This window comes from Citrus clementina, unplaced genomic scaffold (genome assembly GCF_000493195.1).
Source record: "Citrus clementina cultivar Clemenules unplaced genomic scaffold, Citrus_clementina_v1.0 scaffold_4, whole genome shotgun sequence".
Taxonomy (NCBI): domain Eukaryota; kingdom Viridiplantae; phylum Streptophyta; class Magnoliopsida; order Sapindales; family Rutaceae; genus Citrus; species Citrus x clementina.
This window is the reverse complement of record NW_006262274.1, coordinates 14,974,041-15,036,742: the sequence shown is the minus strand read 5'-3', so window position 1 is coordinate 15,036,742 and position 62,702 is coordinate 14,974,041. Positions and strand designations below refer to the sequence as shown.

General features: G+C 33.4%; 4 protein-coding genes across 5 annotated transcripts; 1 reads left to right on the top strand and 3 right to left on the bottom strand.

Moving 5' to 3' along the window:
* Positions 1 to 22,468: 22,468 nt before the first annotated feature.
* Positions 22,469 to 30,374, bottom strand: LOC18043438 (N-acetyl-D-glucosamine kinase). Its single transcript, XM_006437004.2, has 7 exons — positions 29,789 to 30,374; positions 28,897 to 29,044; positions 27,159 to 27,350; positions 26,213 to 26,341; positions 25,162 to 25,331; positions 24,459 to 24,589; positions 22,469 to 23,071 (listed from the first exon to the last, which is right to left on the bottom strand). The coding sequence occupies exons 1-7, from the start codon at positions 29,994 to 29,996 to the stop codon at positions 23,012 to 23,014; spliced, it is 1,038 nt and encodes a 345-aa protein (XP_006437067.1). The 5' UTR covers positions 29,997 to 30,374; the 3' UTR covers positions 22,469 to 23,011.
* Positions 30,375 to 34,259: 3,885 nt separating this feature from the next.
* LOC18043437 (probable polyamine oxidase 2) lies at positions 34,260 to 40,704 on the bottom strand. Of its 2 annotated transcripts, XM_006437001.2 has the most exons (10): positions 40,196 to 40,703; positions 39,892 to 40,010; positions 39,021 to 39,109; positions 38,817 to 38,930; positions 37,243 to 37,330; positions 36,623 to 36,708; positions 36,433 to 36,535; positions 35,488 to 35,585; positions 34,971 to 35,400; positions 34,260 to 34,856 (listed from the first exon to the last, which is right to left on the bottom strand). In XM_006437001.2, the coding sequence occupies exons 1-10, from the start codon at positions 40,233 to 40,235 to the stop codon at positions 34,548 to 34,550; spliced, it is 1,476 nt and encodes a 491-aa protein (XP_006437064.1). In that variant the 5' UTR covers positions 40,236 to 40,703; the 3' UTR covers positions 34,260 to 34,547. The 2 variants fall into 2 exon arrangements, with proteins under 2 accessions (XP_006437064.1, XP_006437065.1); XM_006437002.2 differs by having other exon boundaries at positions 36,433 to 36,708; positions 40,196 to 40,704.
* A 5,365-nt stretch (positions 40,705 to 46,069) lies between these two features.
* Positions 46,070 to 47,598, bottom strand: LOC18043436 (U6 snRNA phosphodiesterase). The gene is made up of 6 exons (XM_024186026.1): positions 47,414 to 47,598; positions 47,234 to 47,329; positions 46,882 to 47,131; positions 46,698 to 46,794; positions 46,464 to 46,529; positions 46,070 to 46,358 (listed from the first exon to the last, which is right to left on the bottom strand). The coding sequence occupies exons 1-6, from the start codon at positions 47,577 to 47,579 to the stop codon at positions 46,161 to 46,163; spliced, it is 873 nt and encodes a 290-aa protein (XP_024041794.1). The 5' UTR covers positions 47,580 to 47,598; the 3' UTR covers positions 46,070 to 46,160.
* Positions 47,599 to 48,292: 694 nt separating this feature from the next.
* LOC18043435 (ATP-dependent DNA helicase SRS2-like protein At4g25120) lies at positions 48,293 to 62,115 on the top strand. The gene is made up of 29 exons (XM_006436999.2): positions 48,293 to 48,513; positions 48,835 to 49,495; positions 49,589 to 49,630; positions 49,858 to 50,021; positions 51,124 to 51,322; positions 52,067 to 52,123; positions 52,211 to 52,316; positions 52,403 to 52,536; positions 52,685 to 52,759; positions 52,912 to 53,037; positions 53,125 to 53,256; positions 53,337 to 53,420; positions 53,811 to 53,924; positions 54,055 to 54,155; positions 55,048 to 55,114; positions 55,428 to 55,478; positions 55,805 to 55,882; positions 56,487 to 56,696; positions 56,814 to 56,852; positions 57,839 to 57,910; positions 58,013 to 58,099; positions 58,175 to 58,231; positions 58,991 to 59,187; positions 59,292 to 59,385; positions 60,163 to 60,213; positions 60,955 to 61,017; positions 61,103 to 61,162; positions 61,683 to 61,745; positions 61,860 to 62,115. Exons 1-29 carry the CDS (start codon positions 48,353 to 48,355, stop codon positions 61,947 to 61,949), a joined length of 3,435 nt encoding a protein of 1,144 aa, XP_006437062.1. The 5' UTR covers positions 48,293 to 48,352; the 3' UTR covers positions 61,950 to 62,115.
* Positions 62,116 to 62,702: the final 587 nt, after the last annotated feature.

Sequence of the window (62,702 nt, the reverse complement as noted above, 5' to 3'; positions counted from 1 at the left end):
AGATAAAATGGTAATTTTACTAAAATATGTAAAAAGAACATACAAGATTGAGAGAGAATTGCATAAAATGGGACTAAAAATTAGATTCAAGGGTCTCAAATTAGAGGGGAGCCCTTTATTTATAGATACAATAGATAAATCATGATCATCAGATGAAAACAATTCAGACACCCAGGATTGCGCCATGTGGTAAGTTTTGATTGGTTGGAACACATCATTAGTCAACACCACATCAGCATTTCGGTCCAATAAGATTTTGCCATATCATCGGTCAACGCCACATCATTGGCTCAATAGGATACTGCCACTTCATCGGTCAATGCCACGTCATCGTACCGATATGTGAACAATGTCATACTTGTGAATAATATCATATATGTGAACAATACCATAAACATGAACAATACCAAATATCTTTTTATGCTCTTCTTAAGGTTTCAACCGTCCTGAGTTCAAAATCGCCATTTGTTTCATTGTCTGACTTCTCGTTAGTTGTGAAATAACTAAAATATCCTTAAAATACTTAAATTATAATAAAACACACATAATAGAATTTAAATACATAAAAGTGAAAATGTTAGTGAGACTTGGAGTATAAAATGACAAACTTATCATATGTAAATATGTATTTTCCAATACTTAACAGTATTTCGGAGGCATATATAGCAGGTAGGGATGGTTGCCTTAGCTTATCCTACTCAAATTTGGATTTTAGCTCTGAAGAGTCTGGTAAAGATGATGGTAAGTTTTTATATGATCCCGATAATGTTGTACCCCTTCTTATTCTAATGTTGTGATTGAAAATTTTGATTGCCAACGAATTGTTAGTTCTTCTTAGGAGTTTTCTTTTATCATTGGTTAGAAGTACTTTAACACAAAAAAGCATATGCTACCTTCTAGATTTTCCCCTCCTAATGATTAAATCTATTATTTGGAATATTCAAGGGATTAATAAGGCCTCCGAAGTTCATAGATTAAAATTGTTTCCAATACACCGATTATTGTTGGTTTGTATTTTGGAGCTATTTTTGAATGTAGCTGAACAAGATTTTGCTAAAGTTCATTTAGGGATGAAGAGGGCCTTGTTTTCTTAGTTTAGGAAGATTTAGGTGCTCTAGTCTTCCCGTTTTATGTAGAGATGATTCTGGACGCCGATCATATGATTCATTACTGAGTTACTCATATTTTTTTTACTTGATCTTGTTTTAATTTCCTATGTATATGTTATTTTTTCTATTTCTATGTACGAGGATTTATGGGATGCCCTTATAGTATTTGCTGACACTCATAATAGCCCTTGAATGATTTAGGGGATTTTATCATTGTCTGAGATTTCTAGTGGGCATGCTCAGCCTTAGACTCCGTTGGATGCTTTTAACTTTGTTTTATTGGATTGTGGTTTGAAGGATACTAGCTTTATTAAGAGTTCTTTTACTTGGATAAATGGGCACACATGGAGATGCCTTGATATGATGGTCTCTAACTTGCTATGGTCTGGTCTATTTTTAGTTTTTAGAGTTTCTCACATGAACTACACTACTTCTGATTGACACTAATAAGTGTACATTTACTAAGAATAAAATTATTAGTTTTTCACTTATTGTGTTGATTAATGCGTTCATTATTTCTAAATTATTTTAATACTCCCCAAATATATTTTATGTTAAATTAATTTGTAATTTGTTAATTTTTATCTTATAAATAATTTTCAGGAATAAAGATGAAAGCGGGAACAAAGAAGAACTACTGGAATACAATTGAAAAGATGTAATAATAAATAATAAATAATAAATAAAATAAAATAAAAACAAAAAAAGGACAAAAAAGCAAAAGGCAACCATGTTTTGGTTGCTGTGATGGTCAGGAGGCCATCACGCCTCCTCACCATCACACAATTCAATATGTATATATAATATCAAAATAAAATAAAATAAAATAAGACGATTCCCTTGCCTATAAAAGGCAAGGGGATGCAAGCCAGAGGGGACGCGAGAGCCGAGGGCCAGAAGCTAGAGAGCTATTTTGAGAGTTGAAGCCGAGACTGAAGAATTTCTATCTTTCTTTCTTTTCTTTTCTTGTTTCCGTTTGTATCAATTTTCTTTTTAATATATTTCAAAAAGTTTATCAAATAAAAAGAGTGTTGTGTTTTCTTTCAATATGAGTAGCTAATTTTATTAAGCTGAGGTGAAGGGTGAAGCTCAATATTTCAAACTATTAATTATTATCATTTTCTCAAATGAGTTTTTAAGTTTATTTAATTATTTTCTAATTATTTTTATATCATGTTAATTTATAAATTTCACTAGATTTTATGGTATTTTGATATAATGTAGACACATTAATATAATGTGTAACATTAGGTACTTTATTTCATATTTATCCACACATATAGAATTAAATGATATAATAATTAATTGGTAAAAGTGAGACAAAATATAAATGAGAGAGTATTAAAATTATAGTTTGAACACAGAGAGTGGATCCTAAACCTTAGCTTATTTTTAAATTAATTTCAAATAATTTCTTTGCCTCGTAATTAATTTTCTTAGTTTTACTAGATTTAAAACTCCTTGTGGTTCGACCCCGGTCTCACTGGGTTATATTATAACCAGACACTCTTATATTTGAGAATAATACATTTTTAAGTAGTGTTAAGTTTTTGGCGCCGTTACCAGGGAGTTTTCTAAATTTGGTATTAATTTGTCTTTACTTTATTTTTATTTTATTTTATTTTTTGTTTTGTCGTTACCATCTTTCCGTGATTCTATTTTATTCTCTTTTTGTAAAACTTCAGTTAGCACCCCTCTTCTTTTCAAACCTTAACATTATCCATACAATTTGTGAGAAACTTCATCTTAGCCCAGAAACCTTTGCAAAGCAATCCCCAAATCAAATTTATTTCTTTAAATTTTTGCAATTTACTTTCCGCATTTATTTTAAATGGTCGGTTATACTGCCTGACTGTTATTTAAATTTTGTTAATTTATGTATTTTTATTTATATGGTCGGTTCTACCACCTAACATTTTAATTTCGGTTTATTTATTTTTGTACATTAATTTATTTAATTTTATGTTTTATTATATGGCTGGTTTATTATACCGCCTAAACTGTTTCTTTTAATTCCTTTATTTATGCCTGGTTTCACCGCCTAATTTATTTATTTTATTTATCTTTAGTTTGTTTATTTTTATTTTGCATTTTTTTTACTTATTTAAATTCCAATTTATTTTCATTTCTGCAATTTTTCATTTAGTGTTTTATGCATCATTGGTTTAGCACACATCATTAGCATTGCATGCGTCGTTGGTCTCGTACAAATAGTGGCAGATTAATTAGAAGATTACCTTCACCACCCTTAAATATGGCTGACATAGGAGCTGAAAATTTTTCAGAGCACGAAAATGACCAAGCTTTACAAAATCTTCATGAATAGCCTAGGACCCTTAGAGACTTCATGCATCCTATTAGAATATGGTCACCATCATGCATAGTTTTTCCCCCTGATGCATCACGTTTTAATTTCAAACCTGGTATCATTCAACTTCTTCATACTTTTCATGGTTTTGAGTCTGAAAATCCATATTTGCATTTAAGGGAATTTAAGGAAGTCTATAACACATGTACTGATAAAAATTGTAGCATAAATATAATCAGGCTTAAGTTTTTTTCCTTTCTCACTAAAGGATAAAGCTAAAACTTAGCTACAAAATCTTAGGTCAGAATCCATCCGAACTTAGGATGAAATGCAAGCACAATTTTTGAAAAAATTCTTTCCACCCCACAGAACAAATTCTTTCAAAAGACAAATCAGAACTTTCACTCAAAAACCAGGAGAAACCATCTACCAATGTTGGGATATGTTTAAAGAAGTACTTAAAATTTGCCCACACCACGATGTTGAAATGATGTGTAATAGTGAGTTTAGGGATAAAAGTCCTGAAGATGCATTAGACTATCTTGATTATATAGAAGAAAAAGCACAACACTGGGATACAGTTGGGTATTATGAATCATCAAGTAAACCCCAGTCATCTCCATCTGATGCAGACATGCATAACCTAAGGGAAGACCATGATTTTCAAGCCAAATTTGCATCATTAGCTAGAAAAGTTGAAGCATTAGAGTTGAAAAAGAATGATCATGTAAAGTCTGTTCAAAATATTTCATGTTATATTTGCGATTCTACTGACCATTCTACGCAGGACTGTCCAACGTTACCAGCTTTGAGAGAAAGTTTGCATGAACAAGTAAATGTTGTTGACAATTTCAAAAGGCCAAATCCAAATCCATAACCAGTTGGAGAAATGACAATCATACACAACCTTCATAACCAGTTCCTCCACGTTAAAATTTCTAAAACTCCCAGAGTTACCCATCATATGTCCCACCACCAAGAAAAACTCTAGAAGACACATTGCATTCGTTTATTGAAAAACAAGAGTCGATCAATAACCAAACGATGCAAACCTTAACTAATTTGACAGAAACTATCTCCAAACTTACATATGCTTTGACCATACATGAAAAAGGAAAGTTTCCTGCTCAACCTGAACCAAACCCCAAGAGTCAACAACATCCTCAAATGGGAAATTCAGGAAACCAAAATATGAGTCAAGTCAAATCGGTTATAACCCTTCATGGTGGTAAAGTGGTTGAAAAACACATTGCGGACCCTTGTGAAACTAGTAAAGATTCAATTTCAGAAAATAGGGAAGAGTTTGTCGAACCTTTAACCCATGAAGAAATAACTAACTCGCCTCTTGTACCCCCATTTCCTCAAGCACTAATCAAGCCAAAGAAATCAAACCACAGTCCAGAAATTTATGAAGTGTAAATATTTAGAGTCTGAAAATGCTATTTTCCTTATTCCATTCATTCTACAAGTTACACTTAAATAGAATGTAGAAAACAAACTCCTAATAGATATCCCCTAACCGTAGGATACTTATCTAAACTTGAATTTTTAAAAAAAGATTATCTAAAACTTTATTCCGATAAGACTTTAAAACTAATTGAAAAATCCTAACTTCTTGACACTCCCCCTCAAGTTGGTGCGTAGATGTCAATCATTCCCAACTTGCTGACAAGATGTCCAAAGTTAGTTTTGAGGAGTCCCTTGGTTAGGATATCTGCTGTTTGTTGTTTTGTTGGAACAAACAATAGGCAGATAATCTTATTCTCAAGTTTCTCCTTGATGAAGTGACGGTCAATTTCAACATGCTTGGTCCTATCATGTTGCACTGGGTTATGTGCAATGCTGATTGCTGCTTTGTTGTCGCAGTATAACCTCATAGGTAGAACTATAGGTCTTCTCAAATCCTCTAGAACTTGTTTTAGCCACAATACTTCACAAAGCCCATGTGCCATAGCTCTAAATTCAGCTTCAGCAGTACTTCGTGCAACCACGTTTTGTTTTTTACTCCTCCAAGTCACTAAATTACCCCATACAAAAGTGCAATAGCCAGTAGTAGACTTCCTGTCTGTAACTGAACCTGCCCAATCAGCATCAGTGTATACCTCAATCCCTCTATTCTCTGTTTTTCTAAACAAAAGTCCCTTTCCTGGAGTACTTTTTAGATATCTCAGAATTCTGTAAACAGCTTCAAGATGTTCTTCCCGAGGATGATGCATGAAGCGACTTACTATACTGACTGCAAAAGCGATGTCTGATCTAGTATGAGACAAGTAAATAAGTTTTCCCACCAAATTCTGATATCGTCGTGCATCCACTAAAGCTTTTTCTCCTTCACCTAGTTTTAGATTGTACTCCACAGGTGTATCAATTGGTTTGCAGCCACTCATTCCAGTTTCCTTCAATAAATCAAAGATGTATTTCCTTTGTGAGACAACTATACCTTTCTTGGAACGAGCAACTTCCATTCCAAGAAAGTATTTCAAGGCACCTAAGTCCTTGATTTCAAAATCAGTGGCTAGGCATTGCTTCAATCTGTCCATTTCAACTAAATCATCTCTAGTAAGAATAATGTCATCCACACACACTATAAGCACAGTGATTTTACCTTTAGCTGAAACTCTAGTGAACATTGTGTGATCAGCCTGACTTTGTCTGTAACCTTGTTTGTTCACAGCTGTAGTAAATTTCTCAAACCAAGCCCTAGGCGATTGTTTGAGACCATATAAGGACTTTTGCTTGTTGGAGAAATGCATTCTTCACATCCAGTTGTTATAATGGCCAATTTAGGTTTGTAGCAATAGACAAGAGAACTCGTACAGTGTTTAACTTTGCTACTGGTGCAAATGTCTCTGAATAGTCAATCCCATAGGTTTGAGTAAACCCCTTTGCCACTAGGCGAGCCTTGTATCTCTCAAGTGAACCATCTGAATTGTATTTGACAGTAAATACCCACTTGCAGCCAACTGTTGACTTCCCTTTAGACAAATTGACCACATTCCAAGTCTGATTCTTCTCAAGAGCATTCATCTCTTCAAGGACAGCTGCCTTTTATTCAGGTACACTTAGAGCATCCTGTACATTTTTTGGAATTTTTACACTAGAAAGTTGTGAGGTAAATGCATAGAAAGGAGGTGATAGGTTGTGATACAAAACAAAGTTAGACCATGGGTATTTGGCACAACTTCTAGTACCTTTCCTTAGAGCAATAGGTATGTTCAGATCACTAAGAACTTGAGAAGTTGAATTTAACTCACAAGAAGGATTAGAATTAGAATTACATGAGGAAGGAGTCTGATTTGACCTTGGATTGGAATCATGGCCTTGCTGCAAAGTAGGGTTCTCTCTTCTTTGATTAGTACCCTTTCTTGAGTAAACAATAAACTCAGGTTGTAAATATTTAGAGTCTGAAAATGCTATTTTCCTTATTCCATTCATTCTACAAGTTACACTTAAATAGAATGTAGAAAAAAAACTCCTAATAGATATCCCCTAACTGTAGGATACTTATCTAAACTTGAATTTAAAAAAAAGATTATTTAAAACTTTATTCCGATAAGACTTTAAAACTAAACTAATTATCTAAAACTTTATTCTGATAAGACTTTCAAACTAATTGAAAAATCCTAACTTCTTGACATGAAGTTTTTAAACAAGTAAAGGTCAATATTCCCCTGCTGGATGTCATTAAACAGGTACCTTCTTATGCTAAATTTCTGAAAGATTTGTGCACGGTGACAAAGAAACATAAGGTGCAAAAGAGAGCTTTTCTAGCAGAACATGTAAGTTCTATTCTCTCAACCAATAGTGCTTTGAAATACAAGGATCCTGGTCGTCCAACTATTTCTTGCACTATTGGGGATCATAAAATTGGACATGCTTTACTTGATCTTGGTGCCAGTTTTAATTTGCTTCCTTACTCGGTATACCAACAACTCAATCTTGGTGAGTTAAAACCAACTTCTACCACTCTTTTACTTGCTGATAGATCGATTAAAGTTCCAAGAGGAATAATTGAAGATGTGTTAGTTCAAGTCGATAAATTCATATATTCTGTGGATTTTATTATTTTGGAAACGGAACTAATTGTTAATGAATGCAAACAAATTCATGTTATATTGGGTCGACCATTTTTAGCTACTATTAATGCTTTGATAAATTGTAGGAATGGATTAATAAATTTATCTTTTGGCAACATGACACTGGAACTCAATGTGTTCAACATGTGTAAACAATCTCACCACCAAGAAGATGATGATAATGAGAATGAGGAGATTGATCTCATCGAGCCAATCATTGAGAAACACATTCAGGATGAGAATTTTACAAACTCTGCGAAAATTTATTTTACTGGTTGTTTTGAATCAAGTAAGGAATTAGATTGTGAACTGCTAACATATGCCCTACACTAGATTATATGCAGGTACCTACAGGTGATGATGACCAATCGAACTTTGAAAATACGGTACAACCTGAAGAACCAAATGAAGAGGAAGCACCAGAGCTCGAATTAAAGCCCTTACCAGAAGAATTGAAGTATGTCTATCTTGGAGAACAAAAGACATAACTGGTGGTAATTTCTTCCCAGCTCACGCATGATCAAGAAGGTAAGTTGCTATCTGTACTAAAAAGGCATAAAACTGCATTTGGTTGGACCTTAAAAGACATAAAAGACATTAATCCTTTAATTTGCACACACCGAATACACTTAGAGGAAAATGCCAAAACAATCTGTCAACCACAAAGAAAATTAAACCCTCATATGAAAGAAGTGGTAAAGAATGAGGTCCTTAAATTACCAGATGTATGAATTATCTATCATATCTCTAATAGTAAATAGGTAAGTCCAACACAAGTAGTACCAAAGAAATCTGGAATAACTGTTGTAAAAAATGAAAAAGGTGAACCAATCCCAACACGAATTCTATCTAGTTGGCTCATGTGCATTGATTTATCTATCATATCTCTAATAGTAAATAAGTAAGTCCAACACAAATAGTACCAAAGAAATCTGGAATAACTGTTGTAAAAAATGAAAAAGGTAAACCAATCCCAACACGAATTCTATCTAGTTGGCGCATGTGCATTGATTACAGAAAATTAAATGATGCCACTAGAAAAGATCATTTTCCCCTTCCATTTCTAGACCAAATTCTCGAAAGAGTAGCTGGACATCCCTACCACTGCTTTCTTGATGGCTACTCTGACTATTATCAAATCCCTATAGCCTTAGAAGACTAGGAAAAGATCACATTCACATACCCATTTGGAACATTTGCATTTAGGAGAATGCACTTTGGACTTTGTAATGCTCCTGCAACATTTCAAAGGTGCATGCTAAGCATTTTTAGTGACATGGTTGAAAATTGTCTAAAGGTTTTTATGGATGATTTAACTGTATTTGGTAATTCTTTTGATATATATCTTGATAATCTAGAAAAAGTTTTGGAAATGTGCAAAGAAAATGGACTAGTTTTAAATTGGGAAAATGCCATTTCATGACCACTTCTGGAATTTTCTTGGGCCATGTCGTGTCGTCAAAAGGAATCGAAGTTGAAAAAGCCAAAGTTGAAGTCATTTCAAAATTACCCTCACAAAAAACAATTAGAGAAGTCTGTTCTTTTTTAGGACATGCAGGATTTTATAGGAGGTTTATAAAAGACTTTAATGCCTTATCTAGACCAATTTGTAACCTCCTAATAAAAGACACATAATTTGAATGGACTAAAGATTGTCAACAAGGTTTTGAAAAGATAACTAGCCTTTTGACATCAACCCCAATAATGCAACCCCCTGATTGGTTTTTACCTTTTGAACTAATGTGTGATGCTAGTGATTATGTCGTTGGCGCTGTTCTGGGTCAAAGAGAGGAATGTAAGCCCTTTGTCATTTATTATGCAAGTAGAACTTTAAATAGTGCTCAAATTAATTACACTACAACTGAGAAAGAACTACTTGCTGTAATATTTACATTGGATAAATTTCGTTCGTATTTAATTGGTTCATCCACTATTATTTATTCTGATCATGCTACTGTGAGATATTTAATGTCAAAACAGGATGTCAAACCAAGGTTGATACGATGAATTTTGCTACTTCAAGAATTTAACTTAACAATCAAAGACAAAAAGGGCGCTGACAATGTTATTGCAGATAATCTTTCAAGACTAACGAATGAGTCTTCAATTGAAACAACACCCATCAATGATTCTTTCCTTGATGAATTTTTATTTTCTATAAACAAAATGACTTGGTATGCTAATATTGTTAATTATCTTGCAACAGGTGAAATGCCATGTGACTGGAGTTCCCAAGACAAGAAGAAATTCTTAACAGAAGTGAAAAGCTTTTACTGGGATGAATCATACTTGTTCAAGTACTGCTCCGATCAAATTTTTCGAAGATGCATACAAGACGACGAGATAAGTAGGGTCATTCAATTTTGTCATTCTGAAGCATGTGGTGGCCATTTTTCTTTAAAAAAGACAGCTGCAAAAATATTGCAATGTGAATTTTATTGGCCTACATTATTTAAACATTCACATGCATTCTGTAAAATATGTAAGAATTGTCAAATAGTAGGATCTATTTCAAAGCGAAACATGATACATTTAAACATCATCCTTGTCATTGAAATATTTGATTGTTGGGGAATTGATTTTATGGGCTCTTTTCCATCATCATTTGGATTTGTATACATTTTGGTTGCTGTTGATTATGTTTCAAAATGGATCGAGGCGATTCATTGTCGGCACAATGATCACAAGATTGTGATCCGCTTTTTAAAAGAAAATATTTTGAGCAGATTTGGAATACCTCGAGCCATTATCAGTGATGGAGGTAAACATTTTTGTAATAAATCATTTGAGTCCTTAATGAAGAAATATGGAATTACATATAAAGTTGCTACCCTTTATCACCCTCAAACAAGTTTTAGAAAAGACAGTTAATACAAACTGTAAAGATTGGTATCTTCGACTAACTGATGCACTTTGGGCATATCATACTGCTTTTAAAACATCTTTAGAAATGTCACCCTATCGGCTTGTTTATGGAAAATCTTACCACTTACCAGTTGAACTTGAACATAAATCATTTTGGGCCATTAAAGCTTTTAATTCAAATCTTGATTGTGTTGGTAATGTGCGTAAATTGCAAATAAATGAACTTGAGGAATTAAGGAATGATGCCTATGAGAATTCCAGAATTATTAATGCAAGAACCAAATTTTTTCATGACAATAGAATTTTTCGGAAAACATTTGAAATTGGTCAAAAAGTGTTGCTTTATAATTATCGTCTTCATTTATTTCTAGAGAAGTTAAAGTCAAAGTGGAATGATCCATTTATTGTAAAAAATGTGTATCCATATGGAGTCGCAGAAATTGAGAATCCAAAGGATGGTGTCACATTTAAAGTTAATGGGCAAAGATTGAAACCATATCTGGAATACCAACCACGTGAAGCAGATACCGAAATCAATTTGAGTGACCTACAAAATTTTGATTTAGCCTTTTCATTTTAATGTTTTGTGAATTTGATTTACTGTTACTTTATCGTTTGAATTGTTTGATTTTTTTTCTTGTTCATTTTCCCTATATCTTGAATAGAGTGCATTGCATTATTTTAATTGTGTGTTGTTTGACAATAGTGATTTAGCGCACCAAATTTTTATACTTGTCATGAGTACCTCTATGAGAAATTTCTTTTTCAATCATCTTAAAACGTATTTTATGTAAAATTTTACCTAAGGAAATTGCTCCGATTTTGTAAATTACATCCCATTTGAGATCTACAACCACCAGAGTTAGTATCACACGTGAAAGATCTAGAAAGACAACTCAAGGAAATAGAGGATGGTATTTATAATCTGCAATTGGAACTGGAGGTAAATTCAATAAAAGGACGAAGGTGAGTTATATTTCTTGTGTGTTTTTGTTTTTTTTTGTTCTTCTTCTTCACTCTTGATTTGATTTTGCAGATTTGATTCGTTTTGTTTTGATTCACTCTCCCGTATAAATGGTGGATAACGATACTCCGTGAGTTTTTAAGTCGCTATTCTCAGTTTCCCACAATAACTAAAACTTCAATGTCAAGCATGGAAGAAATACAATGAAAATTGCATTAACATTTTCCTTCAATCCCTCAAAATGCTCTTAAGAAGATTTACAAAGCTCGTTGTGAACGATTGCGTTTGTTAATGATCAATGGGATTCCTGCTGACATTCGCTGGTTAATTGAAGTAAAGGTCCGATTGGCAGGTTAGTTTTCTGATCCATTCATTTCCTACATCCTGGTTTTGGTAAAAGTACATTTACTAAGAAAAGAAGAGTTAAGCAACTTGGCTCTGAATGTTCTCATTGTGTAAGACTTGCTTGCAAAAAGCCACGTTATAAAGCTTTAGGAATGGTTTCTGTAAATCGTGAAGATAAAATCAAATTTGTTAAGGATGGCATGAGTGTAAAGAATCGTTGGATGATATCTTACGATATCTTGAGACGCATCCGAGCGGATATGTTCAACGTGAAATTTAAAATTTGTGGAAGTTGTTCCAAAAGGAAAGTGCACAGTTTAGTCTTTGGAATCTGACTCTAAAAGACATTATTTGTCAATTTATAAGAAAACTGGATGTGAAGCATATCCTCGACCCATAGAGGGCATTCAAGCCGTTACTGGACGTAAAACCAGAGGAAGATGTGAGCCACAATCACAACTACCAGTAAATATCCTTTTATTTTACTGTTCTTTTATCTTTTGCATTGTTATTATTATTGTGTGTTATTTTTTATCTAATCACTGTTTCTTTTTTCTTTTTACTGTTCGCCTTTGAATTATTAAGCTAAAAGTTTCACGCTTCATTTGACAAACACACCACCTCATTTACAGATGTATATCATTATGTCTGTCACCAAGATCCTTAAATAGGAACTTCTTTTCAAACACTCACAAATTGTTTCTTTTTAGAATTGTTCTAATGGCGGCAACTTCAAGCAGTCAATTTTAAAACATTTATGTGCTTTCTGGATTTTGCTATGGAAAGTATAATGAGTTCGTTCAGGCAGCCATAGATCTTGGTCGTGTTATAGCAGAGAGGAAACTACATCTTGTATATGAAGGAGGTAACCGAGGGTTATCAAATCTTGTCTCTGAAGCTGTTTTCGTTCGAGAAAACCAAGTGTTAGGCATCATTCCAAAAGCCTTAAAACTTTTAAGTGTTAGTCTATATGGTTATAAATATTGATTTTGATGATAACAAACCACATGTATTTATTGAGTCAAGATTTATGAATTGTGCTTTTATAATAAGAAAATGATGTTATGGAATTAAAGCATTTTGGACTAAAATGAAAGTAATTTTAAAATCTTTGATAGTATTTTAAATTTCGGATTTGGACCTATTTGAAACTATTTAAATGTTTTTGGACCATTCTATAATTTCATATAGTTTGGGCAAAGTCATAATTTCATAAAGTTGTGGGATTGACAAAGCATTATTCTAAAGTTCTGAAATTGGACCTTTTTTGCAAACTTTCATAACGTTTTGGGCCACACTATAGTTTTATAAAGTTTTAGGGTCAAACTATAAATTTAGAAAAATATTCACTGTAGCAGTTACTGTAGCAAGCGGAAATCCGGATTATGACAAACGGAAGTCCGGATTTTAGGCAGAATCTATCCGAATTAAAAGTGGAATTTCATATCCTGACAAACGGAAATCCGGTTGTTGGGCAGTAAGCTACTGAGCGTGAGCGGAAATCCGGATGTGACAAAGCGGAAATCCGGATGTTCAGAAATTCAAATTTGTGGCTGTAACGGTAACATTAAGCGGAATTCCGGATGTCCATAACCGGTAATCCGGTTACGACCAAAATGTGCATAACGGCTAGTTTTTGAGCTCAAACTATAAGAACTCAAATCCAACTCATTTTCAAACTCTCCAACAAGCAAAAACAAAAAGCACACGTGATATCTTGAGCTTACAACTTGCAAAACACAAATCATTGAATCATTCATTGTTCTTCATCTTTGAATATCTACTCATTGAGTGAGTTTCATTGTATCTTTCATTTCTTCAATTTATTTGTAAGAGTTTGAGTGTGTGAGACACTTGAGTGAAGAGATTGGGAGATAATCTCTTTGTTGTAAAGGTTTATTGACACCTCAAAGTCAATTGTAATTGTTGAAGCCTTGGAAAGGCTTGGATAGTGAAATCCTCGAGCTTGGATCGCTTGGAGGCGTGGACGTAGGCGGGGATTGCCGAACCACGTAAAAATTCATGTGTTTGTTTCTCTTCTCCCTTACTCTTTAATTATCGTGCTATTATTGAACTTATTGTTTTCAATTATTGTTAAGACATTAGATTGCTTGTTGTGTGGATTTGTTAGGATAAATTTTAAAATTCCAATTCACCCCCCCTCTTGGGTTGCACACTTGTATTTCATTAAAATGTCTACCAGACCCACCAACTAGAGAAGAGTTAGTTGTCTCAGGTATGCAAGAAAGAATATTCGAAATGTTAAATCATACTGACGCTTTCATTTTCTTGCCAGGAGATCTTGCAACTTTAGAGGCGCTAATTACATTTGCTTCTTAGGCCCATTTGAATATTCATAAAAAACTCATCGGTTTGTTAAATGTTAATAACTTTTATGATGGCTTAATAACATTTCTTAATCATGCAATAAAAAATTATTTCATTCCATCCTCAGCAAAAAAACTCTTTATTTGTGCTCCTACTGTTAATGAGTTACTTGATCTTTTGCAAGCTTACAAATCAGAGCCAGATCCCATGACTTTGGCATTGGATTGGGCAACTGATGACGATGGCAGTAACTCTCGTAAAAAGTGTAAATTAGATTTAACTCTCCGTCTATAAATATTTCCAGCAGTGGCTAAGTGATATCTTCTAAACTCTACTCATTCTTTAGACATTGAGGACAATGTCTCCTTCAGGTTGGGGAGAGGGAATAATTGATAATTGTTAAATGTCTCAGTCCTAGTGATGTTTTTACTAATTTTTATTGTAAAGACTAACTTTGGATAAAAAATTGAGTCAAAGATGGCAGAATATAGAATGTAGTGTCTTTAGAAACACATCTTTTTAAATTTAGTGTTTTGTTTTCCCAAAAAAAAATTGTTTTCTAACTTTTTTTCCTTTCTTTTTCTCTTAATTAATTCCCTTAAGTTTCTGCAATCAGTCCCAATTTTTTAGTGTTTTCTAAAAGACAAAAAAATTTCTTTTTCGGTGTGATCTTTTAACATTGGATAACATGATGATTTTCAAATTTTGGTATTTGTATTATCTTTGGCCTTGAGTTATGTTACACTATCTTTTTCCCTTTGCATGTTGAAACGTAAATTGAGAAATTGAATCAATGAAATTGATTAAGCCATTTGGAGGAATGTACATATTATGAAAAGACCAAGTGAGTTTTTAAGCCTATTATCCTTGGAGAGTAACCTGGTTTGCCTATACAACTTCACAATTTATTGTACAAGATCTCAATATTTTCTTTTAAAAAAAAAATTTGTACAGCCGCATGTAATATTTTTCGTTTGTATCAATTTTCTTTTTAATATATTTAAAAAAGTTTATCAAATAAAAAGAATGTTGTGTTTTCTTTCAATATGAGTATCTAATTTTATTAAGCTGAGGTGAAGGGTGAAGCTCAATGTTTCAAATTATTAATTATTATTATTTTCTCAAATGAGTTTTTAAGTTTATTTAATTCTTTTCTAATTATTTTTATATCATGTTAATTTATAAATTTCACTGGATTTTATGGTATTTTGACATAATGTCGACACATTAATATAGTGTGGCACATTAGATACTTTATTCCATATTTATCCACACACATAGAATTAAATGATATAATAATTAAATGGTAAAAGTGAGGCAAAATATAAATGAGACAGTATTAAAATTATAGTTTGAATATAGAAAGTGAATTCTAAACCTTAGCTTATTTTCAAATTAATTTCAAATAATTTATTTACTCCGCAATTAATTTTCTTAGTTTTACTAGATTTAAAACTCTCTGTGGTTCGTCCCTGGTCTCACCGGGTTATATTATAACTAGACACTCTTATACTTGATAGTAATACACTTTTGAGTCGTGTCAGCTTCCAGCTATTCTTCATTGATATTGCCTTATAAGAAGGACTTGGATAGAGGACCACCTTAGGGATGGCAATGGGGTGAGATGGTGGTGGGGAGGCTTACCCCATTTTCAACCCTATTAAAAATTTTGCCTCCATTCCCCACTCAATTCCCCAATAAATTTAGTGGGTTGGGCATGGAAAATCCCCACGCGAGGAATGATTTCCTTATCTCCATCTCATTCCCCATTTACTTGTTTTATAGTAGATATAGATACATGATTTCAGTAAATTAAAAATTAAAGACTTAAATAAAAATCATTACCATATTATAAAGTATTTAAGTTATTTTAAAAAATCTCTAAAATTTTGAAGCAATATCTTAAAAATGACACGAAAACTGAAAAATGATTGAAGAAAAAAGCTCCTTAAGAAAGAAAAGAAAATATAATAATATTTTATCGTTATTTTCTTTTAGTTATAACTCATTCATATTAGGTTAAAAATTAAAAAAATTATTAACCAACATTGTAATTGATAAAATAAAAATTATTAAATAAAAATTAAAAAAATATTTGTATATAATGGAGATTGTGGTGGGGTTGGGGTAGGGAGTACAAAACCAAACCCTACCCCTATTAAGAATTTGGGAATTATTGTTTTCCCATTCCCCAAAAATTATTCAAAATTTTACCCCATTTGGGGTGGAGCCCTATGGGGCCCCCCAAACCCATGAAGAATTTTGTCATCTTTGGACCACCTAGATTCAAGTTTCTTCATGCTTAGCTTAAGTACCGTAATTTTTTCAATGTGGTTAGGCAATCTTGGTCTGTTCTTGTGGTGGGTCATGGGATGTAGGCTTCTCCGCAAAACTTGTTCACTTAAAGTTATGTTTAAAAGCTTGGAACAAGTACACTTTTGGTAATGTTTTTCGACAAGTAAAGGAGGTTAGAGAAAATGTGGTATAAAAGGAGGGGCAATATGACTTCTTTAGTTCCTCGAATGACAAGGTTGTTCTTTCAAAAGCTAGGGCTATGCTGCAACATGCTTTACTGTGTGAAGAATTTTTTTTTAAGGTAGTAGTCTAGTGTTCGATGGGTCCGAGAAAAGGATGCCAATACTCAGTTTTTTCATGCAATGATCCAAAAAGAGCATCAATTATTTCATGTTCATCGGATTTAGGATGCTTTTTCGATATAACTTTTTGAGCCTTTTGTAATTGTTGATTTTGTTGTAGAGTTTTTTCAAGGCTTTTGGCCAGTGGTGACAGCCAGTTTTAGTTGGCCAATTTTGATTAGTTTCAGCTGGCCAATTTGATAATGTCATGTCTTCTTGTCTCTTTATCATTGTTGAGTTTTTGTCTCAAAGATTAGACATTTATATTCTCAATACCTTTTCTTGAGGTACGCTACAACCGTTTTTATGCATGTGTCCCATTCTAGCTCTATTGATGATATTGTTAATTTTGTAAATGGATGTTGATTTAGTCGTCAATGCTTTATGGATTTTTTTTTAATCATTATGAGGCTATTCGGGTCAATTGATCAATCAATCGGAGAGCAGCTTTTATATTGTGGGCAAGGCCTTGGCATCTTATAAGGCTATAATTGAGACTGTTACTTGGTTTTCAACCACGGTAGTTTCTATTTGTTTATTTAGGTTGTCAAGTATATGTAGGCTATGTGCGGATTTGACATTTTGATTACATAATCCATAAGGTAAGGAACAAGATTTTAGGGTGGGCCAGTCGGTTGCTTTTTTTTTTTTTTGTAAGATTGTGCTCATTCGACATGTGTTTTCATCTATGCCACTTCATCTCTTTCATGTCCTTCGACCTCCTGCTACAATCGATCAACATCTTGAGTGGATATTCAGTGGATTCTCATGATGTGATATATACTCCCATTGACGCATTTATTGGTACCGATGGTCGTCTATCTATTTTCCAGTGGCAAAGAGTGGTGTGGGAGTTAATTTCTTTTCTGATCCAGCTGATGCTTTCGAGCTTAAAGTGTGGTGGCGATTTCAGAACCAGTATTTTCTTTGGGCTTTCTTATGAAGTCCAAGTGTTATAGAGTTGAGCACCCAAGTATGGTTTAGTTTTGCTATTCTGCTTCTTCCCTGTAGAAACAATTATGCTCTATTTGTTGTGTTACTGAATCTCATCTCCGTTGGCTGGTTAGATCTGGTGATAATAGTTTCTAATATAATTTAGCCCCATACTTTTTTTTTCCTTTTTAATCTTACTGTAGCTTTTATGGTCCTTGTGTCCTTCTAATGTGGTATGGTTTGGGATAAGGGAAAGTTTTGTCAGTACTACCCTTTTCAGTTGTTGAGCAAATTTTATTGGTCCCTATTTTTGGTATTGGGCCGAATAGGCTTCGTTGGGACTTATCTAGGGACGAAGATTTTTCTCTGAGGAGTGCTTGGGAGTTTATACACGGATCTCATATATGGAATGAGGTTTTATCTTTTATTTGGCAGCAACATATTCTTTCACGAGTCTCTTTTTGCTTATAGCGAATGTTGTATGGTTTCTGGCCACAGATAATGCCTTCTGCTTAAAGGGTTTTTACATGATTTCTCGGTGTCATTGTGATCGGCCCATTAAGATTGCCAAACACTTATTTTTAGGCTGCATTATGGCTCAATAGGTTTATCGATTTTATTCAATGATTGATCTTCCATACCTTTAGTTTTTTGTCTCTCTTTGCTTTATTTATTCATTGGCAGTTGTGCAGCTTTTCTTACAGACACATTTGAGTCTAACTCTCATGCTTCATCTTGTGGCATGTCTGGAAGTTCAAAATACCTTCCAGTTTGATTCTATTATCTTTAACTTGGACGCTGTTATTTTTTGAGTGATTACTGACCTCAAACTTAATAGCTTTGCTTTTGGTTTTAAGCCATCTCAGTTGAAGGGTGCTTTGGATATTTAAATCAAGGAGGTTTGCGAATTATTCTATCTCCTTATAGGTCAATTCGATTGGTTTCCTAGTTGATACCGCCACTTGGGGTAATGAAGTTAAGTGTAGATAATTTTTCTCTAGCAATCTTAGTATGTCTGCTGCTAGTGGTGTTGCCTGATTGTCGAGGAGTGGTGTTAGCTACTTTGGTTCCTTTTTAGGACACCAACCCATTCTTTTTGCTGAGTTGATGGTTGTTTTAAAGGATTTGAATCTTATCGCTTAGCTAGGTTTTTCTGCTATTAAGGTAGAATCTGATTCGGCCACTGTGGTTTCTTGGGTTATTTCTCATGGCTCCGTGTAGTAGGATTTTACTTATCTCATTGGCTGAGTCCAGGCATTGTCTTCTAGCATTTCTATCATTATTAGATATGTCTTTCGAGAAGCTACATCTTCTGCAGACTTCATGGCCAACTAAGCCCATACTCATCAAACTTATTAGTGATTTTTCAGTCCCAAAAACCTTCCAGTTGATTTGTTTGGCATTCTTCATTTGGATGCTTTTAAGATCTCACATGTTCGACCTTATATTTGCCTTATTGACTTGGATTTTTTGTTTATTGTTTTTTTCCTTCTCTTGGGAGTTTTGGTTTATATGAGTCCCCTTCCTTATGTGTTTTACCTTTAGTTGATTTATACTTGGGTAGAGGTCCGGCCTAAACCCCCACCATCTCGGTAGTTTACCAAAAAAAAAAATCTAAAAATGAGGGCTAGAGAAAGAAAGTTCTTTTTCACAATTTTTTTTGCTTTTTTTTTTAAATTAATCCAATCCCAAGTGCTTGATTTCATTAATTAATAATAAACTGCACATATTTGTTTGGCTGAAAAGCTCCGCAACTTAAATTTTGTTTGATTGATTTAGATTAAACTTTATTTTAATGTTTTTATTAAGCAACATTGAAAAATTCAACCAGATGATATTTCTAGGTTAATGATGTTTAATGGGTTTATTTAGTAATTACATTAGGATAAAATTTGGTTATTAAGAATATATTTGGAATTTAGGTGATTGTTTGAAGAAAATTTTTCAAATTTCAATAACATATTTAAAGAGTAAATAAGTTTAAAAGGTATTTTAAGGGTCCAGCTACCGTGCACTTGGTGCATGGTACCCCACATTTTGTCCATATATGAGTTGCCCATTAAATCTTACGCAAAACTTGTTTCAACGGCATGGATGTATTCTTTTTGGTTTTTAACATTGACATCCCTATTGTTTTTCAAAAAAGTAAAATAGTCAAAAGTTTGACAAATAATTTTGGATAATTTTTAAATTTTATATTTTTATCAATTAATCTAATTACTATTAAAATTAATAACAGTTTAAGCCCAATATCTTGAAAAAATATTTAATACATAAAATCTTTTTTATTTTTGAAAATAATATAATATTAATTTAATATGTAATAAATAATTTAAATATATAATTAAATTTTAATTTATCAATGATAATATGACCAAATGACAATATTAAAAAATTTCATAATAATCAACTATGCTTTAGTATTCAAATATAAATAATAGAAATATACTCTTTAAGTGTAAATAGTATAAATATTTTGGACTTATATATTAATATTTCAAAACTTCTAATGTTTTCACTTTTTGACAAAAAGGAGGGACTATAAAGTAATTTATAAAAAAAAAATGAGGTACCGTGCACTTGGGACACCGAAACTTTATCCTTATTTTAATGGATTCAAATATCCCTATTCTTTTTAATTTTTGTTGGCGCAAAATTTTTTAACTATGCTTATTGGACTTATGAGTATGTTATTAAAGCATAAATTTAGACTCGTGATTGTAATTTTACTAATATTAAATGCCACTTTTCAAGTGGCCATCGTATCCAGCATCTTTAGAAATTGAGATTCTCAACTCATTTTATATTTTACTTGCCTTATTGATTGCTTTTTTGTAACTTGGGCAGAGGGTATCTGAACCCTTGCAACTTGACAAGAGTAAACAAATAAAGAATAATTTGTCCTCAGAATCACCAACTGTAGCTGATTTTATTTTGGAATCTCCACTCTTAACTATCACATAAACAAGCCACTCGGCCTTTGGCCGAGTGGTGAGAGCTGCTGCTCTCCAAGTTGGAGAGCAGCAGTTCGAACCCCCACAATGCATGTGGGGGTGTTTCCTTCCTCAAATAAAATTGAGTGAAGGCAGTCTGCTTCCTTGCCCTAGTGCGAGGAGTAGACATCCCTCGAATATTTGAGAGGGTTAAAATCTGGGCAGCGCTCCATTAGATTTTATGTATGTTGGTCTCAGTTATAGTCTGATTTGTACATATCAGTTATATTCTCATATAATATGAGTTGTAATTTGAGCAATAGTCTCATGTAATCAAAAAAAAAAAAAAAACTATCACATAAACACAATAATTAGACACTTTATTCTTGCTTTCTCCTACTTGTACTTGATTTGCAAAATGGAATCATTTTCATTATCAACATATCCTCAACTTTTTCCTTTGGTATATATTATAGGGTTATTTCCACCTAACCCCCAAATCTTTCAACATTTTTCACTGCGCACCCAAACTTTTCGATATTTTTCACTACACACTCAATTCCGTTAATTTGACTGTTATTTTTAATGGAACTATTTGAAAGTTAATGAAATGTCTGAAATACCCCTTATCTTGAATTAGAAAAGAATTAAATGAGATAAAATGTTAATCCAATAATTAATATTTACATTAAAAATTCTTAATTAAAATAATTAATAATAATCCTATCAATTAACTTATCAAATAAATTTAATTTATCATTATCAAATAATATTTAGGGCATGAACTTCTAAAATTGCCCTTTGACCGTTAGAATAAACGGTCAAATTAACGGATTTGGATGTGGATTGAGCATTGTTGAAACATTTGGATGTGCGGTGGAATATGTTGAAACATTTGGGGGCAGCATGGAATTAACCCTATATTATAATAACAATATATATTATAATAACAATCAACCTTCAGCTTCTTTTTCTTCTAGAAAACTCAAAGCGTTCATTCAAACTCCAGTTTTGGCTCAAACGCACATGTTCAACTTTTTGAATCAAAATTATCTTATCGTGTCTGCCTGTCTGTGTCTGTCCGTTTAGGCAAGTTGTGTTGGGTTTGGACCCATGTAATGATAATTATATCTAATCTCACCATGTAAAACATAATAGTATGTGAACAAAAAATAAAACAAAATAGTAAATGGGTGTCACTCAAAAGCGAAATAAATGCATAAGCGTTGCAGATGATAACGTTGTTGTCATTTGATATGTCATTGCGCATTGCCAATCTTTTTCTTTTGACGTTGGTTGGTGGAAAAGGATTGATGACACAGATTGGTCCCATTCTTGCACAATTTGTGGCCACAAAACATTTTGCGAACACAAGTTGCAACAGACATGTGACATGCCGTGTGGTCCGTACTCAAGCATTCAAATCTTTGCAATGCTTTAACCTAAAAATTGAAGTGGACGAACTAGTTGAGCTAATCCCTGCCCTTGTACTATATAAAAAGGATGTACTCATTTATCTCTCTCTCTAATCTTCGGTTTAATGCTAATCTAATGTTGAAAAACTTGTCTTGAAATGCTCCAAACTCAAAGGGAGGACTTCCCAAGAGATCACTCATCTTTACCATTATTCTCGCCCAAACACACTCTTAATTGCGGACGAAAATATGAATTTTAAAGACCACATGGCACATATACTCTCATAAAACTTTGTTCGATCAGCTGATTTTATCCATTCATGTTAAATGAAATTAAAAAGACTCGTCCTCGTAATTTAGGGCAGGTCGTTTCATTTCTTTTCCCTTCTTTTTATTATAAATTGGAAATTTGTGGTCCATTTCTTACTTAATTATGAACCATGTTCATTGTTTGAGAGAAATGAGTATAAACCACCCCCAAAATTTGGAAATTTATAGCAAACTTTCCTCATTTCTTCCTAGAATAAAACTTCATTTTCAGAAAAATAGAATGAACTTTGGCAATTTATATTTTAATTCCGAGAGCTGACTTGATAGAAACTTCTTAGCAAATACAAAGTTTGGGAGTCGGTCATTAAATAAAAATACAAAATCAAATCTTTGAACTTCAAATGTTTAAAAGAGCTCGGAGCTGAACATAAAATGGGCATTGAGAGCAAGCCGAGCCACTGGAGACCTTGCAACAGTTCTATGATTTCTCGATTATTATTGATAGAGAACCGAAGACCACAAGAAGATAAACCGGGGACATCTGATTACGCCAATGCAACAACACAAGCAGAGAGCCACGCTTTCATCATAATTTCTTATCAGACTTGTTCATGAGAAAAATAATACTTTTACACAGAATCTGAAATCGGCAAAACTCAATTCAGAAATAATCAGCCTACCGACACTAATTTTAATGTGAATACCTAACACTGTACGGAGAAAAAATATGCTTCAACCACTTCTTTATTTTTCATTTTGCACCCACTGTTTCCATTCTTCCGATTTTTTTCTGCGACTGTACAATTGAACTCTTTTGCGTCAGCAAAGGTCATCTTGCATTCATGAATGAATTCCAGGCCAGCAATGCTGCCCCCACTGCAGGCTCCACCTAATGTCAATACAATAAAACAGAAGCCATGGATTTTGTGATATATGTATGTCCATATATAGTTACATGTGCACAAAGAAAGATAAAAGGAAATCTAAAACAAACACGTTATACATATTTTAGTCAGACAAGGGAACAATAAAAATCAGTCTAACAGGTGGAACAGTCACATGTTTCAATTTAAACACCTGCCCTACAAGTGAGGAAATGGGTCATCCAAGAAGATTTCACATGATAACCATAAATATATGAAATGACTATAACCTTGCACTTAAAAAGCTTAAATCAATAGGTGGCTAGCTATCACAAGGAAGTTTCCACAACTGCCCCTCAAGAATGTGTTTCTAACATTACTCTAGAAAAGCTTGATGCTCGGCAGTCAGTACCATAAAAGCTATCCCAAGGTGAAACTCCAGTTGGAAAGTCACACTGAATAGGACCTAGAGGCTGAAACTCAATAATTAGGGTTATTTGACAATCAAAGTAGGTGGATTAAAACAAGAGATTTGAAATATAGACCATACTGTATTCATTTCTGGTATTCAGTGCAAGTTGAGGCACATTCTCTTTTAATGCAAGATAAATGGTGTAGAAGAAAGATGAAAAACAGAATCTAATAATCATACTGTGTCAAGAATTTTCTAGGTGGAATAAAGAACCTAACTCTCAAAAGAATGGTAAAGAAACCAATGTTCATATACAAAAACAGACAAGATAATACTTGCAACTAATTTCTCTAACCTTCATAAGCCTAGAAATGTGCTCTTATGGACAGAGTGGCTGGTCATCCAACCCAATATTAAATCATATGATATTCACATTTAGAAATGCTAAAAATAAGAATCTAAATTATCTTTAAAAACGTTAAATATCAGCTCTCCCGAAAAGAAAAAATAAAAAAGTACATATTACAAAATTGCAAGAGTTGCAGAAAAGTATAGATCTTATAACTTGCAACTCTAGGAGAATTTCCTAAACCTATCTCAGTGTTAAAATTGCAAGCCAATGTCTCTAAATGGGACCACACAACTTAAAAACACAACCAAAAACCAATTCATATGAATGACAGAAAAAAACTATCTTGAATTAAGAGAAGTTGGTATTCAACAGGAACCTCTATTGCAGATCACATGCACCGTGCTCTCCAATCATGCCTTCTATGTCTCGCTAATAACTAGTGCTCTACTGTGCTTTCCGATTCTAAATTAACACATACTAAAACTTTTATTTGTAAAATTCAAGTTCCAGCAGTTTAATAGCTTCTTAAATTTTCTTTTCTTGATAGCTTGTAACAAGCCCAAGGGTATAACTGTATCCTACACAAGGCTGCACCACAACAATTAGCAGATGCTTGATCACATGAGTGCCAGTGAGGCCAGATGCATACCTTCGGTCTAATTGGAACTGCTCCAGGGTAGTCTCTCAAGATGCATTTTACAACTTCTCTTCCTATATCCCACCTTCTATTAGCTTCAAGAACACCACCAACCATGACAAGAGGAAAAGAATGTTTTCCATCTACATTCAAAAAAATTTAAAATTAGCCCAACCCACCAAATAAATTTACAGTAGATCTATCGTAGATAGACTATAGAGATACCCATTGTACTTTTTTAATGTAAGCAGTTATCCAGTATTACTTGCAAGCATAAAGTATCTGCACCAGATTAATAAACCACTCATGTTTGTCCTGATTAACCTGTATCAATAATATCTAAAAGCTGTACATGGAATTTGTACAAGATCCTGCTAGTAGAAAGAGTATACAACAAAGTTGGTTCAGACAATATGTTGAACATTTCAGGATTCATCAATTCTTATCATAAAGTCAACTATGCTGTATACTAAAAAGCTAAGCAGGGTTACAAATGCAAACCAGATTGGTCATATTGACATTCCAAATGCATTCCACAATCTTGCTATAGTATATTTATGTAGGAATATCTATCTACTGCAGAAATAACTAACTAAAAACCAGGGAAATATGTCAAATGCTTTATGAGGGCAAAGAATAAAGGAAAATCAATATTTATGAAAATATAGTACCAAGAGAGGGACTTTTTCTTTCAAAATTTTAGTATATGTCACACCTTCTCCAGACAAACTAAGTCTCTGAACAACAGCTTTCACACTTAAAGCCAGCTCTTCTACAGAATCTTGCAAGATCTTATTCGCAACTTCATCACCTGCCTCTGCACATGATACAACAACTGGAACAAGTGCAGCTATCCGAGCCCAAGAAGGATCTACATAGGTCCACCTAAATACGAATGAGAGAATGAGTTGTGAAACATATCATGAGAAAGTTTAATCTATCGAGTTAAGCAAATATTAGATGTTACAAAAGAAAATTTTAATCACTTATTTTGCAACTACAAAATGCCTAAGGAGTTATCTACAGGACACATCATTCTGCCTAAACAAATTTTCAGATTAATTGTTCCAAAAATGATAACCAAGCACTTAATTGGTATCTAGGATCAGAAAATGCCTATTACATCATTTTTTCCCACCAAATTATAATCAATATTCTAAAACACATATCAAACAAATAAATGGGTGCACGACAAGAAAAAGAAAGGATGTGTAGTAACATTAGCATGTAGTCCAACAACAATAAAGGACCATAGACATGAGAAGTAACAAAAGTTATTAGTTTTTATTGAAAGATGGGAGAAGTACCTCGTACAAGAATAATGAGATAAAATTATAGAGGTAACCGAAAAAAAAAAAGACAATATAAAGGAACTTTACAGGAAGTGATGTTTGCCAGGATACCTTCATTAGAGCAGGGAAAAAAATTAATACAGACACGAGAAGATTTAGGGTAACAGAAAATCACTCCTCGGTAAGGTAGAAGGTTGCAGAAGTGGTTTCAGAAAAGGTGGAGAAAACAATGAGAAGGCTAAAAAATTTTGAGAAATTGAATAAAGAGAAGGGCAATACCTCATGGATATATTTACACTTTGCAAAAGCAGCAACTGAGGCAATTGCTCACAAAAATGTTAATTAATGAATCAAGATTCACTTTGGCCTATTTCTCCAAAAACTAAATGAGAAACTGAAAAATGACAATGAGTGCCAAAAACGACAGTTTGTTACCGCAAGAATCACAAATTAGTGAGTTTGTAGATCATATACCCGATCAGTTCATCTGGAGAAGAAAGTTCAAGTGTACTTAAGATATTAGATGTAAGCATTGTATCTGGGCCGCGTCCATCATAAGCCCTTATCACTGCAGTTAATGCCTGTGCAGCTATCCCATATCCACTGCCAGTGAACAAAAATGCAGTTTGCTATAAGCCACAGCATATATAGCTTTACATCATATACAGCATAAAAACGCACATTTTTAGAACAGCAGAAGAAATATTCTTAACAAATAAATGAACAAAAATTGCACTTATTCACAAGTCTTATCTTAGTTTATTACCTGTTAGGTTATGATCTTTTTGTGGGTTTTCCTTGATGTGGGTTAAGTTTTGTCATTTAAAAAGTAGCTAAATTTATTCCTAATTCTAGCAACTTTAGGAATCCAACTCCTGATAGATTATTCTTGATAGCATGCTGAGGTACTTGGTTTATTGTTTAGGATGTGGAAGCTGAGTGTTCTTGTATCTCTTCACCTACAGTACACTTTCATCTTTTTAACGTAATTTCTTTCAAACCCCGACCAAATCTCAAACTCTCCCTTTTCTAAACATCTGAACTTAACCTACAATTGCCACCCATACATGACACTTATTTTAGAAACTAAAAATGAAGAAAAATTATGATACTCATTGTATGATGAATTTTCTGATCTGGCAGTACTTATTTACACTGTCACATATCCATACTCTTTGAGCAAGTTTTATCCAGCTAAAACGAATCAAACTCTCCTCCATTACCTATGTCTCAATATTGTAGGAATATATTGAAGTTCATGGATGAGAAGGCCTCACACCTAATGATAAAGTCAAACATCGGAAACCCAAATATGGCAATACATCTTGACCAAAAGGGTCATTTATGAGACATCTCTTGAATTTCCATTTAAAAAGTTGTTAAAAAGGAAAAAAAATCATTCTGAGCAACCAAAAGATACCTTCCCCAATCACCTAGAATAGGCCCTGCACCAGCAGCCCGGGCATCTCTACCATCTTCTGTAAATCCATAAGCAATGGTCCCAGTACCAGCAATTAGAACACATCCATGAAGCTTTCCCATTGTTCCACTCGCCAAAGCTGCGAGAGCATCATTGTGGACATACAACCTTACGTTACCAGGAAATATGTCTCTGCACAATCAAAACATTGAATATTCATTTACGTCTATCAATCAAATATTCAAGATGCCTGCAACACCTAGAAATGTTATAGGCGCCATAGCTGGTGCAAAAGAAATGAACCAAACCCTTTTCCTTTTTTTGTCCATTGAAGATAACAAAAAAAATCCATATCTTACCACAAAAAGTGAGGTAAAAACTGAGGCGCACAAGTGAAATTGATCAATTTATTTTAGAAACAATTAGATCGTATCAATTTATTTTAGAAACAATTAGATCGTTGCAATAAATTTACTTTCTGGGTTAATTTGAGGGGGAAAATTACTGATTTCACCATCAATATGATCACAAAAATTTATGGAATTCCACGAATGTTTCAGTGCTTCTTTCGATGGAAAAGGAAGAGGAATTCAATAAGCATTTCTTACATTTATCTTCCAACAAAAGACTCTAGCTCCTATAAACATTTACTAGCATCCCTAAAATATATGCATCACAGATCTACAAGGAAGAAACATTTTTTATTAGATTGCTTGATGTGACAATATAAAATAATATACAATCAAAGAAACCCGGTCCATAACACAGAGACAGATCTTAAATACTTAGTTTACTACTAGACTAAAGCCTAAAAATAATTCCAAGAGAGATCTTAAATACTGAACCAAACCCAATAACTGAGGCCACCAAAACCAAAGTCAGTACTTGCCAAATGAGGGCTGAGGAATCCTCTGCATGATGGACGATTCTTAATGCGTGTCATTTTACTTCTTACGGTATGGGCTGTCTTTATTATTATTTGTTTAAACCATATCCACCAAAACCTTATTCAGAACTTGCCAGATGACCATTTTGCCATTACACTTCTATCAGATCTCCCGTTTCTCAGGCACAATTTGCCTTCCATTTGTTGGCATCAATTCCTCAAAAGACTTTCTGATTGGCATAAGGGTGGCAACCATAGCTACTGAAAAAATAATCCAGTACATCTTAGGGCCTGAAATTATGACTCTTATTCTTTTGTTCTACCCTGATAAATGATGCATTAGCAGCTATAAAAGCCTTCATTGCTTTGCACAGGATTGTTCATCTCTTGGTTTCACATAATTTAATCCTTCGTAAAATATAAGATGTATGTTAACATATTTTACAGTCTATTGTACCAAGTTACCCTAAATCCTTTGTGAATTGTATTTCGACATATTTTACGGTCTACTCTACCCTGTTACTAGTAGTAAAAAATTTGTATCCATTTTTCATGATATCATACATGGATTAGATAGAGCATGGTGAATTCTTCAAAAAAAAATGGTGTCTGGTAGGTGAGATTTCAAGTAAGTGTTTCCATAATCTTCTTCTGTCCGTTAATCACACAAAAAACCAGTTTCTTATTAGGGGAAAAAAAAAAGGCATATTCCCCAGTTCTCTATAGCCCAACTTTTTTTTTCACAATATTTTCCACATTAATATAGCATTCAATTTTTTCTAAAGATCATCCAATATCCAAATCCAATTTCTAACAGTATTAGAACTACAAGATGTACTTTAGAGAGCAGACCTGAGCCAGTTTAATATTCTTTGCTGATCTGTTGGATGGTTAACACCAGAAACCGCAAGACAAACAGCTCGAACAGCAGACCGATTGGAACCTGACTTCAAAAGTGCATCTGCCATCACTTTCTCTATTGTCTCCCTAGCAGCATCTTCTGTAAAATACAAAACAATTGATAGTCATGAGAAGAAATTGATTCATAATACACGCTCTTTTTATATTTCAGCCATCATAATGCAACATAAATGAGATTTCTATACCTTTGTTAGCAGAAACCTTGTCGAAATACATCAAATCAAGTGCATCGAAAAGATAAAAAGAAGAACCAAAAACTAAAACAACGATTTAAAATTGAGGATAATTAAAACTTAGAGGATAAAGGAAAGAACAACTACAACAGTTCGTTGACAATGATAGCCCTAAAAAAGAAAATAAATAAATAAGTAAGATAATGAAAGTTCTCAGAAACTCAATAAAAATGTGTAAATTTCACACCTCTCCAATGCAACTCCTATATTTCTGAGCTTACAAAATTAACTTAAAACAAAAATTAGGGGAGCGGACAAGCCAAAATCAATTTTTTGGCCCCTTATCTTCCCCAAAATTCGAACTCAGGTGGCCAGCCAAACAAAGCTGTTTGAAAACCACTCGCCCAAGTCCTTACGGGCAGCCTACAAAATTAACTTGTCCCAGCATCTTTTGGCTAATGTATCACAGAACTAGGCAACTAGCACCGAAAATCAAGCACAATGACATATATTACATGCATCAGCAATGCACATAGCAGCAGTAACACAATTACAAATGAACTCGGACCGAAATGCTTACCAACACAATCAAGAAAATCCCACATCTCAAAAGCAACCAAAATTAAAAAAAAAAACGAATTGATGATTACCGCCAACGCTGTTGTGATTGGAGCAGCCGGCAGCTGCCCGGGCAAGAACGGGGAGAGGGTCGGGCAGGGGGTCGGACATGGAAATGACGGGCATGCATATGCAGACGGTGGAGGTGGTCCCACCGTCCAATCCCAATATAACTTCGCGTCCGCCGCTCTCCTCCGCCGTCTCGAAATCCCAGATTTCCCCATTCCTGTATCTCTTCATATCTACTGTTCTGTTCTGTTTTTTTTTTTTTTAACCCCAAACAATTCCTCCGACACAACACACACAAATAAAAATAAATTAAAAGGAAAAAAAAAAAAAAGAAAGTGAGAAAGTGAGGTTTCTGGCTAATGGAAATGGCGAGCGTTTGTAACTGCGATTGTGTGTGTCATTTTGCCATATTTAACTAATTTCTATTAAATCTTGATTGGAAGATGTTTGAATGTGGAGTATAAATAATAAATAATAAATTAAGGAAATTGTTCGGATTCGGACGGCAAGATGGGGCCAAATGCTCCTGGTTGAATTCAATGTATTTTCTTTTTCTTGCTTCGGAGAAAACTTTACGATAATCTGTCAGGAAAATGGAACTTATGCCCTTTTTTCTTTTCTTTTTTTTTTCGAATTAAAATTTAAATGATTTATCATATCATTAAGATATTTAGGGCTAATTTGAGAATAGTTTAATTTTTAAAATAATTATTATTAGTTGTATTGTAGAAATAATCAGTTTTGAAAAAAATGATTAAGTGTTTGGTAAATTTTATTTTCAGAAGTAGTGTAAGTTTTAAAAGTAATTATTTGTATTTAGTAAATTTTATTGTTAAACTATTGTGAAAAATAAATAACTAAAATGTACATAATGTAAAACTTACTTATATATGTAAAAATATGTACATACAATACTTATAATTATGTATTATAAAAATTTTAAATAAAAATAATATTTATACTATATTAATTTTATTTCTTTTATTTTTATCTTAAGACAATTGAGAATTAAAAAATCAACTACAATTTTCAATAAAATAAAATCAATCAAAGTATAGGAAAGTACTGCAAAAAAATAAACATAAAAAATGTAATAAGCTACAAAAACTCAGCCAATAGGCCTGTAGTCCATTGGTGTGCCCATGCCCTCAACAACCTTGAAGGCAAGCATGGGTTCAAGTCCCAGCGTAGGGTTAGCATTGGAACTTGGTCTTCTTGTATAATGGAAGTTAATTGGCTCCCCACATTGGGGTAGGATCGATTTTTCTCTAATATTAATAGTGAGAGCAAATTTCTCTTCAGTTTAATGAGAATTGATATTTGGGTTGTGCTGTAATAGAATTACTGAGGATAAGTCCCGACGGATCGATTTTCCTCTAATATTAATAATGAGGGCAAATCTCTCTCCAGTTTAATGAGAATTGATATTCAGATTGTACTTTAATAGCATTACTCAGGACAAGTCCTGACGGATTTCTGATTATAAATATTAGGATTGTAATATATGAGTATAAAAAAAAAAAAGCTACAAAAACTCAAAAAGAAAATAAATAATATATTGTCATGCAATATTATATTGTCAAGTCCCAACGGATTTCTGATTATAAATATTAAGATTGTAATATATGAGTGTATAAAAAAAAAGCTACAAAAACTCAAAAAGAAAATAAATAATATATTGTCATGCAATATTATATTGTCATTAAACTTGCGGCAATATTATTTGCATAGAGAAATTTTGATGTGATGTAAAACATGAAGAAGAAATAGAGCAAACAAAACGTGAATTGTAATAAAAGATCATTAAAATATTAATTTTTTAATTTTCTTTCTAATTTGAATAATAATAATTTTTTATTTAGGTAATAATTGAAAAGATATTTATAAAATTATATTAAATGATAAAATTAATCCTCAAAATTAAAATCTAAAAATTATTCGTTTTCTGTTTTTCAAAATCAGTTATAGGAGGAGTTAATTTTAATAAAAATAATTTTTATTTTTTTTTATTAAACACTAAAATTAACTTTTAGATTTTTAAAATAATTTTCAAACCTCTCAAAAACAATTTTAAAGAGGTCCTAACCTCTCTTAAATTAAAAATAGTCAATTAAATAATTTTGTAGGAAACAACTCGCTTAAGTTTTAAGAGTAACATAATAATAAAAGCATTTAAATAATGTAGCTTATGTTTAATTTTTATCTTATAATGAATTTACGACTACTAACAAGTAATCATTCGAATCGAAATTAACTAAAAATAAAATAAAAAATGAGAATTAAAATAATACTTAACCTATAAAATCAGAATAAAAATAAATGTATTGTCATTGTTATGTTTATTTTACCTTAGAATAAAAAAAATTACAAAAATATCTTTAACTTATTATTATCACTATTTTTATTATTTATTATATGATTATTAAGAAAATTATTGTTAATGATAATAATAGTTATAATTTTTTTCCTCTTTTATTTTTTATTATTGTTTTATCTAAATTCTGTTTCTTTTTCCTTTTCTCCTCTTCTTCTTCTTCTCTTTTTTCTTTCTCTTTTCTGCAAATTCTTCGTTACTTCTTCATCAGCCACGTCGATTTCATCTTCTTCATCAACATCATTATCATCACAATTTCTTCCTTTTCCTCCAGTCAATTTCGGTTCTTCATCTTCATCAACATCAAAATTCAGTTTCATCTTCATAATCGTCATCACTCAGTATCCTCATCTTCATCATCATCACGATTACATCATCAATAATAATCATCATCATCATTATTGTCATAAAAAATCATCACCATCAACTATCTTACTATCAATAATCATCATCATCGATTGGTTCTTCAACGACGACGGAGATGCTGACCATGACAGCAGCGACAAATCCGACAGCGACGGAGATGGGTTGCAACTAGCGAAGGTGCTGCCGCCGATCGTTTCTTTGGGTCCAGGTGATAGAGACGCGATGGGTTAGTCGGCTAGGTTAAAGATTTCGTGGGTTTTTCCTTTTTTCAATTTTTCTTTTTTAATTGTAAAGAGGGTATTTTGGAAAAATAAAACAGACGATGAGGATAGTGAATGGAATTCTGATTCCTAAGCTCCTGCTGCAACTAATCAAACGCGATTTTACGTAGGTCCCATTTAGAGGTGGTAAAAATACCCGTCCAGTCCGGACTCGGACCGTACCCGAGCGTAGCGGGTCGAGTAATATCCAGTTTGGGTATGAAGTCGGATCGGTCTTGGGCATCACTTGATAAATCCGGAACTCAGATTTTATTAAAAAAAATTATAAAATATATATTATTTTAAATATTTTATATTTATTTGACTTATTTATTATACATATATAAAGTTTTAAACACTTAAAATTTATATTTTCATGTCAAATTTTATTGAAATAAATTTAAAACTTATAAAATTACCAAAAAATAAAAAATATCTACACATAAAATATTAAAAAATATAAAATTCGGGTACCCGAATTAAAACCCGACCCGGACCCAAACCCGGACCGATTGCATCCGGGCAGGGTCCGGTCATGGCAACACCCGGACCCGGCCCGGGGTTTTGCCATCTCTAGTCCCATTCCCAACATCTGTTTTAATGTGTAACCCTAATCTTAAAGGCATATAAACTGAGAGTTTATATGAGTCCAAAATACTTACCATTTTGCGATGGTTTATTTTTAGAACTTAGGAATTGCTATGTCACCAACTCAACAGAAAGCACTAATGAATTCAGGCATGTGAAGAATTGGGTGGCCGCGCTGGCATGAAACAAAAATATCAAATTTTAGTCAATATTCACCATCAATTTTCTTATTTATTTATTTTTGTATACCCATTTAGTCAATAATGCCATTTGTGCTTTTTAAGCCCTCAGTTTTGCAATTTTTTTTTTCACCGACAGTTAATTCTGTAGACTTTCAGAGTTAAGAAACCATGTGATTGAATTTGAAGGGTAGGCACAACAAATACATTTATGAAGAAACAAACATGATATCATCACAAAAATATCATTAATGATTTGTAACATACTATTAACATCAATATCTATTAGCAATTTGACATTGTATAGGTTTAATTTAAATTCCTTTCCTCAAAACTTGAGTGAAGACAGTTTTTTTCTCATAAGTAGAGTTGACGTCTCTTAAATATTAAAAAGAATTAAAATTTAAATAATATTATATAAAATTTAATGTAAACTGATCTCAATAATTATATAATTATAAATATAATGAACAATAACCTTATAAAAATATGGCCATCATACAAAACATTGTCGAGTAATGTAAGTTAAAAACATAGCTCTCTACTCTCTTAGCCATCCATTAGTCACACTCACATATAAGTAGGTTACAAGGAAGAGAACAAGAAACAAAAACAAACCACCAACGACAAGCACCAAATATCAAAACTTTTATTTACTACTTAATGCTGCAAATTGTCTAATGTCTGGTTGTCCAATTATATAATGGACATAAAAGTGACAATACACTTTCCCCACACAATGTTTCACTCTCATTTCGAAATTTTTGTTATTACATAAATTTTGTTCCAAGTTCAAAATGCTATAGGTATATGCCACACATGGCAATTTATACACATTTGCCAATTATTCAACTGATTGGTCAATGGGAAAATGGTTGTTTTTCACAACATTCCCCTCACAGCCAGTAGTCAAATGGGCAACAATGTGTTGGCTAGATCAGTCCCAGTGTTTACATAAATCTACACCAATATACTACCATTACTTTCTAGTATAACTGACAGCCCTCTTTTTAAGTTACAGACGGGAGATCAAAAATGGGACAGAAATCGGGGTTTCCTCACCCATTACTGGCTGGAATAAGTCCAATTCCCCATAACGCTCCAGAACACGCATACGGCAGTCCTCGGCAGCCATCAGTCCAGTCGAGAATGCACCATGAACAGACCCTGGGTAGCTCATGCTTGTTGCCTCGCCGGCAAAGAATAGGTTGTCCACTGGTATCCTTAGCCTTTCATACAGATCATGGGATTTGCCTACTGTATCGTAGCTGTAGGACCCAAGCGAGTTGGCGTCTGTGCCCCAATGAGAAACAAGATATTGGATCTGCATAAGTTAAACATAATGTTAATTCTTTGACAATTATGTATTAGCAAATATTTTCAAACTGAACTGCACACAACTCAAGCTGGTATTTATGTGTATTAAAACAAGAATTACCGGGGAAGATGCATCAGGAAGGATCTTCTTGAGTTGCGTAAAAGCAAAATTAGCAGCAGCTTCATCGGACATTTTCTCAATGTCTCTAGCCAACTGCCCGGCAGGCATGTAAACAAGGACACAGTGACCTGTTGCCTTGTGAAGATTTAGAAAGTAGCTGCACCCATATGATGTATCTGAAACCACCCCCAAGAACTCCACATTTGGCCAAAACACTTTGTCGAAATGCATTATTATTTTATTCTCAATGCCCACACCAAGGTCATCAATGGCTGCTTCCTTCCAGTCAGGGAGCCTAGGTTCAAACTTGATGGTTCTCGCCTTCAACACACCAAGAGGAACAGCAACAACAACAGCATCTGCAACAAATGTCTTTCCACCTTCTACTGTTACCTTCACTCCAATATAATGCCTTGTTATTTTAGTAACCCTGGAAATAAATCGGATTAGGACATGAGCTAGAAAAAAGTCACAATATAATGAAGGGCACAAAAAATGCAGAGAAAATAATGTATACCTGTGGCCTAAGCGAATGTCAAGACCTTTGGCAAGGGTGTTTATAACCGGTAGGTAACCCCGAACCATAAGCCCATGACCCCCAGGAAGCAGCTCTTCCTGTATATACGGTAGGCAAATACTAACATCTTAAAAAATGGGTGGAAAAAAAAAATCCTAAAACACACAGCAGAAAATATTGCTAATTAAATTGAATCATCCAGGAAGCAATTCTAGCAACAAGTAGTTATAATGTACTCACAATTATCACCAGATAGAACCATGATCTCCAAGTATGTACAAAATGGCTTCATTTTCTTTTTTACCCCCAGTTATCTATTTGATGAATCAACAAAATCCAATTGTATTTTTAAAGTGCACTGCTGCAAACTCAGGTGACACTATATCCAAGTATAGTGTAAAATGGCTTCATTTATCTATTTGACGATAAAATGGCTTCATTTTCTTTTTTACCCCCAGTTATCTATTTGACGAATCAACAAAATCTAATTGTATTTTTAAAGTGCACTGCTGCAAATTCAGGTGACACTAAAACCATGATCTCCAAGTATGTATAAAATGGCTTCATTTTCTTTTTTACCCCCAGTTATCTATTTGACGAATCAACAAAATCTAATTGTATTTTTAAAGTGCACTGCTGCAAACTCAGGTGACACTATATCCTAGTGACATTCCAGAAGTTAATAATATTCTAACATGCGAGAAGAAAAATGAGCACAACTACCTAATAATATCATAATATTACGTCAATCAAACCACTGAATAAACATCTTTTTGATAGCTTTTAAAATGAAACTAAATTTAATTCACTATACTATTAGAATTATGAGACAACAGATCTGATTAGCAGTACAATTTTTATCTACTCCTTTCCATTATATGCCAGAACCCTATTAACACACAAATATGCAAGTCTACAAAATCTCAATTATGAAATTAAGCTTGCCTTATCCCATGATTTAAGTGATATTGTCTCAGCATCTGCAGCAAACCAGCCTTCCATTCTGCACAAGTACCATTGAAGTACCTTATGGGCAAGCCCCTCCAACCTGCATGTTAAAACCAATTTCAATAAATCAAGCAGCTTTCGCTGTAAAGAAATGCCAGGAAGAGAGCTTGAAACATGCTCAAAGAACCTTAATTCTGGCCTCCTATCAAAAACAATAGAAATGGCGCGTTGTATGGACATGTCTTCATCATGTTCTTCTCTTACTTTGTCCGTCTGCATTTGAGAAAAAAAGTGGCTCAGCTAATACGCAATGTGAAACAGAACACAAATGGTTTACCAAACGCTAATTTGCTGAAAGAAACGCACAAAATCCTCAGTGTCGCTAAAAAGCAACACTCCACTCAAGCCTTAGGTTTTATTTAGTATTGAGATGCTATAGCTTTTAAATTACAGCTGCCGTGGAGAAAAAAAAAGTTGTAACTCTCAAACAAAAGCTAATAATAGTAAATACAATTTTTAAATAATAATATTGATAAAATTATTAAAGATATAATAGATTTTTAATCATACAAGTGTATAATAAAATTAACTTAGCTTCCGGGTTATAGCAGCTAGTGTTTACTAAACACTTTAATGCTGTAGCTTTTAAGCTACAAGTGCCCAACCTCAATCCCAAACAAGTCTTAGTAAAAAAAAAAAAAAAAACTCAAAATACAAATCTATAAAGGTGTTACATCATCATTAAATTTGTCAACTTGTGACAACACAACTCATTAAGAGAAAAAATGGAGAACGAAAATCACATGCCTCTTTCAAAATGCTTTCAAAAGCTTCTCCAACCTTTGTGACTAACTCCTGAGGAACTTGATTCCCATCCATATCAAAGAGCGCATAACTGCAAAAAGAATATACATCCTCAGCAACGCCATACATTAATTGCTTCCAAATTAATTTGAAAAAAAAAAGATTCAGCAAACACAAAGGGAAATTTGTACTTGGAATTTTGTAGAAGGTAATAAGTCTAATAAAGATACAAATGAAACCTTGACACAATCACAGAAGAAGGCTTCACAATGTAATAAGTGAAGGACTTCATAAGTTGGGTTCAACAATGATATTGAATGGCCACAAGACAGAGTGATTTTGAAAATTCCTGTTATTCTATGAAAAATAAATATTTTCTAGTTGGAATCATCGTCTCAGAAGTTATGGATATAAAAGGAAGAACTATAGTTTCCGAAATTATCAAGAACTCTCGGGAGTTTGACCAACAAACCCTTTTAAAACCATAATAACATCTCAAATTTAAATGCATCTATTCACTTCTAAATCTGAGAATCCTTAAATTTCAGTAATCATCCTGCATATAAATAATTTAAACAATCAACCTTTACCCAGATGTTATTAATTGACTATTTTCATTCCAGGATAATGAAATTAATAATACAAAGACGATCAATACAACTGCCAAATACACCAGCTACGCCTAACATGTGGAATGGGTGCTCAAGGATGTTGTGCTCACAACCAATACAAATCATGTTCGTATTCGGTTGTCTAGCAACTTAATATCCCAAACCTAGTAACAATGAAGCCAGATTGTTTTTATCTGGCCATGATCATTTCAGATTTATAAAATTAATTTACATATATATCTAGATGATTCATGTTTGGATACAGACGTCTCACAATTTGACAATCCAAAAGTTCTTATCACCATAAAAAATATTATAGAGTTATGTATAGCACATCCTCTTTATCAATGGTGAAAGTTTATCATCTGTTCAAGTGCTACCAATGTTCTTTTTATTTTCTCTTTTTTTTTTTTATATTAAAAGTATCTCAATATGCGCACCGCTTCAGAACTGGGACCGTTTCCGTACCACACAATTTTGATAGTCAGGAAACCCAGGTAATAGAATATCAAGAGTAGGTAGGTGACTTCAAGAGGATTTAAACCTGTGAATGTTGGTTGGCAACTAGGACACATACCATCAACCCTGCCTTTGGGATCTGAAACAAACATATGTTTTTTGCAATAATAGTTCCAGGTGAATTTTCTACCCATGATAACCAATTAATTCAGTTGGGGTCAGAATTTACCACAAATTGGCCTGAATCAAACTGACCACCACTGTCTTCAAGACTCTGCTGTGGATTTGAGTAAGAACAGAACAATTTTACAAATGAATCCAATTTCTCTTGAATGATCATTAATCATCCAATATGCATTACCAGATAAGATAATAATTACGATGTCTAATCAGGCCTTGATACCTGAACACAAATTTGCGTTGGACGCAGCTATTAATGATGCAGAATAACAGGAAACCAGATCAAAATATACCAGGTACATGAAAGAAAATTTGACAAATCTTCACCTTTCTAAATCATGGTCATACAAGACTGAATTGTCACCACTGGTTCGATACAAAGGTAACCCTAGTCTGCTGATCACTGGTGCCAAAGGATTCTCTTGGCAGACTCCATGCAACCTGAAATATCAATATTTAAGATTAAAGCTTGCAACATTTTCAAACAAGAGGGATTAGCATTTCTGGAGAAAAAGGAAGTCGTGCAATTACCATGATGCACCCAGGTCAACTGGAAAACCAAATGAATAATCAGTATGAACTCGACCACCAACTCTATCCCGAGATTCCAGAAGGACCACCTGAACATGCAAAATTGAATCAATTTTAGAAACAAAACCAAAGAAAGCAAAAGCTTAGTAGTCCATATCACGATGACTTTGGGACTCTTTGACGATAGCACATGACACCCATTGCACAAAAGCCACGAACAGAATGGCATGAAAGGGCATATCTATGGATGATGGTAAGCATCCTTCAAATCAAGAGATTAAGATAAAAGTAAATTTAAGTAAACTAAGCAAGTAAAGATTTTTCATTCATTAAAGTGCATGCGCAATAGTTGAGGTGGAAAGAACAAAAGAATTGCCTCAAAAACCAGGCTAACTACAAAATTCCTAGCACCACCAAGTCAGGCTTTTTCAATCCCAGTTCTTTATTTTCTGTTTATTAAAGAAAACCATTTTCTTCTGATGATTTATGCAGTAGTTCAAACAGTACATTTCCCTACCTAAAATTTAAGATGGCTTAATAGTAATCTGGTCAAATATTCAATACCAAAAATTCAGCTCCCTTTAGCATGTAAATTTTACCAATTCAACAAACACAATGACCTTGTCCTTGCACTACCGAAATTCCGTAACCTCACTTGTGTTTGCACCTAAAAAAGTCTAAAACCCAAGTGAGGCGCCAACTGCCAAGGACCCGAACCTCTCTCCCTCTTGTATGTAAACCAAGGTTCAACTATTCAAACTCACTCCCCTTGGGTTTTCCTAGTAAATACGTTATGTTCCATATAATATATAAATAACTAATAAAAATTGATTTTAAAAAGAAAAAAAGTTTAAATAATAATTTTTTAGACCTTAAATGAGGCATCGTGGAGAGCACGCGCTGCCGCAACTCCAGCCATCCCAGCGCCGATCACAATGACCGATGGCGACCTCGCCTGCCCTTTCCCCGCATTATTTGAGTAGCACAGAGCTGCACAATAGCACAAGTCACAAACAAACAATTAGCATTCAATCACTTAATAATTCAAGCCTATCAAAAGCTGCCACGCGCGTTCAACTAACAAAAGCTCGCGATCCAGAAACAGTAACAGTAACAAAAACCACAGGACAAATATTAAAAAACAAATACAGAAGAAGAAGAAGCGAAAAGCGAACCTCTACGCAGCTGGCGATTACTCCTGCTTGCAGAATCCATGGCTTGATGAATATAACACGAGACGATTACTACTAAAGTTATTATTTGAATTTGAATTAAAATTATTAATTAAATTTGATGATATTGACAATAACGATAATAATAATAATAATGGCTCGGTAGCTTTCTTTTCAAATTTAAATAAAGAGGGAGGCAATTGAGGGGAATAATGAAGGATAAAAATCAAAAGGCACGTTATGAAATGGTTGGAATTCGAATACAGGAAATAAAAACCCAGCTTTCCCAACCAGCTCATGCAGAATCCTTTTTTCCGATTTTCTCTAATTTCACCAAATCAAACGCCCAATCGAACACCACTCAGCCTCCGGATGAAAATTTGAACCAAATCTGAGGGTACAACGGTAATCTTATCGAATAGTACGAAATTTCGAGAGAGAGAGAGAGAGAGAGAGAGAGAGAGAGAGAGAGAGAGGGACCGGTTCAGGTTGGTGAATGGCGATTGTGATCAGCTTGCTTGTGCGGGTTGGCTGTATTTATAGAGTTTCGGGATTTGCCAACTAAACGCAAACAGCGTGTACGCGTCTGTAAACGCGCGTGTATGGTATATATGTAATCTCTGTTTCTAGTTGAAACGTGGCGTGATTTAGTGATTTTTTTATTTTTTTATTTTTAGAGGCTAAGAACTTTTAGATCCCTTATCTTTTAGGAAATAACAAAGGGGATAGAGTTTATACTTTTTAATAATAGTATTCGAGCCTGATTATATAGTACAAATATTTTAGATAATAAATTTTAAATATTTTAAATCAGACCCTTTTTTAATCTATTTTTTTCTTATATTTTTTAATAGACTTTAACGGGTGTTGTTTAAATTATTATATGGATAACGTTTAATTTACTCTTCATTTTTTTCTTATTAAACAAAAAAATACATCAATTTATTATTTGTCTAAATTTCTAAAACTAATTGAAATTAACTCTCTTTCTTCGCTTTCTTTCTTTGGTAAACTTCTCCCTCAAGCAGCCGCTTGTTATCTTCTTCTATAATTTATATTTTCTTTGCTTCCTTAATCACAAATTAAAGAAAAAAAAAAAGGTGGCTGGTGAGAAGGCAATAAAAAATAATAATTAATTAAAAAATAATTTTAATGTCCACCAATCAGTCAACTACTAAAACAATGCATTTTTGTGATTAATTAAAGAAAATTAAGAGTAAGTTAAATTTTTCTTTACATAATAAGTTAAATTATATAAATCAAAATCTCTTTAAAACGTTATGAAAAATTAGATTATGAGAATAAAAATCTTGGATGAGATTATTTTAATTTAATTTTCACTTAAAATCTTGGTAATAGGGTATGTCGGTGGGTGCACTTACTGGAATTTGAAAAAATGTACAAATATTACATTGATTCCAATTTCCAATAGACCTAAAACGTCATGTTCGAGAACTTTCTCTTTGCCCCTTCAAAATTTTAATTAAAAAAAAAATGTATTAACGTAAGGATTATTTGATTTATGAACTTTGCTGAGAGAGGAAATTCAAGTCTGACTAAACATTTTCACATCTTTGTGTTTCAAGCGAAATTTAGGGGATACAAATGTCATTACGGAAGTGAGGTGAATCTGCTGCCTGAACCGTACATAGTAGAAATTAGAAAAGCAACCATTTATTTATTTCCTTATTTATTTAGAATGAATTTGGAATAAGCACACATTTTGCAGTGCATTTTGGAAAATGAATTGAGTTATACGTCATATGCCAGCTTTTTTTCATTTTCGTCCAAGTCCAACTTCATTCACGTGTGGAATGTAATAATATATCATTTAAGAATTATGGCTATTATTTTGATTAATATAAGTGGATTAAATATATCCCATATTTAAAATAGTATAATTACAATCAACGAGACAATTTGTGTGGAAAAAGTTAGTTCTCAATTTATTTAATTATTTATTTTGATAACATAATGTGTCGATAAAAGTATCATAAATCATAGGAGACTGTGTTGATTTATTTATGAGCCAAATTTAGAAGAAAATATAAGTAGAATGTCATGTAGAAAAACCTATTATGGTTTAGTAATCGATCATTTCTATTCAATTGAATGGTCAAAACTATGAGCTAACACTGCTCTCTTTTAATTTTCTTGGTGGTTGGTGAGAGAGGTTATAATCCATAAACAGCTCAGTGTGAATCATAAGAAAATGGCAATACTCAATTTTAAATTTCTTGGTTGTGGATTTGAGAAGCTGAAACATCAATAAGGTTTTAAGTTTAATTTTATTATTATTATTATTTTTATAAATGTCAAGAGGTTAGGTCAAGTTCTATGTAACCTTTATTTAATGAAAAATGACTAATACACCCTAAACCTTTAGAAAAAGGAATATGGAACTCCATAATGTTAAAAGAAAAAAAGATATTTAAACCTTAATTTGTTAACGGATTCGGTTTGTTTAAATAATTAAAAGGTTAATACGGTACATCCTTTACTAATAACTAATGAATTTACTAAAAAAAAACCCTCCTCCAAAAATTACAAAATTCAATCGATTATTAATTAGAGAAGCTCCTCCCCCATCAAAAAATCACAAATCCTTAATAAAATTCCCTAACCTTCCACCACAAGCAGACCCTGCTACTCATGCCTAGCCGCTGCTCGTTCTGGAATCTACCAAAATGTTGATGATGACAATGAACCATATTCATCAAATGATGATAATGAAGGCATAGCACTTGTTGATGATGAAAGTGGATCAAATTGGGATGACGACAGAGTGGATGTTAGAGTCATTGAATTTCTACCGAAAAATGATGATAAAGAAGAAGAAGAAGAAGAAGAAGAAGAAGACGATGATGAAGATGAAGAGTGACGCGAACAACAAAATTCCAACATTATTGATAAACAGCAACATAAACACCCGTTGATGAAGAAGAAGAAGAACAAGAAGAAGACATTGAATTTGAAGATGAGCAATTGGGAAAAATACAAGAGATTGAGACTGAAGCTGAAGTTTAAGTGTCTTTAATACTTGGAAATGTTTCCTTGTTGATTTTGGGAATCGAAGACGAGAGAAGAAGACAGCTACTATTGCTCAATTCTTCTTTTTAATTTATTTCATGTTAGATTTAAATTTTAATTTTGTATACAGAAATTAGAAGAGACCCAATGATAATGAGGAAGAAGACATTGAATTTCAAGATAAGCAATTTGGAAAAATTGGATATTAAATTGAATTTCTCGGTAAAGTTTCAAACTTTAAGAATAAGGTTATGTTTGTAATTTTATTAATAATTTATGGGTAAATTGGGCAGATAAAAATGTTGACTTATATTTTAGAGGAAGATAATGGTAATTATAAGTTGAAAATAAATGTTCTGTTAAAATTAATGGAATTCACTAATAAATTGGAGTTTAAATATCTTTTTCAAAATCTTAAAAAATTGTGTGTTTTTTTTTCATAAATGTTTGGTGTGTATCAATCTTTTTCCCTTATTTAATAGCATCATAGGAACGTCTCTTCAAATTTGTTACTTAAAACATTTATGGTGAAAAACCTCAATAGCTTTTAATATTCTTTCGAAGATTAAGGTTATTACTTTATCTAGGTTTATCCATATTAATTTTAATTCAATAATCACGTTAGATCTTATTTATTAGAGAGACAACACCAATTAAATGCTATAAATATAATGACAATTTTTTAATATGTGATGAAAAAAAAAGTAAAAGGCAATAGCTAATAAGTCAATGAGCGTTAATTTTTGAGGAAAATGATATTTATCCCCGTATGACAAACGCGAAGTCTTGAATTGTCAAAAAAAATCTCTCTTTTTTTCAATTAATTTTTTTTTTTTTTTGGTCAGGGCCTAAATAGGAGCTCATTCGGCGAGTGCGTCAATGCTCAAAATTTTATCAGTCATTGTTAATTTGTTACTTCTAAAATATCTTTCAGATGTCAAGTCACTGTGATACTAACTTTTCATTCCAATTTTGCAACAAATCCATGCAGTACACATCTTTTAACAACCTTTTTTTTTCATGATTGCAATCGTGTGAAGGAAAATTCCTTATCTACAAATGAAAAATAACATGTGCATCAATTGTCGGGTTTGGGGCCTTTCAGTAATTTTGCACCAAAAGTAACGGTAAACGCTCACGGTCATGGGCGTTAAGGGGAGTTAGATGGTTGACGGTTGGATTGTGGGGTACTGTCAACGGCGTCGTTTAATGGGGGCCCCCCCGTGTGATTAAAATAATTGAATACGAAAACGCTTTTCGCGTGTGCTAGTTGAAAAATGCAGTGAAAACGACGTCAAAGATCGTGATTTATTTCTGTCCAACCACGTGTGTGTTGGTTAATTTTTGATATCCATTATCGTACAATTGGATTAACGTTGTTATTAATTAATTACTCCACTAATTTTTTGTTGTTGAAAGAATTACTCCGCTAAATTAGCAAGACGAATTAAATGAAAACACTAGTACCGAAGTTGTAACTGAGTTACTGGCCATTCAGCCAAGTGGTGAGTTGTAACCCACGCATAGTTCGCCAATGGGCTCTTGGCCCATTTGACAACACCCGGGCACTCAGGTTAGAGTGCATGGATTGTCCAAATGATTAGGACTCGACTTCTTTCTAAATTAAATTTAGTGGACGTAGTAACTGGACCATATTTGAATCGGTAGAGTTTTGATTATAATATATTAATATGTAGTAAAAATAATAATAATAAAAACACGCTCAATTTAAGACTTCACGAATCGAATAGAGTAAATTTTCAAACTAATTTCAACAGATTTTTAAATTATATTACAATGCATATTTATTTAAAGTCCCAATAGATGTAATATTATAATATATATGCAGATTATACTTAGTTAAAATAAAGTCGAGAAAGAGTTAGTTGTGGTGTTGTGTGGATATCATTTATCTTTTTGTTTTTAAGCAATTGCAAGATCAGCCGATAAGGTGATTTAAAAAAAGGGATAATGCTTGATGGCGCGATTTGGGGTTTTTTTTTTATTATTAATATTGTTAACCAAAGTTTTAAAACTTTATTGTATTTAGTTGAACTAAATAAATATGTTCATTAAATTAAAAATTGTACTTAAAAGCACCTTTTCTATATGTCATGCCGCATTACTGAATTTAATTTCTTACTCTTTTACCACTTTCATGCAAAATACAATGCATGACGCCTAATAATGCTTATTTATTAATGAAAGCGTATGCCTTCAAATATAATTTAGAGCACCACCGGTTTTTTTTTTTTTTTTGGAGAGAGGGGGGGGGGGGGTGTTTTATATGTGATTTTTTCTAAATGTCGTGAGACAGCGATGGCTCTTGTTGCATCATATTCATAGTGGCATCAAATATATCAGCTATCAATATCATGCAGTTAAAGAATAGAGCGGGTCCACATTATGCTGTAGCTGAGTTGCTACCTGTGGACATAATAAATTTTGACAGCGATAAGCACCTGTTGGATAACTACTTGGCCGTGCCTGTTTTACAGACAGTGACACGATTCTCCTTCACATCACACAAAATGATAAAAATATGGGAGGATTCCAATATATATATTTTGAAACAAAGGCATGTTGGGCCTAAAAACCCAACAATATATAGGGTCATTATACAGAACACACTTTTTATAAAAAAAAAAAATACACAGGACACACTTGCTCTGAATATTTTGGGACAGAATAATATGCTCTCAACTTTCTTACAACAACTTATCAGTGTTCTGTTTAAATATGATGATGATCAATCACTGTTCTTTCCCTCACAACTTCCAAACTGCATCATAAATATCAAAATCTATGGCCGGGTGAAAATCTTAAGCAGTTGACTGATTCTAGTAGTTAAGAGTTAAGACCAGCAGATTCTACCTTACAATTACTGTACAATGAATGCAACATAGTTCTTTTAATTTAACACAAGTATTTAATTTTGTCATTCGCCTGAAAGCTTACATATTTTATATGTTTTTTTACCAATCTTGCAATGGATGCCTCCAAATTTGCAAGAAAAAAAGTGCTTGAGTAATGAACTTTCAACGCTTAATCTCTTCATTTCTTCGACAACAACTCTCTTCAGAGAACTGCTCACATCTCCCAATAGCCAAGCCAATGATATATGAGGGTGTGGATCCTGTATCAATATTTGTTACAGCATAAATGAGGCAGAACATATAGTAGATGTTCAAGAAAGTAACAAAAATAGTTTGCAAAAGACTGACGGTGCTAACAACGGAACCTTATAAAATTCAGGGAGATTATGAAGCCGGTAAACCTCATTAACCACTTGAATCTGCTTAGTTATCTGAAAAGATGTCAAACAAAGCCAACATTTAAAATCATTTGATAACATGAAAGATGAACCAATGATCCTACCAATACTAGTAATTGCTAGCATCCATGGTTTACAAACATCCATGGTATACAAAGATAATAAAAAGGGTAATATACATAAGAGATGAATAAAGCATACCTCAAGTAGTCCTCCAGTAATAACTTCTAAGGAAAGAAACGTGCGCGTGCGATCATCATTAACAAAAACCTCCCACTTACTAAAATCAATCCAATATCTACTCAGCACAAAAAAAAAAAGTATTAGAAACCTCATCATAATAAATAATGTATCAAAATGACTAGAGAATAGACGATAATCACACCGCCGCTGAGACTGAAGCCTCTGGCGAAGCATTGCCACAATGGAGTCAATTTGGTGCACGCGAATAGGGACGGTTCTGCCCAAACTAATGTGAAATTCCCTTCCAAATGCAACTTGCTCCAACTCCGAATCGTCTTTGCGGAGACTGGTAAATGGAACATCGACATCAACAACGTAAATACCGGGCAAAATAGACGAGACCCTCTTCAAGAACTGAGCCAGCTCTTTCTTTGGCGCCAATGGTATAAGAACTACAGATACAATGCCGTTATTAGTCCAAAAATAAATAAATAAATAAATAAATAAATAAAGCATTTTTAGATGAGATGATCACAAAAGAGAAGTAGATTCACCTGGGATATATACGTGTAAAGCATAATTGCCTTCAACGTGGGGAAAGTTCCTGACTCTACTAGGCTGACCGGTGGGAAGATGATGATCTATCGAACCTTTCGTTGGCAAAACAGCAAACAGCTGGTGAGCATAAATAAGAATCGAAAGACTACCGTTAATTAAGGAGATGTTGTATTTACCGAGGGAATTGGGAGGGTTAACGAGAGAGAGAGGAGGCGGGGGCAAAGGTAAATTGGTCGTCTCCGGTTGCGAGCTAGAAGAGTTGATGCCGCTGTTGCTTGGGTTGCCGCGTTCTGTGTCCGAGTCTGAAGACGAGTCCCCGTACGAAGCTAACAAGGCTTCCATTTTATTTTTATTCTCGTGCGCGCGCCACACTAGCGATTTAAGTCTTAAGAGAGAGGAAAATAGGCAATTTATTTATCTAATTATTTTTACTTTTACAAGTCCACAACTAATGGGCCGGCAGTGGGACTATCAGGACTTGCAATTTTTTTAAAAAAATTCTTTTTCTGTCAAAATCTACTTTAATTCTCAAAATACTTTTCTTTTAGTTTCAATTTCTTTCTGACCTGAAAAGAAAAAAATTCAGATTCTTTCAAATAACTCTAATTACAAATTTTTTTACAAATTTTTAAATTATTAAATCATATATATTTGACAAAAAAATCATACATACATATGTGTGTGTGAATTAAGTAATTAAAAGTAAACTCAAATAGATATCATGTAATTTTTTTAATTAAAAAAAGAAAAAAGTTTAGAATGCAAAAGTGTTTGTGAGAAAATAAAAAATGTAAAACACTTAAATGCAATTGTATGGATGTAAAGAGTTAGAGAGAGAAATATGGTGATATTATTAGATTTATTTTGTCTTTTAATACGATTTTTAATGCAATTGTAAAAAGAAAAGGGTTTTATAAGGATTTCAGAAGGGTGCCAATAGTTCAAGTCTTCCAAAAAACCCAACCATTATAGGCCCATGCCCAAAGCCCCATAATTTGAATTACAAATAGGAGGGAACCCACGCCTAATTTCCTTCTTTTTACCAACGTCAGGGTTTCCTTCCTCAGGAAGCTGACTCATCTCTCTGCTTCAAACTTCGCTCCAGAAAAAAAACAATGTTAAAGGAAAATGTTAATGTAACGACTCATCTTCCAGTCGATCAAATCAATGAGTCTCACAGGTCTCGGGTTTCTCAGAATTTCAGAGCGGCAAAGCCATTTCTTGACCGTAAACGGCAGCGCCAGGCCGTTGATTTTGACCGTCAATTTCCTAATAAGTGAGTGCAGTTCAAGATTCATTTTCTCTTTATTTTAATTCGAAGATAATTGATTTGAGTTATAATTTTTATGTGACTTGTTTATTTCATTTTTGCGAGAAATTAAAATTAGCTGACACTCAAGAGTAGAAAGATTTGTTTCATTTTTTGCTGAATTGATTAAAGCCCTAATAACTGAATTAAATTTAGCATTAATCTCTCTCCGTGAAATTGCTTAGAAAATCAAAATTGAACATTATAATTGTAATCTGTCACAACTGAAAACTCATAATCAAACATCAATATATGTAAGCTTAATAATACGATTGATTTTAATTTCAGGAGTAGGGATTCAAATTCAATTCCAATTGAATCCCCGGATTCAATTACTAGTGTCAAAAGGGTTCCTCTTGCAGAGATACCTGTTAGCACACCATCTCTGCAAACTATAAATGGTGTCAAGTCAGTGGTTGGTGAATTTAGCGGCATTTCATGTGTGCTCAATGATTTGTCAAATGAAAGGACAAATGGTGTTCCTTTGGATATATCGGATCCTTTTATAACTCCAATAAAACAACCGGAGTTTTTTAACATGAGTGAATCTTTCTCAATGCCTAGCCTTTTAGATGATGATTTTGATGATTCAATTTTGCAAGAGATTGATGCTATATGCGAGAAATCTGCTGCTAAAGATGTAAGGAAAGCTCAAAATAGTGGCATTTATGAGGAAACTCATCAGAATGATAATAGCTGTACTCATCTTAACGCCAGTTTAGAGTCTGTCACCACCAATGAGAACATAAGAATGGATATCTCAATGGACCTGGCTGGTGATATGAAGTCTAGCATGGAGAAGACAGATACCATTCAGACCATAAAGACAGGGAATATGCCTGATGAATACTCAAAATACTTGCAATCCTTAAATGATCAGCAGCTTGAAGCAGCTTGTGGTGATATGTCAACCCCTTTACTGATTGTTGCAGGTCCAGGAAGTGGGAAGGTCTCTTGTGCTCTCAGTCTCTCTTTCACATTAATGCTTTTCCTGAAATATTCCATCTATGGTTAAATCCAAAATTTCTTCTTTTGATGTTAGACTTCGACAATGGTTGGGCGTGTTTTGTTTTTGCTTAATGAGGTATTACCAAAACTTTGCTGTCAATGATCTCTTCATTTTTCACTTGCTATTTTTCTAGTTAATTATATATAGAGACCTCTGCATCACTCGCGTGTTCTCCTAGTGATTGCATGAATACCTCATATCCTGTCATATGTAGAAAAGCTCACAAGTTTTTCCCATCTTCATTTTGGAAGTGCCATTTGATACTTTTTAACAGTTCTTTCTTTAACCCAAAATCTGGTTAGGGTATAAGTCCGTCAAACATTCTGGCTATGACTTTTACTACAGCAGCAGCTTCTGAGATGAGAGACCGCATTGGATCAATAGTTGGGAAGGCAACTGCCAAAGAGCTTACAATCAGCACATTCCATTCATTTTCTTTGCAACTCTGTCGTTCACATGCCGAAAAGTAAGCACATTCTGCAGTCATTTAATCTTTATTTTGTCTACTAACATGGTTAGTGTTTGCTTTGGGTTCTGTTTCGCTCTGAGATTATGGAAGACTTTTAAGTATACATGGTCTTAGAGAGTATGCTGAAAGAACATATTAACATCATCAATTTTTCCGGTAATGAAAACTTTACTGTCAGTTACACCTGCCAAGCAACTATAAACCAATTACCAGTTTTGATTAAAAGACTTTGTGGAACTCCAAATCTTATGCATATTATAGACTGTTTATGATCAAGGTTGTCCTTGCATAAAGTTTTATGTATGTATGCTGGTTTGAATTTCAAGAATGTTGCATGTTGAATTTTGGTCTTTTTTCTTTATCAGGTTCTAATTTAGATGGCCTGGCTTAATACCATGCAAATATGTTGAATGCTAGTATTTTATTTAGATCAAGCCTCCTATACCCGTCTTGATGTGGTTTGAAATCATTTGGACATAATTATGTTAACTGATAAGGTTTAGGGCATAACTCTATAACACAATGTAATCCTGGAAGTAGAAAAGAAAGTTTTGGCCACTGTTCTGAGTACCATGAGAGACTAATATGGGTAATCTTTTATGCCTTTTATTAGACAGTGAAATGTCAAGGAGATTATTAGTTCATTTGTAGGTTTTATAATTTCACATCACTTAAGTTTGTATTATTCTAAATCTGGGTATTGGTGATTGAGCTTGACTGATGGACAGGCTTAAGCCTATATCGTTTTATTGTATTTTTAATCTTTTACCAGCAATCATCATCTATAGTATTCTTGCTTTACAATAATGCTTACTTTCCATGATGGTGGTATATTTATTTACAATGAAGCCTTAGATTAACGGCTATTAGTTATTCTACACTACATAGATCTGTTAGACACTTAGATCCCCCTCTCTTAATCGTGGTGGCTTCAATTTATAGTTCTACTAGTTCCCTTCTACAATCATCATAGATTTTTTGTTTGGTACTGCTTATCTCCTTCTTTCTATTTCAACGCTGATAGCCAATTTTTTCTTCTGTCATCTCTTTGTTTACTTAATTATTTAACTCTTGTATCTTATGGCTACTTATGATATAGGTTAGAACGAACATCAGAGTTCTTAATATATGGACATGGGCAACAAAGGAGAGCAATTATTGAGGCAGTGCGGTTATTGGAAAATGAAAAAAGTAAACAGAATGACAATGCTTGCAAACCTGTTGATGATTCTAATCGTATGAGGTGTCTGGAATATTTGAAGGACAAGTCCAAGAAATGGCAGAAGTTTGTGACTCAGGTTAGTAATTTGTTACCCATGTGGATAATTGTAAGCAGCAAATAGAAGACTTACGATTGAAGTAATATTTCTCCCCAGTGAATTATATATGTCCTGGGAAACTAATACACATATTTAGCCAGGATAAATTACCAAGATGAGGCTACATGTAGGTTCTTCATAGAGATTAGAACAAGGAATATCTTCTATACCATAGACGCTTGAGTCAAGTTGAATAAGTCCTAGTTGTAAAGAGAATTAGTACTGATATGCTGACAACAGATGGTCATTTTGGCTACATGAGGGCCAGTCTTTTCATGATGAATGCTATGCTTTTCTTTTCCATGTCCTCTTTTAAGCTTTGTAAGTACAACAAATTTGAGAGAGAGGGTATGGATGTGGTCTATCGGGAAAATGGGTGAAACATTCCATCATGCAAGCCAGAAATAGATTCACATGATAACTTTGTTATAAGCCTGGCATACTCAACTATATACTCTGATAAGTATTGGTAGTTATTGGCTTACAGCTTTTGACAAGATTGATTGACTATCACAAGTATAAATTATAAGATAATGATGCCTAATAGTTATGGCAGATATCCAATTGATTTTGATAAGATATTTATACTTGTGATAGTGATTCTACCTTTTTAAAATTAAAAAAAATGTGAATTTATTATTGTTATTACTTTTTCTGATTAAACTTATTGGTTTGAGTTACGACTGTATGTGGAATTGTCTCTCTGATGTTACTCTATTTCAGGCTAAAGCTTCTGGAAAGACTCCTGCAGAGTTCCGTAAAATTGGTGATGAGATCGGAGTAAGCTTTGATAACTTGCTAGTTTTCATATCTTTTCTGGTATTGTCGCTTGTAATCATGAAATTCTGAACTTTGGATCTAAAGCAGGCTGCAATTCTTGAAAACTACAATGGCATATTAAGGTCTTGTAATGCTCTGGACTACCATGATTTAATCAGCTGTTCTGTGAAACTGCTCAGTACTTTTCCTGAAGGTTCATATCATCTAATTTTGTTGATCCTTTTATAGAGTTTTAAGCATTACTCCATGGTGACAATTGCATGCTCTTCCAATTTGAAGTTTTCCAGGAGTACCAGGATTCATGGAAGGCCATCATAGTAGATGAATTCCAGGACACGAGTGCCATGCAATACAGTCTCCTACGGATTCTCGCATCTCATAACCGCATAACTATTGTTGGTGATGATGATCAGGTATGAGTGTGTGTGTGTGTGTGTGTGTGTATATATATATTTGTGGATTATTTTGAGGGAAGTTGAAGCCTTTCCAAGTGCTCATTTTAACCTCATCAAATTTCTTTCTTAGTTGTACCTAAGTTGAATGCTATATACATTATTGCAGTCCATTTTCAGTTTCAATGGAGCTGACATTTCAGGATTTGATTCTTTTCGTAAAGATTTTCTGAACTACAAAGAGGTCTGGTTCCTCATAACTACTTTATCATTCTCATTTACTTTTGCTTGATTATGGACTATTTGGCATGCTTAAAAATTTGAGTGAAGTTCTTATAAACATGTCTTCCATATCTCAATTTGTAGATTCCTAAATGTTACATATTCATGATTCAGATAAGACTTACTAGAAACTATCGGTCTACACGATGTATCGTTGAGGCTGCATCTTCACTTATACAACATAATGTGAAGAGATGCCAATTAAAGAATGTTCAGACAGATAATTCCCATGGATCTAAGGTATCCTAACATTTTTATGTGCTTTGTACATTTCAAATTTCTTGAGTTGCTAATTTTGTTTCTCCATTACTGGGACTTGAAATACAGATAATCATCAAGGAATGTCACAATGAGGATGCACAATGTGCATTCATTATTGACAAAATCCTGGAACATGCTTCTAATGGTCCAGCTTCAATATGCTCCTATGGTAGTATAGCAATTCTCTACCGCCGACAGGTCAACCTTAATTTCCATATTGTGCATAAGATAAAGAGAGAAACTTCTGCTAAAGAACTATTGCTTCATTTGTACTACAGGTATCAGGGAAGGTCTTCCAAACAGCTTTTCGCGAGAGGAAAATACCATTTAACATTCATGGTGTGGCCTTCTACAGGAAAAAGGTCGGATATACTTCCAAAGTGCTTTTTGTGTCATCCATATTAACTAATTACTTTAAACATGCATTGCTTTTGGATTTTTTTTACTTCCATATTGATTGCCATTAACAAACACAAATTCATATGGTTGTTCCTCCCTATACTCTTTAGTGGAATTAGTTATGACATCACTGGAAAAGCCCGCTCTTTATCATTTCCTCATCTCTTGGCCAACTATTACAAGTTATCTAGACCTGTAACGTAATGTGTTAATTGTTTTTCAACTTCTTTGTGCTCTCTTTTGAGTTATTCTAAATCTTGTATTTTGTTCCTTTATTGCCTACTTTTTGATGTTTGATGCTATTTTCTTCTATTTTACCAAGATGTTTATTTGCTGAAATAGTCTTGTAATAGGTAGTTAGAGCAATCATTGCGATGCTGAGAACAACATTGCCTGGTTGTGATGATGGCCCTTACCGCCGAGTATTCAAGGCTTTCCTTCTTCTCGAGAAAGAAGAAAAGAAGAGGGTAAGTGCTTAACATTATTATTTTTTTATTATTCTTTTAGCAGGAGAGTACTTATTACAATTTACTTAAGAGGCATATACCCATCATAAGGCTCTTGTATTGATGATGACTCTGTTTCTCTTTCTGTCAGGTAATAGATCATATCGATAAAATCTCAACTATCAGAAAATGCAGCTTCATATCTGCTGCTTGTGACATTTTTGGTGCAAAGATTTCTGGTACCTTCAAGAGGTTTTGTTTACCAATTTGTTCTTGTCATGCGTACATGTGATAAATGATTTTGAATAAACCAAAGCAAGTAAAAGTCTAACTGTATATTTTATTTGGAATAAAAGCATGTATTAAGCCTAGTTATGCCAAATGCTCTTATTTGGCATTAGATGTCGATATTGTGATTTTCTTGCAGTACCGACAGCAAATGCTGATTCAATACCATAATTCTAATACTTCATTAGCTATAGCTTTCCTTCTAGCATTCAATAGATTTATCTTTAAATGATGTTTTCTCAACTCAATTATTACACCTATTAGTATATTATCTTTCCAGTACTTCATTAGCTATAGCTTATTCTCCTAGCATTCAGTAGATTAACTTGAAGATGTTTTCTCAACTCAATTATTACACCAATTCATATACTATTTTCTTCAGAAAATCATCATCATTTTTTTAGACCTCAATTGTTCCCTTTTCCTTTTGTCCTTTCGCTCGTCTATTCTTATCCTTTAGATGGGATGAACTTCTGTTGATAAAACGGTTGTACTGAATTGTTGCAAGCAAAATTTCTTTAAGATGGTATTGCATCTGAAGGATTTTGTGGTTTCTTGCTAATGATTTTGCGAGACATTTGAGTTGGTGGTTGTCTCTTAATTGCATTCATAGGGGTGTCTGATGCTATAATGAGAATCAATCTGGTTATATCACCTAAGATTTAAATAGTAAAATTTCATTAGAAACCTGTTTTCCTGAAATCATTGTTAGTAACATTGTAAGAATCCAGTTATTTCATGTGGGGCTAGTGAATCTCTCTCACTCATTAGACACAAACATGAGCTTCTATTGATTCTGTTCTAATGGTGTTCTGTATAGAAAGTTGCTTATCTTTTATCCCTTAATTGATCACAGGAGCCAACTTACCCAAGGACGCAAGGTGTTGTTAACCCTAGAGATGATATCAAAACTTGTTCGTCGGGTAATTACAGACCATGTCTCATTTTTTAGTGAAATATTCCATTCTTTCTTTTATATATCTGTTAATAGAAATGAATCTTCAATGAGAAAAAGTTATTCTGAACCAAATTTTGTGATGACTTATTATCTAATTTTGGTGTAGTTATCTGAATTGAGCTTGCTTGGCCTCATGCAACTAGGCTTGATTTCAGCTAAACTAATTATTATATTAAATACGAAATTAGCTTCTTGTAACTTTTTCCTGTTAAAGTTAACATAGCCAGTTAAGCATCAACTTCCTGGAGAAGTCCATTTCACCCATTAATTCGTTACAGGAACCATCAATTTCGGCTGTCATAACGTCTGTGGCAAACATGGTACCTCAGGTTCGTCTTTCGTCTGCCAAATTTTGAAGAGAACTGTTTTAGTTTAATTTGCATGCGTCTATTTTCCATCTTCTTAGAAGCTATTGTCATGTTTTTGGCTTTAGCAAATAGCTTTCTGTTTCATCAAACATGCTATGTTAATCAGGCTCCTTCCTAGTCAATTTTTCTGGTCAGGTTCAATGTTTTTGTGGCATAGAACTGTTCTTCCCAATGACTAGCTTCACTACTAAATTATTAGAATATATTTTTATCTAGTTGTTCATCAATTTTGTTCTTTGGTATACTTATGTCTTACCTTATATGCTTATATGTTTTTCACTTTTTAGAAATACCTTCTTGAGCAAAGGGCAGTTGTTGATTTTGATGGAGGGAAATTGCTAAATGAAGACAATGACCTCAGATCTGTAAGTTCAGTTCTTTCAATTTGATGCAAATTTAGGCTACAACTGCATGAAAACTTATCACCTAATTGTCATCCATATATGTGAGTAGAATATATCAGTTTTCCTTACACATCCATAATTTTTGTATCTTTATTCCCCTCTCTCTTTTATTTGTCCAACTTTGCTCTATTTTGATTAGTCAATATTTTGGGTTATCCAAAACCGCTGATTTTACTAAATTGTTCGGATGTGCTGCTTTCATTTTAGTAGCAGCAGATCAATGGAATTTAGTTGTTTTTGTCGCATTGCTCGGTCCAGAGTTCTCATTCTCCTTTTGATTCACCTTTAGCTTGTTTAAGGAGTCATAAATCCATGTTCTTTTTTGTATATGGATCTTGTCCCTATCCCAGGTTAGTGTCCTCCATCTAACTGTTGTATGAAAGTTCATCAAGAGAGCTCAACAAACAACTTAATGAATTAATGATTCTTGTGCCAATATTGTTTCGAGAGACAACTGTTGTCATAAGAGGCTTCAAGACTAACAATTTATGTACCATATAATTTGACTAATAGAATGAAATAGAGAGTTTGATATGTGCATTAATTTGGCTATTCCACATTGCAGGTTCTCCAATACCTGTTAGCCGACGTCACTGATTTTTTATCTACAAAATTTACGGCAGCAAAAGAGGAGGGAAATGTGGATCAAGATAAAAAAGGCTATATTAATGTACTCAAAGCTTTTATTGACTACATATCAGAGCGAGAGACAGAAAATTTTCGTACCCGAAGGCATGATAATGAAAATTCTGTCACATTGACTACCATTCATCAGGTATTTTCCTCTCAAACATCTTGTTTGTTCCCAAGGACTTCCAGGGCACTTACTAGTGTAATCATTAAATGTGTTCAGCTTAGTTTTCATCTTATCTTCTTCATTTTGCTTGTGTAGTCAAAAGGCTTAGAATGGGACATTGTTTTTGTCGCAAAGGTAATTGGCTGAGTTCTTTGCTAGTTTTTATGCATATAATTTCCAAAATGGCTATAATTGTTCTTATTAGTTTTTAATCATTTTTATAGTGTTCAGTAACTCTTTTGACTGTATGTATGCTTTCAGCATTGAGCGAGTGTTGTTATGGAGTATGTTTTCAATAGAACAAAGATTAAGGTTTGTTGTTGAAATGCTCGTGGCAAAATTTCAGTATCAAACTAATAGGGGTTTCTCCATAGAATTCACGTTCAGATTGTGTTATATATGATTCTGTATTGGATTTCAACCTACTGAAGCATTCATCTAACCAGACATGGAATCTGCTATATTTGGGTTTGACACTTTGCACAACATCAGAAAAGTTCAATTTTTTTTGTTATTATAACATTTACAAAGGTTAACTTTATCTAGTGCTAAATGACCTAGCTAATATGCATCAGTAGCTCCACAATAGTCATTAAAACATAATCAAGTAAGAGAAAACAAGTTTCTTTTGGCTTGACTGATGTTTCTTGACAAATAAGGCTTTTGTGATCGCATGGTAGGTAAACCATTTATTTGGTGATATGTCAAATAATAATGTAATACTCTTATCAAGTGTTCTCACAACTATATGGCTGAAACTAGAAGTGATATGATATCTAGTGAATATAAAATCGATAGATTTAATGTCAACCTTGAAATGATACATCAAATTTGAACATAATCCATAATCAGAACCGAAAATACCTATTTAAACCGTTTCATAAGGATATCATTCCATCAGTCTTGATTGTCTTTTTTAAAAAAGCATTAGACAATATGCTTTATCCTAGAGGATTATTGATAGTTTTACTTCTTCAAGTTATAATTTGTGATTTGTTGTTCTTTGGCTTGTGGATTACAGTTTGTGTTTTGATTCTTGCTACTGCTTCTTTGCTTTCAATGGTAGCTCTATCACTTCAGTTTGATAAATTGTTTTCCTGCTTCCTAACAACTGGGTGCAGGCAAATGAAACTGAAATTCCTTTAGTACATGAATTTAATGGTGCTGTCAACGAAAAAGGGACCTCAGTTGAGGTACTCTTTAATCTTTGTGGAAAATTGTTAGTAAGTTTCTCTTTGTAGTATAAATTGCTTGAATGTGGAATTTTCTAATCATTATCATTTTAAGAATTTTAGGAGGAACGGCGTCTACTGTATGTAGCAATGACTCGTGCTCGGAAAAAGCTTTTTATTCTATATGTTATGATGGATGCTAATTGGCAGGTTTGAAGTATGCACAACTTTTGCACCATTTTGTTTATTGTTGTCTCTCTCATATAACACTCTGATTGTGCTCAGCTGCTTCAACCATCACGATTTCTCAAAGAAATTCCGCATCATCTTCGGGAGGTTCAGGTATGTTTGCTGCTTTCAAATTTTGTCGGTAATTATTGTCCAAGTTTTGAGTAGAGTCATGAAAATGAATTATGTTTGGTTTTCGCTGTTGTTGTCCCATTCTACGGCTGTGTCAGATATGGACAAGCTACGTAATACATCTGTTAACTGAAGTATGAATAGAAAATTTATGTAGAAAGATTGAGATATGGATACAGTATGAAATTGTTTATTTAAACTGTTGGAAGTAACTGAAATGTGAATGTATTAGTTTCTCAATAGCATTGCTATCATGGAAATTCATGCTATAGCTGAATTGTGATGTAATCTTTATTTTGCTAGTAAAAGCACCTTCAGTTGTGACAATTCAGAAATTTTCTATTCATACTTCAGTTTTCATTCCAAGTGTGAACATTCTTGCATAATATTATTACATTAACATCAGATACATGTGAAATATTGACAATATGCATATGCTAATTTTCATTAATAAGGTACGAATCAACAATTTTTTATTTTGTATCTTTTCTTCTTACTTCGGACAGAAAATTATTAGATAGCCGGAAATATTTCATTAATGCCAAGATAAAAATGAAATTTATGTGTTATAACATCCACATTGTGCAATACTGTAACACATTGCATGGACTTCATATGTTGAAACTGAAATTTAAGTCTAATTCTTTATCTCCCATTTATCTTTTTATGAGTTTCGTCATCATAATGTCTGGCTTTTTTTCCCGGATGCTGCTTTACTTTGAGGATAATGTTCTTGAGTAGGCTGAACAAAGTGTACAAGACCAGCACGAGAACATTCCAGAAGGAACTGCCCAATTTACAATTAATCTGCCAAGAGAAGAGAACTGTTGTGAAACAGATCTGGTGTCAACTGACTTCCTGAATGTTCAACTTAGCGGGGCTGCAACAGAGTCAATGGAACTACTGGAGGCATGCAATGGAAATAGTTTCTTACGAAGGTTTTCCTTTAAACTGCTATTTGCATAATAATGATATTATTACATATAGTAATTCCCTATTGGGGTGTAACTTTTACTCCTGTTCAATTGTCACCACTATACAGATTCAGTGTGGAGGACAGATCAATCATTTCCCATTTATTCCATCAATGGGCCAAGAAGAAAGCCTTCCAGGAGCCTAAGAGATTGCTTAACAAGGTTATCCTTTCATAAATTCATTTTTTTACCCATATCCTATGGTAGTTCAGATTCGGTCTAAAGCAATTTTATATTGACATGCATATACTATTTAGTTTATAGTCAGGGTTGAATTGTGTGTGGCTCTTGCTGACTTTATGCTCTAGGCCAGACAACTGTATACGAGAATTATCTAGTGCAAATGTATTATGCGGAAGGAGCTAAAAGATAAAAAAGGAACTCTAACGCAGTGTTTTCTTTATTTTTAGCACATTAGCGGTCCTGATTCTTTATCTTTTTGCTCATTGCATATATCCACACTAGATGAGGAATAGAACTAAATATGCCCAATTTTTATTTCATGAAGCTTTAAAATCTAGTATGTCATGCATTGCATGATCTATTATAACAAACTTGTTTCACTAGTGTGTAAAATTTATGTGCATTTCCTACAAAGCTGACCCACATGCAATAATTCTTTGCTATTTTCATAAACTCAAAGTACTGTTTTCTGGATAGTGAGGAGCTTAAATAAAACTTCACTATCGATTAAGCGTATATGTGAGAAAGATTCAGCCCAAGAATCTTCAAGAATAGGCATTTCAGTTACCTGGTTTCCTGTATAGTCATGCAGATAGTTTCTCATATGTTGAATTGATGAAAAGATATTTATAAAAGTGTCCTACTTTTTCTGACAAATGATGAGTAACATTTATATTGGCTACCAGGTGAATCTGTGGAAGTATTAATGCCTGGTTATTTTGACCAGTCTGATGTTTGGACCTTCTTCATTTACAGGTTGATTTTGTAATTGATGAACGTCTAAGAGTGAAGAAGAACAAGCATAAGGTTGTACTATTAGTCCATTTTTTTTTAATTTTTAAATTTTAAAACAACATTTTTTAATGAAGTCCTCCTTTGCTTTAACTGGTACATAATAAATTGTAGCTGTTGGGAAGTACTTTTTTGCTGACAAAACCATTGATCTATGCTCCTTATCGATATGAGAGGATATACCATCAACCTGTAGGCTATTGACATGATATCAACTTATAATTCAAAGACTTATGCTAGAAATAGATCCTGTTGGAAGTTTTCATGTTCAGAGATATTATGTAGATTTTTTTAAGAAGAATGCTGAAATGCAGTTGAAAATTTTTACTATGTTAGACTATGAATCCTCTCTAATTAATCTTTCATTAGTTCATGATTAGAGATACTGGTCCAAAAGACAGTTCATATGCACCTCCATTTTCATCAAATAGATATAAACTTATTAAGAGGAATCCATCGCAACTCTATCAATAATTCTGCTATTACAGCCTTCTATGCCCGTTTCTGGAAAGACGTTAATTGGTCCATTGAATGAAGTCTTATGGAGATGATTAAGAAAGTGTCTTGGATTTTGACTACTAATTATGACTTTCATTTAGTGTTCAACGAGGGAATTATCTATGAAATGTCCGCATAAAAATCTAAATCATCCATTTATCCTTTTGAACTTGTGCTGAAACCTAATTCAATTATATTGACCTGTATTACCCATAATTGTTAAACAATTTCTGAAACGGTTCATGCATGATTTATTAGGATGTTTTGCGTGCTCTGAAGTCTTGTTTGAGCTCCAATGAAGCGTTTCACTATGCAGAATACGTAAGTACATGGAAATGTCAGATTTTGCTCCATATGGAGTTAATATTTACCAAATTTTGCTCAATATGGAGTATCTGTCCTATAGGTTTTGAAATGGGAAAAAATTCCTGCTGATCAACGTGCTCATATGATACGAGAGAAACAGGTTTGCCATTTCAACTTCCAGATACTTCACTGAAAATATATAACCATGTTCACTTTCCTCATTTTTCTTCAGCCATGTTCTCTTGCTTAGTTTAAATTAAGCTTCAACACTTATCAGTGGTCACTGCTCTCTGTGCTAATCCGTTACCCACTGTTAACTTTAGGGCTATTCCGTTCTCTGAGTTTCTTCTGGTCATAGTTCAGGAGAATAAAAATGTCCAAGTTTGAGTGTCCTGAGTCCCTTTAGGGTATTTAGCTCAACGAGAACACAAAAATTCCAGTAAAAATGTGCAAGAGGAATAAATTTTCTGTATTATGCTGTTCTTGTTGCAATATCCGAAGTCTGTTACCCTTCATCTGGATACTACCTCAAATCTGAAGGGTTTGATATGTCAAAATATTCTTCTGATAGAGCATGTAATATTTCATTCAGGTTTCTATATAAAAAGCTCCTCAAACCGACCTTCGTTTTTAAATGCGTTGCAAAAGCTAATGTTTCTGATGTTTTTCTTCTTCTCCAGGAGCATTTTCAGAAATTAAGAATTGAGAATTCAATGGGTTCGTCGGCACCGACTTCTAAACAGGTAGCTAACAGTCTTTTGGTTTTATTGCAATTTTTAATAGCTATTATGTCTCCATACCTAAAAGAAAAAAAAAAATAATAAACCTGGATTCTCCTCACTTTTGTTGAAATGTAGATCGCTTTTCTAAGAAGTTTGGGATGCACTGAAGCCCCTGCATCACGTCTCCATGCTTCTCGTTTGATTGAACAATACAAATCATTATGACTAGAGAGGTTTGTGAACTTGCAGAATGCTGGCCTCAAGGAAAAGAATTGCCAAAAGTTTCATTGTATGTGTTTTCGAAATGTCGATGCTGTAGTACTTTTGCGTATATTTATTATAACTGTGGTGTTTTTCAGCCGCTATTAGGCTATTAGCTCTTCATACTCCATCAGCCATAACCCCCTTTCTTTAATTGGTGCATTTCGTGCTATTAAACGGATTGAGATTTACGCCGAACCCATTTAGGTCTTATTTAGTATTGAGATGATAAAAAAATTTACGTTATAGTTATTTTGAAGAAAAAAAAGAACTACAACTATAAAAAAGAAAATTAATAACACGTAATTAAAGGACTTCTAAATAGTTTTGACAAAAATATTAAAGCTATTATAGATTTTCATCATACAAGTGTGAGATTAATTTATTTTATTTTCCAAACTATAGCAGTAAGCATTTACTAAATATTTTAATATTATAGATTGTGTTTGGGGTAGGTGCGTTGCCATAGTTTAGCAACTCCACCCATACATTTTCAGGAGAATTCTCCTAAAAATGTATGGGCGGAGCAACAGTGCTATGCCAGCGCAACTGCAATGTTTTTAAACTACAATTACAAAACTTAATAGCAAACATGGTATTACTAAACCAATGATGATGGCGTTGATTATTCTAAGGTAACGTTTACATTTTGGATTAAAATGAGAATTCTGAAAAGTGAAAACCTTATTAAGAGTGTTGAGTAAGAATAAGTTGTTT

Bases quoted from the DNA above. Each gene is read 5' to 3' on its own strand.
- LOC18043435 (XM_006436999.2), top strand. From the start codon at position 48,353: ATGTTAAAGGAAAATGTTAATGTAACGACTCATCTTCCAGTCGATCAA. The intron at 55,115-55,427 runs GTAATTACAGAC...AATTCGTTACAG, and splicing joins TATCAAAACTTGTTCGTCGG to GAACCATCAATTTCGGCTGT. The intron at 56,853-57,838 runs GTAATTGGCTGA...AACTGGGTGCAG, and splicing joins ACATTGTTTTTGTCGCAAAG to GCAAATGAAACTGAAATTCC.
- LOC18043437 (XM_006437002.2), bottom strand. From the start codon at position 40,235: ATGGATTCTGCAAGCAGGAGTAATCGCCAGCTGCGTAGAG. The intron at 37,331-38,816 runs GTGAAGATTTGT...TTCTTTTTGCAG, and splicing joins TATGACCATGATTTAGAAAG to TTATGCGCTCTTTGATATGG. The intron at 36,709-37,242 runs GCATGTGATTTT...TCTCAAATGCAG, and splicing joins TTGAAAGCATTTTGAAAGAG to ACGGACAAAGTAAGAGAAGA.
- LOC18043436 (XM_024186026.1), bottom strand. From the start codon at position 47,579: ATGGAAGCCTTGTTAGCTTCGTACGGGGACTCGTCTTCAGACTCGGAC. The intron at 46,795-46,881 runs GTGTGATTATCG...TGTGCTGAGTAG, and splicing joins AGGCTTCAGTCTCAGCGGCG to ATATTGGATTGATTTTAGTA. The intron at 46,359-46,463 runs GTTCCGTTGTTA...ATATTGATACAG, and splicing joins ATCTCCCTGAATTTTATAAG to GATCCACACCCTCATATATC.
- LOC18043438 (XM_006437004.2), bottom strand. From the start codon at position 29,996: ATGAAGAGATACAGGAATGGGGAAATCTGGGATTTCGAGACGGCGGAG. The intron at 27,351-28,896 runs GTCTGCTCTCTA...TTGATTGTGCAG, and splicing joins AGAATATTAAACTGGCTCAG to AGACATATTTCCTGGTAACG. The intron at 25,332-26,212 runs GTATATGATCTA...ATTCGTATTTAG, and splicing joins TCTCCAGATGAACTGATCGG to GTGGACCTATGTAGATCCTT.